Source organism: Nicotiana tabacum, chromosome 4 (assembly GCF_000715075.1).
Source record: "Nicotiana tabacum cultivar K326 chromosome 4, ASM71507v2, whole genome shotgun sequence".
Lineage (NCBI taxonomy): Eukaryota > Viridiplantae > Streptophyta > Magnoliopsida > Solanales > Solanaceae > Nicotiana > Nicotiana tabacum.
In genome coordinates, this window is record NC_134083.1 from 74,461,458 (window position 1) to 74,533,546 (window position 72,089).

General features: G+C 37.6%; 3 protein-coding genes across 12 annotated transcripts in view; 2 read left to right on the top strand and 1 right to left on the bottom strand.

The window, feature by feature from the left end:
• LOC107772314 (ATP-dependent Clp protease ATP-binding subunit CLPT1, chloroplastic-like) overlaps window positions 1–7,921 on the top strand; it is an 8,392-nt gene extending 471 nt beyond the window's left edge. Inside the window, exons 2-7 of the mRNA XM_075250899.1 lie at window positions 1–36; window positions 218–327; window positions 486–638; window positions 1,318–1,403; window positions 7,294–7,593; window positions 7,665–7,921. Coding sequence (XP_075107000.1) covers window positions 1–36; window positions 218–327; window positions 486–638; window positions 1,318–1,403; window positions 7,294–7,593; window positions 7,665–7,697 — 718 coding nt within the window. The 3' untranslated portion in view covers window positions 7,698–7,921. The remainder of the gene's footprint in view (window positions 37–217; window positions 328–485; window positions 639–1,317; window positions 1,404–7,293; window positions 7,594–7,664) is intronic.
• A 3,556-nt stretch (window positions 7,922–11,477) lies between these two features.
• Window positions 11,478–37,509, top strand: LOC107767638 (cleavage and polyadenylation specificity factor subunit 1). 2 transcript variants are annotated; one of them, XM_075252004.1, is made up of 26 exons: window positions 11,478–12,082; window positions 12,170–12,316; window positions 12,892–13,045; window positions 14,283–14,415; window positions 15,158–15,303; window positions 16,487–16,582; window positions 16,692–16,744; window positions 17,604–17,735; window positions 18,070–18,121; window positions 18,677–18,796; window positions 19,310–19,444; window positions 20,801–20,929; window positions 23,308–23,385; window positions 25,258–25,398; window positions 25,518–25,612; window positions 26,949–27,145; window positions 27,777–28,558; window positions 28,858–28,938; window positions 29,019–29,084; window positions 29,846–29,923; window positions 30,263–30,484; window positions 31,213–31,344; window positions 31,435–31,611; window positions 32,379–32,558; window positions 34,066–34,451; window positions 36,885–37,509. In XM_075252004.1, the coding sequence occupies exons 1-26, from the start codon at window positions 11,778–11,780 to the stop codon at window positions 36,997–36,999; spliced, it is 4,332 nt and encodes a 1,443-aa protein (XP_075108105.1). In that variant the 5' UTR covers window positions 11,478–11,777; the 3' UTR covers window positions 37,000–37,509. The 2 variants fall into 2 exon arrangements, with proteins under 2 accessions (XP_075108105.1, XP_075108106.1); XM_075252005.1 differs by having other exon boundaries at window positions 20,804–20,929.
• A 13,314-nt stretch (window positions 37,510–50,823) lies between these two features.
• Window positions 50,824–58,603, bottom strand: LOC107767636 (uncharacterized). Of its 9 annotated transcripts, none has more exons than XR_012708794.1 (9): window positions 58,462–58,603; window positions 56,386–56,442; window positions 55,710–55,765; window positions 53,453–55,477; window positions 53,069–53,365; window positions 52,864–52,963; window positions 52,494–52,772; window positions 51,552–51,659; window positions 50,824–51,378 (listed from the first exon to the last, which is right to left on the bottom strand). XR_012708794.1 is itself a non-coding variant. In XM_075252008.1 (9 exons), exons 7-9 carry the CDS (start codon window positions 52,737–52,739, stop codon window positions 50,908–50,910), a joined length of 573 nt encoding a protein of 190 aa, XP_075108109.1. In that variant the 5' UTR covers window positions 52,740–52,772; window positions 52,864–52,963; window positions 53,052–53,365; window positions 53,453–55,477; window positions 55,627–55,765; window positions 56,386–56,442; window positions 58,462–58,603; the 3' UTR covers window positions 50,824–50,907. The 9 variants fall into 9 exon arrangements, 2 of the variants coding, with proteins under 2 accessions (XP_075108109.1, XP_075108108.1); XR_012708789.1 differs by having other exon boundaries at window positions 55,627–55,765; XM_075252008.1 differs by lacking the exon at window positions 51,552–51,659 and having other exon boundaries at window positions 52,494–52,591; window positions 52,736–52,772; window positions 53,052–53,365; window positions 55,627–55,765.
• Window positions 58,604–72,089: the final 13,486 nt, after the last annotated feature.

A 72,089-nucleotide genomic window follows, 5' to 3' on the forward strand; every position in this document is an offset into this window, starting at 1 on the left:
AAAACCAGAGAGAGCTCCTTCTGAGATACAGCCCAAGTATGTCTGCTTAATTTTGATGTCTAATTGTAAGAATTAAGCAGTTTTTTTATATTTTAACTGAAAGAAGTCAATCAATCAACTATGACTCAATCCCAAATCAGTTGGGGTCGGCTTTATGAATCTTTTATATCCATTTGTTTTTGTGATATAAGAGAAGCTTTTTGAATAATTGTTGTAGATGGTCGGCAAGAGCAATAAAGGCATTTGCAATGGCTGAATTAGAAGCAAGGAAGCTCAAGTACCCAAATACTGGCACTGAAGCTCTTTTAATGGGAATCTTGGTTGAAGGTTAGCATTGAACTCAGTGGATGCTGTTGTAAAAGCTGCATTTTTACACCTAGTGTGGGGCATACATGTTTGTGCATGAAATATGAATCGTACTTTGTCTATTAGCTTAGGAAGGTAGTTTATTTTTGAGTTTGAATGAAGAGGATTTGTTTTGCTAGGAACCAGTTTGGCTGCCAAGTTTCTGAGAGCAAACGGTGTAACCCTTCTCAAGGCGAGGGATGAAACTGTAAAGTTGCTTGGAAAATCCGATATGTATTTTTTCAGTCCAGAGCATCCTCCCCTTACTGAACCAGCTCAAAGGGCTCTTAACTAAGTGGTCAATTTCCCTTTCTAGTAATGATTATACTGGCAGAAATTTTTGAAATACATACATAAATATTGGAAGGGGAGCCTTGGCGTAACTGGTAAAGTTGTTGCCATGTGACCAGGAGGTCACGGGTTCAAGCCGTGGAAACAACCTCTTGCAGAAATGCAGGGCAAGGTTGCGTACAACACACTCTTGTGGTCTGACCCTTCCCCGGACCCGCGCATAGCGGGAGCTTAGTGCACCGGGTTGCCTATATATATACACACACACACACTATATCATTTATGATTTGTCCAGAACAACCTCTGCTAGTATACTATGCACTTAGAAAGCTTAAGATATATCAGACTTACTCGAGTGGTTTTTAACAGTGACATTGGCTCTAGATAGTACACCATTTTCCCAGTATACAGATGTGTATGCATAAGGTCTTATTAATGACAAGTAGTAGAATAGGGATAATACATAAAATCCCCTAAACTATGCACTCAAACTTTGCAAGGGACCTGTTATCCCCTGAACATCTTCAAAGTGGATTTGCAAGGGACCTATTACCGCCTGAACATTTTCAAAGTGGAATTTTTACCACCCTGAGTGGCCACGAGATTTAAGTTGGCAGTGTAATGCACGCGCGTCGCCATGTGTTTTCCATGTCAATTTTTTGCTTTCTTTCTGTGGAGGAGGTGGTGGAAGGGCAGATGATGTGGTGGTGAAGGTGGTCCAGGATGTGAGACTCATTGATGGTGGTGGTGGCGGCAGCAATGGGGTTGTGAGTTGTGGTGGCTGCGACAACAGAAGAGGTGGAAGGCGGTGATTGTGTGGGTTTGAGATTAGTTTCTCCTGTCGGAGCGGGTATCCTGAAGTGAATATAAGTACATAAAGTGAAAAGTAGAGACAACTTGTCTTGCTTTCATTAACTGTTTCATGTACTTCCTTCTTGGAATCATCTTATCAAGAAACAAAGAGATGAGCAAAGAGAGATATTGAAGGCAAAATATGCGCGTGCTTTACATCTGCTCCAGTGGTGACCAATAGATTCATATGTCTACTTGTTTCTGCATGTATTTAACCTAAATTCGAAATTACTCCTACAAGCTTTTCATCATACAACCAAAACTTCTCTCTCTAGTCTTGAGTATCAACAACCCATTTTTAATCTTTCCCTTCTCTTCACACGCGTCTTTGGAGTATTATGTACACATCTTACTTTTCAATGTCCATCATACCCTGTTCGTGAAAAAGAGTAGGGGTTGTAAGATCCAAAATTTGAATTTCATTATCTCTCATTACGTTATTTATTGCGCATGCAATCCCTAAACCAATATCCGCCTAATATTAGTTACATTAAAAGAAGAGAGGAAACATAAGTATTCGATTTAGGGTATGGAAGGAACTATAACAAGTGGAAGGTGTATATCGCATGACATATATTGGTATTCGGTTTAGGGTTGGGCAAGTGAAAGAAAGGAATAATGGAGGAGCTACAACTAATAGAAGGTGTAGGGTTTTGACGCAATAGGCGTGCATGGAAAAGTAAAATTTTCCCTCGTATCACATTATTTTATTTCTTCTATGTTCATAATTAATTTTATGAGAGAGAATGAGATCCACATTTGAATCTTACAAAACCCTACTTATTTTCACGAAGGGTATAATGGGCATTGGAAAAGTAGGAAGTGTCCATAATAACCCCAAGACACATGTTAAATTAGAGAAGAGAAAGAGAAAAATGGGTATCCAAATTTCTTCATAAATGTTCCTAAACGGTGTCTGGGAACTTATGCAGAAAGCCAAAATTCCAAGAAAGTTCCAGGAAGCTTGCCTGAACATGATGATCTTGCAAAAAGTGGAATAATACTATGAAACAGGTGTTACATGTGTCTGCTAGAATCAGAAAACATCAACCATTTTCGTCTCTTGTCAAGCTGCCAGAGACATTAGGATTTAGGAGTATGTTTCTTAACCTCTTTGGGATGAGCGGGTAATGCCCTATACCATTAAAGGAGCATATGTTAGCTGGGGTCTCTCATCTCTTGATGGCAGGGTAGGCTACAAAACGGATATGGAAAATGGTGCCAGCATGCACTTTTTGAAGCATTTGGAAAGAAAGAAACGTCAGATGCTTTAAGGGTGTCATTTTCCCTCTACACAAACTTAAGGCTAAATGCCTAATGAGTCATTTTTGTTGATGTAAACTTGAAACTGCAAATAGCCAGATAAATTTATGGATTTTGTTATAAATTTATCTAGACTAGCTAAATTTGTTAGCTCCTTGAATTACACCTATTAGTTGGATATTGGTGCAGTTGAATCCCTTTATGGACCTAATTGAGACAGTAAATGCCATTATAGGCATGGACCGAAGAGGGATACGACAAGAAATTATTGACTCGAGTACAATCTTTTCCCGGTTGGTTATGTCTCAAATGAAGTCCTCGTAATAGATTTGTAGTGGTTGTGGCTTACTTACTTTGGTTGCTTCCTATTAGATTCAGGCCAGTCTTATTGATTGATCACACATGAGCTGAAGTGGCAGTAAAACTGTGGAAGTGGTACCACAAAATAGAACCGATGGCTTCTGTGGCTCCTATAAATTATAATCCTATTATGCACTGTATTTTCTTTGATTGTTCACCAAATCAAGGGAAAGAAAGAAGCATATGTAATTTTTCTGTTGTGTGGGAAGGTCTATATGTAGGTCATCCATTTGTATTCAAATCTATTTCATTAATACTAATGAACTTATCGAAGGGGAGCCTTGGAGCAACGGTAAAGTTGTCTCCGTGTGACCTATAAGTCACTGAGTTTGAGCCATGGAAGCAGCCACTAATGCTTGTGTTAGGGTAGGCTGTCTGCATCACACCCTTGGGGTGCGGCCCTTCCCGGACCTTGCGCGAAGCGGGAAACTTTGTGCATTGGGCTGCCCACTAATTAACTTGTCGTAATAGGCAAATTAGGGGTTATCTAAAACTAGAGATTTTCTAAATTTTGTAATTATCCCTACACTAATATAAAATCTCTAATGACAAACATTAGATCTGATGTAAGTGCAAAAACAACAATTAAGCTCTATTCTCAAGTAGTTGGTATCACCTTTAAGGATTTTTTGCTTCCATTGTGTTCTATTCTTCATTAGGTCTGCTTGGTCCTAAGAGAACGTCTAATTAAAATAACTCCTCTCCATTTGATTTAGGTCTAACTCGTCCGCGTTAAGAACTTTTAAGGTTTACCTGTATGATTTCATTAACTTTATGCCATAAGCCCATAAACTTTAATAAAGTTCTTCATCCAAAAAAAAAAAGGAAAACTTTGATAAAGTTAAGTTATTTTAGGAATTGATTTACTTACAAATAGCATTTGCGGTAATTGATACAATGTCTGCCTGCTATATCCTGTCCTTATTTCTTTAAACTGTGTCTCATGTATACAAATAGTCACCTTCTATATCACATCCTTACATTTCTAGAAATTTGTTGTGCTTAGCTCAAGGTCAAATGGAGATATATTTTGGCCGCTTGAGGCTCCTCCTTAGTATATTCTCTTTAAGCTGCTCCATATACTAATGTTCTTCTCTTCTTTTCAACCTGATTTTGGAAGACAGATTTTACTAATGGGGTAAGACCATCTGAAATAGTACTTTGAAGATTATACTATTGCCTCAGTTTCATTTCATGTGACACCATTTGACTCATTTGACTGAACATGAAGTTTAAGGGTTAATTTGGCTTCTATCTTATGTAAGTAGTAGTAGAAAAAGAAATTAAATATAACAGTTAAAAGTTTGCATCTTGAAATGTTGAAGCGGTTTAAAATTTATCAGTGGAAGGTAGTAAATTATTTTAGATACTACAAAATGGAAGAAATGTCATTTAAATTAGGACATTCAGAGTGTTTATTTTTATTTTCCCCATAAGTAATAGAACCACATCTATTACCAGAAAAACAACCACATCATCAACGGTCTCATCATCCTTAGATTTTCTGATTGTAACGTGTGCCTCTGGCCCTCGAGAATTTCTCAGTTATAAAAAAAGATTTTCTGACTCTCATTTTTTTTCAGATTTGTTGCGTCAAGTTCCCGAGTCATGTCGAGTCTAAGTTATCGACTCAGTAACTATGCGACCTAAGCCCGTGAATGTCACGACCCAAACCGATGGGCCACGACGGGCACCCTGTACCGTACTCAACCGAGTACCAACGTAATGTATTTTTTGTACCATACTATCATAGGTAAATGAGCCGGAGAGGCTGTCGTCAGATAAGTAGAATAAAACATGATGAAATACTCAATATAGGGTGACCCAACTTGATATACCGACTTATACATATGACGTACTGGCCTATAAGGCTGGCATGATCCTTAATATACTCAAAACATAGGCCGACAAAGCCATACCAGTATCCGTATACATGACATCTGTGTACAAGCCTCTAAGAGTACATAAATATCATAAAGGTCGGGACAGGGCCCCGCCATACCAATCAATACATATTTAAATCATACTGACCAAATAGGCAACTCCGGATCAAGTGGAGTGCACAAACACCTTCTGCTGAGCTGATAGCTTACTAGGAGAACTCTCAACCTGTCTATCGGGACCTGCGGGCATGAAACGCAACGTCCCCAGGCAAAAGGGACGTCAGTACAAATAAAGCACCGAGTATGTAAGGCATGACAGTAGTATATAAAAGACATGAAAGAAACATGGAGTAAATAACTCAACCTGTAATTGTGAATAGCTCTGTGAATCATGAAAATTTATAATGTCATGCATGTGCGTATAAATGCCATACCATGCATAGGTAAATGCGTACATAACATCATCAAGCCTCTGAGGGCATCCCATCGTATCATCTTAGCCGCTATGGGCAACATCATCAACGAACACTAGCTGATCAGTCGGTGGTGCGTATATAACGCCATAACCTTTTCCCATATCCCATATACATATAATATACGCATATATAACGCCATCTGGTCATGGGTCAATGTACATGTGTACATGAATGAAATGCATAAGAAGTACGTTAATAAGATTTCTCAAAATGTCATAAGATCACTATGCCTTTGATTAATATCATGAAATAAACTTTATCAACTTGCTTATTTTTCTGAGACCCATGAACAGATGATAGAATAATAAGACATATGTGGAATCAAGAATATAGATATCCCTAGTATTTCTATGAATAGAGTCATTTATGAAAGTTGCGTATTTGCTCGTTTCGTTTGTATCGTACGGATCATGCCAAAAGGAAAGGAGGGATAGCCTTAACATACCTTAACTCCGTTGAGTTCTTAATACTTTCCAAGAAATTCTTCAAACAACTCAACCCAATCTACCACATCATAAGGAGATTCAAAATCAGTGCTGAGTAAAGGCTAAGTCTGCAACTTAAACTAGTAGCTCGTTTACGTAAATTTGGGCAGTATCTCCCCTGTAATTAGGCCCTCCTCCAATACCATATACCACCAATACTATATACCAACAACAACAAGAACACAACAATAGCAACATGTAAGCATCATTTTCTAACCTTATCTCCATCACAATATAATACAAAACATCCCAAACACCCTAATCACTTCATACATAAAACGACAACCAAAGTAGTGTCAAACAACCTAAAAAAAAATGTAACGACGAACGACCAGCCCACCATTTCATCATTATGTGGTGTTTCTCCACACCATTTGTCCTCCAAAACTCCATTAAACAGTAGAAAAATATACAGCCCAAAGGTAACACGAAACATCCCACAAAACAGTCCACTACAAGTCAAATAACTCGAACTCACGGCTTCCGATCACCGTCCCGTGAGTTCTAACTATTAGGAAACGAATTTTTCAACATTCCTTGATATTTAAACACTTAAATACAGAAAGTACACGTTTTCTTAACTATGAAGTACCTTCCAAAACTCAAACTACAAGAAAAAGAGAGGCGATATAGCGATACTTATGTCGTAGGGATCGTTTTAATGTTATCGCTTCTTGATTCCGTGCCCGGGATGATAATCTTGTTTGAAACTCTTGCAGAGAGCTTAAGAGTAAAGTAAGGGGTGTTATTTGGGTGTGTTTTCTGGAAAAATGGAGAAAGAGACGAGATGGGATGTAAATATTTCATTTTTTTTAAAAGTCAAAAAGGTGCTACTTGGCACTCTATGATTGACCCTTCTTCCAACGCTTATAATTTTTTATCCGGGTGTCATATGAACGAACAGTTAAGAGCGTTGGAAACTACATTCCAAGACCTTCAATTTGGTATATAATATGTTCCAAATAGACCTCAAATAGTACACGAAATTTATTTCTCAAAAAGCTCTGTTACAAGGCAAATCCTTAGTCGGTTTTTCCGCAACTTTAATCCGATTTTTCCCAAACTTCATATTTTCTATCCAAACATCATATATAGCCATATTATGACTTTAAAATCATTTAAATCATGATTAACAAGTCTCATATTCATTACTTCACCTTGAGACGCACAAGGTGTAACAGTAAAACAAACTTGTTCACCTGTTACCTACATCATAATCATCTAACACATAAACTGAAACAATATCCTTATTCAGTGCTGTGACGCGTTATTATGGTATTGACAAAATTTCTAATAGTGAAGAGGATGAAACACCATAAATTTAGAATGACTACATAGCAATGGAAATGCATGGTGAAACACAACAGAAAAGCTAATGATGCCAACATTGAGCTAAAAATCTTAAGCCAGGCTCATCTATCTGGAGATACATGGCAAGCATCATCAGACATTCAGACTCTTCTTTACATGTATTTTGTAATGAAGTATGATCTCGTGATCATATTTGCAGGTGAAAGTGGGGAGATAACCATAGCACATCTGGCTCTTGGTATTTGGTCAGAAAAGGAATCAGCTGGGCATAAAATAATGGCTACACTTGGTTTTGATGACGAGAAGGCTAAAGAGCTAGCCAGATCTGTAAGTTCACTGGAATTCTATTATTATTATTAGTCCCTCAATGTGACGCTTACATCCTTTCTTGTTTGCAGATGGACAAGGACATTGAGATGAGCTATAAATAAGTATTTTTGGAGGAACAATAAATTTATGCATCCTTGCTCGCAATCTTCAACTAGTTTCTGCTGCAGAAGAGCTTATTAAAAAGTGTGTTTGGCCTTGTAGCAATTTTGCCCCATACTCAATTAGCATTGATTTTTCCTCTCTTTTTTTATTCGGTAGAAGACATTCTGTAATCTAAACGGCAACATTAATACCATCAATTTCAATGCTGTATTATCTCTACAAATTGCAGTCATTTCAACCGTCCCCCTTTTTTGGGGTTTGGGGGAGTGTTTTCTTTTAACGTATAGACTGTTCTCTGTTTAAATCTTAACGAATTGATGGCAGAGTAAGATCCGAGTTCTTTTGCCTAGGGGTCAACTATGTTTACTTGATATTCTCATTTTACTGATAAGATTAAATCAATTGAAAATTTGATCTAGTAAAACAAGTTCCTACATGTAGTCTGATGTTCCTTGATCTCAGTTTGGAGTTTGGACTAGTAAATTAGAGCAGGAGTCAGGCTGATGTTTTCCGTAATTCTCACCCACGATAGGTTTATGAAATGGTTACATTTGAATTCGAATTACAATAAAGATTTAAGGAAGTTTCTTCATTTACATTGGATGGCTTACTCTAACATCTTGATTTTTCGTTTCAAATTACGCTTTGATTATGTATATAACTTGATATTATTGTTTATGACCTGTTGGTAGGATTTGAATTGAGACCCGAGGGTTTCGTACAAATTTTGAAACCTTAGAAGTTGGAAACCAATTGTTGGTTTGCTGAGTTGTGGTGTGTTCGCGAAAATGAGAGCGAGATGGCAAATGGAGGTAAATTTGACGACTTTTGCGAACTAATAACGATATCGCAAGTGAGTTGATCCTATATGACCTAATGTCGCGAACGCGAGGAGAGGCTCGCGATAGCGAGCTGACTGTCTGGTCCAATATCGTGAATGCGAGGATAGGCTCGCGATAGCAATGGTCTGGCCAACACATGCTTCACAATTGCTAAAAATGATTGTTATCGCGAATGTAAAGCATAATGATGGGACATGAGTAAGTATTTCACATTTGACATAATCGTTTGATGGCCTCCTAAATTTGCATCGATTTTTCAAGCCGCTACCAATTAATTTTGGGAAAAATCTTATGTTTACATTAGTTCTAGCGAATTTGTTCCGTATAAAAGACCACTTGTGTTAGTTTTGTGAAAGTTTTCGGACACATAACACAAAAATGTATATATATATATATATATATATATATATATATATATATATATATATATATATATATATATATATATATACACACACACACACCCTTGAACGTTGACGGCTAATGGACACAAAAGGATATAGGATGGAGAAGGATTCCTTATTGAAATTTGATGAACCATTGAATAAACAAAGATTAAGTTTAGCTCAATGTATTTTTTCTTTTTCCCCTGTTGGTATGGTAACGATAATTTCTCATTCTATTATCCCGATCAACGACTTGTTAGGAATAAGGGCATCAATCTAGTAAAGGGGCTTAGGGATAAAGTTTTTTCGCGGAAAGAAAGTTTTTAAGTTGAAATTTTTTAGATCAAATTGTACTTCTTCTTCGTTAGTTATTAATGGCACGCGGGGAGACTCATGCAGATGTAATAGGATTTGAATGAGAATTCATTGTGACTTTAATTTTTTTTTTCCACTGACCCCTCTAATTGAGATGAATACTTAAATGAAGAAAAAAATTATTTTGATTCAATCATACATTTCGAAATTAACTTAAGTGTTCTTTTCTTATTTTATTTTTTTCAACTAATTTTATCTAATTTATACCTGTATATTTTAGAATATATTAGACTAATTAATTTGAATTTGCACCGAATAATTGAGTTCATTAAGGAGTAGAAGTTTTCTATAAAAAATTGAATGTTTGAGACTTCTAATTGAATAAATATATAGAATCCAAACCATCTTTTTTCATTTTCTCTTTTCTCCATGTAATTTGCTGCCATAGTATTAATTAAAAGTGAATATGCCTGTATCTATTTGTCCATATATATCGCTTCGAATGTTTGAAATAATAATTGGAGAATAGTGTAAATAAAATTTTGGTTTATGAAATTGGTCAATTATTTCAACTACAAACATGTCTAAGAGTTTTTTTTTTTTTTTTTTTTTTTACTCACAAAACTTTAATTATGTTTTCATGTTCAAATTTCAAACGCAACTTCAACTTTCGAATATTTTTTCACAACCTAACTTCAAATATCAACCAATTCATGTCTAAATGGTTAAAATAGCACAGACTAGTCAGTTTTCGGACTGGTCAATCAAAAATAGTCGGCGTTTGCCAAGTCATTGAAAAATAGCCACTATTTTGCTGTAACAGAAACCGGTCCAGCATAATATACTGGAGTTCGATGCACCTATGTATGAACTTTCAACATATTATGCTGGACCAGTATATTATGCTGGAATTTCACATATGTTATACTGGAGTTCCCAATATATTATACTGGAATTTCAGTATATTATGCTGGAGTATTTTCCGGATTTTGAATAGTGTTTTCGTTCATATTTATCTTTACATGAAAAGTGGCTAAAATTCAATGACTTTTGAAACTGTGGCTAATTTTGAATGACCACTTGTAAATCTGGCTATTTTTGAATTTCTCTCTTCTAAATGTTGTTCAACTTTTTTTGTCATTAAGTTTAATTTTATTTTTCAAAAAAATAGAATAAAGAACGGCAAATGGCCAAATATACCCCTCTGCTTTCAAAGATGGTCTAAGAATACCCTTCGTTATACTATTGGGTTATCTATACCCCTGCAGTCATACTTTGGGTTGAAATATACCCCTCATTTAAACGGAGGGACATGTGTTATCGTCCTGTTGGTCAATTCTAAATATCTCCTAATTAATTAAAAAGACTCATTACCCATATCCGAAAAGCAATTTTTTAAAGATTTTTTTTTTTGTAAAAACTGAAAAAAACTGAAATTATTTTTACTAAAAATTGAAAAAAAACGAAAATATTTTTTTCCAGTTTTTACAAAAAAACTGCTTTAGAAAAAAATAAAAATATTTTTTAAAATAATATTTTATAAAAACTGGAAAAAATAAACTGAAAAGCAATTTTCTAAAGCATTTTTTTTTTTGTAAAAAGTGAAAAAACTGGATTTTTTTTTACTAAAAACTGAAAAAAAAAAAAAATTTTTTTCTAGTTTTTACAAAAAATCTGCTTTAAAAAAAATTGAAAAATATTTTCTAAAACAATATTTTTGTAAAAACTGAAAAAAGTAAAAAGCAATTTTCTAAAGCAATGTTTTTGTAAAAACTGAAAAAACAAATATTTTTTTTCCAGTTTTTAGTTAAAAATATTTCAATTTTTTTTAAATTTTTAATTGCTTTAGAAAATTATTTTTCAGTTTTACAAAAATATTGTTTTAAAAAATATTTTTCAGTTTTTTAAAGCAGTTTTTTTGTAAAAACTAGGAAAAAAAATATTTTCGTTTTTTCAGTTTAGTAAAAATAATTTCAGTATTTTCTAATTTTTACAAAATACATATTGCTTTAAAAAATTATTTTTCGGGTATGGGTAATGAATCTTTTTAATTAATTAGAAGATATTTAGAATTGACTAACAAGATGATGATACGTGTCCATCCGTTTAAATAAGGGATATATTTGAACCCAAAATATAGCTACAAGGATATAAATAATCAAATAGTACAATGAGAGTTATTTTTAGATCATTTTTGAAAACAGAGTATATATTTGGCCGTTTGACGAATAAAGAATGAGGTCGTTTAGAAAAGGTGAATAGTGTCGGTGTTGTTAAAGTTGTAAAATTCAGTGGGTAAATTACGATTTCACACACCCCGTTGGAAATTATATCGACAAAGAAGCGGACTTCCCGTCCGGCAAATCAAATTTGTAATTACACACACTTTTCACTGCTCACTGGTCTGTCAGTCCACAGGCCACAGCTCATCCTCCCGCCAAACTCAAATCACGGGTTTAAGCAAAAAACCCTAGCCTTCAATTTCTCCCTCAGTTCTTCAATTGGCCAAAGAAACGTTGCCGTAGAAGCTGCAAAGATGAGTTTCGCGGCGTGCAAGACAATGCATTGCCCCACCGGCATCGAGAACTGTGCCGCTGGATTCATCACTCACTCCGCCGCCGATTTCACCCCGCAAATTCACACAGCCGACGTCGACTCCGATTGGCCAGCCACCAAGCCACTTGGACCTATCCCGAACCTCGTTGTCTCGGCAGGAAACGTGCTTGAAGTTTACTTGGTTAGGGTTGAACAAGCATCCTCCAGAGAAGCCGCCGAAGTGAAACGTGGTGGCCTCATGGCCGGTATTTCTGCTGCTTCACTTGAGCTCGTTTGCAATTACAGGTATTTCAGTTTGGAAAAAATATCATAAGACCGTTTTTAGATATTTTTATTATTAAAGTTTTTTTTTTTTGTGTGTAATATGTGTAGGCTGCATGGAAATATATATTCAATGGGAGTGTTAACAGCGGGAGGAGTTGATGGTGGGAGAAGGAGAGATTCCATTATTTTAACTTTTGAAGATGCTAAAATGTCTGTTCTTGAGTTCGACGACACCACACATGGACTACTTACTAGGTAAACTGCTACTAATGCATTTGTGAGCCCAAAAACATCTGGGGAAAATGAGATGTTGAGCCAAAAGAACCAAAAAAGAGAGAGGCTGTAGGTACCTAGTGGAAAAATCGAGGTGCCACAAAGCTGGCCCGGCACCACATCTAAAAACACGAACAAGGAAAATAAAATTATTGTTGACGTTCTAGTCAAGGTGGTGAATTTTGTTAGATTTAAGCACCTCCCTTGTTATTATGTTTTTAAACAACTCTGGGTGCTCCACGATTTCCATATTGATGTGTAATCTTATTGGACCTTTTAATGAAGATTCCCAGCTTCTGCAAATTTATTTATATTGCTACCTATAACTTGAGTTCACTGTTATACTTGCTCTTAAAGTCTCTGCTCTTTTTAATTGGAAAACTTATAACCTTATAAAATTCATCAAAATTGTAACTCAATACGTTCTACCCTATGAATTTTCAAATCTTTCACACTTAACATTAAGTATGTTGCCCGCTATTTCCTGTTTCTTTATCATTTAAGCATGATAACTGACAAACTACATTGGAAATTTCCTTTTTTTTCTCTCCTTCCAGCTCAATGCACTGTTTTGAAGGTCCAGACTGGTTTCATTTAAAAAGAGGACGAGAATCATTTGATAAAGGGCCGATTATCAAGGTTGATCCGCAGGGAAGATGCGCTGGAGTCTTTGCTTTCGAACAACAGATGATAATACTCAAGGCTGCTGAGGTTTTCTTTTGCTGCCTTTTTTACTTTCTTAGCTAACCTGAACGTTGGTTGCTTAATATTTTGGAAGATGCATCTATCCCAACTAATCCTTCTGTATCCCTAATTGTTTTGGACTAATCATGCCAAAACCATTTACGGTCAGACATTGCTGGCCAGCCTTCTTCCTGTTATCCTATTCATAACTTACCAGTATAGGCTAGAATGCAGAACCCACTGCTGAAACTTGAATAAAAGTTGTTATACTATGTACTTTGATATTATTTTATCTGATTTCACAAAGGGACAGTTCACCTAATATTATTTTTTATTTGAGAGAAAGGTAATATAAGCTACCACTAAGGAGGTGCTGTAATATTTATTAGTGAGGAGAAGACCAAAACAAGAAATCCTTCCCAATCTTATAGGATATTAAGAGGCATAAGTATTGCTCCTGCTTTATTTACAAATTCCTCTATACAGAAAAAAGAAAGCAAACATGTGCGGTTAAAGTTGATCTCTTGAGTTGAGTTAGCTTCGTCTTCAAAACATCTGATGTTCCTTATCTTCCAAGGAGTCCACCATATGCGTGCTGGGATTGTGTTCCACCAAAGTGTCCTCTTGCTCCTCTTTCTACCTCTGTTCCAACAGTTATACAATTCTGTGGTAGTTCTTGGCATTACCCATTTTAAGCCTGTTGAAAAGGGTGATTTATTGAATGAAAAGCTTTTGCTTTCATATTATTTATGAGCTTAGCTGATTAATTTTCACAGGCAGTACTAACAGAGAACAGTATCAAGTCAAAAAGAAATATATCTGGTGATAGTTGCTTTTCTTTGGTCAATGATATGTATATCCTTGAGATTTGGGAGTGACTGAATCTATAGTATTGTGTCTACAGTAGTCACCAAGGGAATGACATAGTGGTTGAGGAATAGGAGTGGCAACTTGGAGATCCCAGGTTCAAATACAATCTGCCACACTACGTGTGAGCCAATCTGCTCTAGCATTGGTGTGCAAGATTACTTGGCAACCTGTGCTAGGGGATCAGATAGGCTGCTCGGTGGTCCAGACACCACCGATATAAAAAAAAGAAAAAATATTGTGAATAGCATGCTAAAGTGTCGTAATCTGTTGGTGTGGTTCTCTTTGTGTAATTGAAAGGATTAAGTCAATATGCCTGAACTACTACTCTTTCCATCTATGTGGTTTGGATTATCATGATTTGCTTATAATTTCAAGTGATTTATCCTTATTTTAGATCAATTCTAGCTTAGTTGGTGAGGACAGTGCTTTTAGTTCTGGAGGTGCCTCAGCTCGCATCGAATCATCATATATCATCACCTTACGGGATCTTGATGTGAGGCATGTCAAAGATTTCATATTTCTTCATGGTAGGTATACCCCAGCTGTTCCTCCTGTATCATTTTAAACTTTTTCCCCCTTCCCCATTGATTTTTAATAACGTGGAGAGAGCACTATCACACAGTCATTATTCCGCTGGTATTGCAAGAATAAAACTGAGGTTGAACATTAGAGAGTCTTGGATTTCTGTTTTTCCCCCATGTAAATGGTGATGGTCAATGTACATGGGTAAACTTTGTTATAACATATTGTAACTTCTTAACAGATATCAGAACTGGAGCATTTTTGTTATCTTCTGTAATAGATTTATATTTCTTGGCTGTGAAAATGTACTCTAATGGTGCCCCAGGGCTTTGTTCAGTGGTAGAGCGCAGCTCATGATGTGTGGATCAGACGCACATCACGAGTGCCAACCCTACCGCGAACAAAAAGCTAAGTATTTAATTGGAGGAGGGTAGAGGGGTGGGACCCGAATTTCGATCAATGCAACAACTGGCCCTTGGAGATTTCTCGGTTGTCCCAAAAAAAGGGAAAAAAAAGAAGACTTTGATGAGCGTCTTCACAATGACGACTGATTCAGTTGACGTCTATTTGGCGACAAGTAGATTGGTTGACTTCTATTTCTTTCATAATCTTATATTTTTCCTATCTAATTAATTTATTGATAATGGTGATTCACGTTGTCCTTCAAGTCTAAAGCTCTTCTTTTGTTTCCACCACCTGCAGTTACTCATGTTGCCAGTTTGAACTTTGTAATGCGCCTTTATGCAGGTTATATTGAGCCGGTCATGGTTATCCTTCATGAAAGGGAACTTACTTGGGCTGGCCGCGTCTCTTGGAAACATCATACTTGTATGGCCTCTGCTTTTAGTATTAGTACAACATTGAAGCAGCATCCACTGATATGGTCAGCTGTTGTAAGTTACAGTGATCTATTTTACCAGCATTTTTTATAGATGTTCTTATTAGCTTGAAGCAAAGTGAAAAGAGAAAACTGGGAAAGGATAATACTCTATATGAGCTATTTACTGATGATAACTGCATCAGATTTTAAAGCTTGGTATTTAAGAGGAGAAGGTAGACAGGTGGGTCCATTATCCACTGAGTTTCAAACCGTACTCCACTAGCCCTTGGGGATTTTTCGGTTATTACAAAAAGAACTGTATCAGATTTCTTTCTTTTTCGGTTTTGGGTTTGCTGGTGTAAATTAGGTAAGGAAGGCAGCTAAAAGTTAAAAAGGGTCTACTTCCGCTATTTTTAAGAAGTACCACTATACATACACTTGATGATGGCCTTCAGCTCCATAGTACTTCTTTTGACCTTGTTTGTATTCTTCCTCCTTTTTTTTTTTTTTTTTTTGTTTTGTTCTCAGTCTCTTTACATTTCCTTCCCTCAAAATATCTTCCTCTACCAACAATCTGAACCTGAGAGTTACGATGTTGTTGCCACCGATTAGTCGTTTCCTGTGGTGCAAGATTTATTACTTTTGTTTCCTGCAGTACAAAAGTAAAAACCATGTTGCTTAACAAAAGGTAATTTTGAGATAAAGGTGCTACAGTGTGGAAAACAAGATGTTGCATACTAGGACTTGGTAATGGAAAGGTGATTTGAACTTATCAAAGAGAGTTGATTTGGTAGACACTTGGGTGCTCAAAGGATGATGATTCAAATAAATGTCATGATATTTCACAAAAATATTTAAAGAGCATAGTGCAAAATTACTTCCCTCTTTAACAGAACGTTTTATTCTGGAACTTTATAAAATGTAGAACAATGAACCTGCTTTTTCATTTCGGTAAGAAGCTTCAGCCCGCTGTTAGTTTTCTTAACATCTTAGGCTGAGAGTTAAATGTCATGTTATCTCTTAGTTTTTTTTAATCCTTTTCGTTTTCCATTTTCCTTTTATTTTTCCTCTCGTGTTCTTCTCGTCTCTTCAACCAGTGCTGAACTGTGTCACTAAGATGGACATTCATCGTAACTTATCATTTCATGAATTTGGGATGCTTATTATGGATATTACAGTGTCAAAATCTGCTTGAACCTTACTCCATTTAATTATATATTTCCTACATTAGACTTCACTTACTCTTTTTTCTGCAGGATCTCCCTCATGATGCATATAAACTTCTTGCTGTGCCATCTCCTATTGGTGGAGTACTTGTTATTGGTGCGAACTCAATCCATTATCACAGCCAGGTCTGTTATCTTCATGAGATTTACAATCTGCTTATTCCTTCAACATATTCTTACAGCTTTCCTGCATACTATATTTTCATGTGCTGACTTTGATCTGCGTATTTTGCAGTCATCTTCTTGTTCGTTGGCGTTGAACAATTTTGCCTTCTTTGGTGATAGCAGGTTTTTCCCTTAGTTTTTACTGTCCTTGCACTCTCCCTCACCCATTCCTGCAGCTTCACTCTATTCTAAAATTATAAATACTTCCAGGCTTCAGCTTCACTTTCATTTATTAGGATCATAAATATGGCCAATAACATAACATGGCATGTTTTGTTTCTACTTGAATATTGAAAAAGAAAAAGTTCTCTTTCTATCCGCTGGAAGTACATTTAACATTTGAGATTGTTAAGAAAATGGACCTTAGGAAAACTCAACCAGGTTGCACAAGACTATATAAAGAAACAACAACCTATACTGTCAACTATTGTGAGACTCTTAAGTCTGTAACATCTTCGTACGGTGCACACTCAAAGTTAAACATCTGGAGCGTGGACAACATAACATAGTGGTAAACTCTGATAACATGTAAAGAAATGAACCTAGGGCCTAACTCAACCTCAAAAGCTAGCTCATGTACAATAGTCTTGAAAATGGTGGTTGTTTGCTTTTATTTGCTGCATACGGCTAGTTCTCAGTGTTAGTCTGTATCAGAATTGATTTAAATCTTTGGATTCTTAAATGAATTAGACTTATTTTCTTTGTGCTGGCTGTCGTGAATACCACCCTTTTGTTTTATTTTATGAGCTTGCTTTTTTCTGATTTACAACTTTCCTTCACACTTAATATGGTTTTATTTGTACTCTATCCTAAGTGTATGCCATTTTTCATGCTCCTTTACCTTTTCTTTAGTCATTGTGCACTGATCCACCCCCTTGATTGCTCATTTCAAGGCACTTTGTTGATTTGATCAGTTTTTACAATGAGAATGGGTCCTAGGTTTTTATCTAATTTTGTGATACGTCCTTATGGTTACTTCTAGTCAAGAAATGCCAAGATCATCTTTTACTGTGGAGTTAGATGCAGCTAATGCAACTTGGTTAGCAAATGATGTGGCAATGCTGTCCACTAAAACAGGGGAGCTACTTCTTCTGACAATTATGTATGATGGGAGGTAATGCCTTTTTGCCCACTAATTTATGAAGGAAAAATTTAGGAATTCGTTGCTTAGTATTTTCTTTTTTGTTTTTTGAGAATATATTCTTATGTTGACTTGAGAGTTGAGAAAATTTACTCTCTTGTCCTGATACATTGAATCTTTTTTTTCCTCATGTCCTGATGCATTGAATCAAAGTGGTAATTTAGTTGAACATATACAGTTTGTTTTTACCTATCACCAGGAGTCTAGAAATTTCCTGCTATGCGACATTTTACAGCCTTTGATTGGCTATTACCTAGAGTTTGAAGTGATGTGCTGCGATTTTAATTTTATTTTAATGTTTCTGCAGAATCGTTCAAAAGCTCGACCTTTCAAAATCAAGAGCTTCAGTACTTACATCGGTTGGCTACCTCTTGAATTCTGGATCGTTTTAATTTATGGATCTACTCTCTCTCTCTCTCTCTCTCTATATATATATATATATATATATATATATATATATATATATATATATATATAACTAATACGAGAATCAATAAGAGACTTAGTGAAAATATCTGCTAGTTGATCATTCGACTTTACAAACTTTGTAACAATTTCTCCTGAAAGTATTTTTTCTCTGACAAAGTGACAGTCGATCTCAATGTGTTTAGTCCTCTCATGGAACACCGGATTTGACGTAACATGAAGAGCAGCTTGGTTATCACACACTAGTTCCATCTTGCTTATTTCTCCGAACTTTAACTCCTTGAGCAACTGCTTGTGTGTGTGTGTGTGTGTGTGTGTGTGTGTGTGTGTGTGTGTGTATATATATATATATATATATATATATATATATATATATATATATATATATATATATATATATATATATATATATATATGTATGTATGTACGTATGTATGTCTCGCTTTGTGTGTGTTTGTGCAATTCAAACGGTTTTCTCTTATTTCCAGGGAATTACAACAATTGGAGACTCATTATTCTTTTTGGGCAGTCGCCTAGGAGATAGTTTGCTCGTGCAGTTTACTTGTGGTCTGGGAGGGTCAATTTTGCCTCCTGGGGTGCAGGAAGAGGTTTGTGTCATGATTTTAGCTGAAGTAGCTTGATCTTTTTGCTAGTATTTTACAGTTTATTTTTTTCTTCTGCATATTCCTTATTTATATGTACTGTTTTTCTCTGTAATCTATAACCTTATAAATATATACCCCTTTGAGTAACTGCCTCCATTGATTTTTTTTTCTTTCCTGAATGCCTGTACCCTAGATTGCACCCACGATCCCTCTGCCATCATAAAAATTATAGGCTCATCAATATACTGCAGTCCCTAGTTTTTTGCACAGTCTTTCCTGTTTTTTTATTTTTCCTTCAAACTTACTACTTAAAATTTTTTACTTTAAAATTAATTTGTACTTGATATGAATAGATTAAAAATTACTTTTGAAATGATGCACATTGGGTATTTCACAATTTCTAGTCGTTTAATAATGCTTAGTGGTTCTATGTGTTACTTTCCTTTCTGCCTCTCTTTCTAAGGGTACTGGCTTTGCTTTCTCTAAAATCCTGTTGCTATTTGCTTACATGTGCAGGTTGGAGATATTGAAAGTGACACTCCTTCTGCAAAGAGGCTAAGAAGGTCATCCTCGGATGCATTGCAAGATATGATTAATGGCGAAGAGCTTTCCTTATATGGTACAGCTCCAAATAATGCACAATCAGCACAGGTGAATTGTGTTCTGTGAAGACTATATTCTGTTATGATATATGATTTTAAAAAGATGGGCTGTCCGGTGTACTAAGTTCCCGCTATGCGGGGATCTGGTAGGAGAACCAGACCACATTGGGTCTATTGTACGCAGCCTCACTTTGCTTTTCTGCAAGAGGTTATTTCCACTATGCTATATGAGTTTAATTGGGAATAATTAGTAAAATGACAAGGACATCTGCTGTTTATATCAAATATATATTTGCACTTAGGTGTAGCATTTAGTATTCTGGTAAGGATAGATAAGTTAAAAAATAAAAGAAACGAGAGACGTGTTCCGAAGCAAGTTATGAGTTGATGGCAGAGTAGTCAAAGCAAGAAGCGCAAAAAAGTGCTAGAGTCTGGAGCTTTTAGCGCAAAGTGTGATTAAAGTAGTGTGGGTTTTAGCGAAGGAAACCCCAATGGCTCCAGACTCTAGCACTTTTTTGCGTTTAAACTCTTTGAAAAAGAATAATTATGTGGAAAAAGAATGTAAAAACTATATATATATATAGGTAAAATCATGTCAATCAAGTCCAAAGACCATTTAAAATTTTGATTTAGATGAAAAGATGTAGTTTTAGAGTTTTACTGGCTAGTTTTCTTATACTAAATTTCTAATTTATTATTCTTAATCGCTAAAATACAAGTCATGACGTTTTCTTGACCACAAATGTATCACTTTGTCAACTGTGTTTTTTATCTAGTGTTGTGATCTAAAGACAAAACCCATTGGCGAAGATGCACACACCTTAGGACTTGGATGCCTACACTAAAGTACCAAATAGGCAAGGCGAAGCGCACAACCTGGGTTTTACTGAGCTTCAGGGCGCGCTTTAATCGAGTCCTTAACAACATTGGTTGATGGAACTTTGTAATGTTTCAATATATCATTATGTAAATATTTTGTTTTGAGGATATAGCACACTGAAGTTTCATAAAGCTGTTGTCTCGTCATGTTTGTGTACCCAGTGTTTCATAGTTTCGGGATGACTTGTTCCTTTTCCACCTTGCAGAATTTGCTTAATGCTTGCACTTATTTTTTATTTCTTACTTTTTTTATTTATACAATCATGTCTATTAATCATACGACACCCTACTACTTATTATAAAAAGATCATGACACCCTAGACTCACGGAATATTGAAGCACGCATGTAAAATTGGGAGAACAATAAGTTGTCTATAAAACTATATAATTCTTTACTTGGAACTTTTGCTATTTATCACGATTTATGATTACAGAATGGCTTCTTGGCTATTTTTTTTCCGCCTCTTTATCATTAATATCATCCTTTGTCATTCCTCATCATTTACATGATTTTCGGTGATTGCAGAAGGCATTCTCATTTGCAGTGAGGGATTCCCTGATCAATGTTGGCCCTCTAAAAGACTTTGCTTATGGTCTGAGAATTAATGCCGACCTAAATGCCACTGGAATTGCTAAGCAAAGTAATTATGAACTGGTTAGTTCTCTTGTTGACAACAAGCCTATCTTGGATGCAGTTAATGATAGAGGTTTAACTTGCTTTCTCTTTGTTTGGAGAGCAACAACAACAACAACCCAGTGAAATCCCATAAGTGGGTCTGGCGAGGGTAGAGTGTACGCAGACCTTAGCCCTACCCTGTGAAAGTAGAGAGGTTGTTTCTGATAGATCGTCGGCTCAATGAACGATGAAAAGAAGCAATAACAACAAATAGTAACAACAACAAGATACTAAGAAAACCGAAGCGAAAGATAATAATAAAACAAAAGGTAGTAGTAGTAATAGCAACCTAGGGATAAGAAAAATACCAGACTAACACTAATACTCCTAGTATGGAAAAGAGAAAATCACTCAACTATCTACTAACCTTCTACCTTAATCTTCGACCTCCACACCCTCCTATCAAGGGTCATGTCCTCGTTAAGCTGAAGCAGCGCCATGTCCTGTCTAATCACTTGTCCCAAATATTTCTTTGGCCTACCTCTACCTCTATCTCTCCTTATGTCCACCAAGGTTAACCTCTCACACCTCGTTACTGGGGCGTCTCTTCTTCTCCTCTTTACATGCCCGAACCATCTTAGCATAGCTCCCCGCATCTTGTCCTCCACGGGGGCTACTCCCACCTTTCCTCGAATATCTTCATTCCTTATCTTATCTAACCTGGTATACCCGCATACCCATTTCAACATCCTCATTTCTAAAATACCCTACCGGCTTGTCTTCTCTCTACCATTTATCTACCATCGTTGTATCGGGGACCAACTTCTCAATACATTTATGGTATCCAACCCGCACCTCTGAATCTAAAATGCCATCTCTATTATTCTTGTAAAACAATCTCGGGTCCACAATATGGCCTGCTGCATGCAAAGGTCGATGGAGTTGATCCGACCACCTTTTATCAATGACCTCAAAAACTTTCTCATATTTCTTCAGATCTCCCTCAAATGACGCTTCGATAGTTTCTTTGGCTCTATCCACAGCTTCATAAAGATAGCCCATTGGTGGTTTTCTATACCCCATCCACCATACGAAGTACCCTAATCAAAGGACCACCAACTTTAAGAGCCCGAACAACGTCATTCCAACTTATGAAGAGCATATTTGTTTCACGTTATAAAGGATCCGTGCCAAAGGAACTTTCACCCAAGCTTTCCTTCTCTTTCTCCTACTCCATTTGATGCCTTGCTGGTCAGTACATTCTTCACCGTTTCTGGTGTAAGGTTCGAAGCTGTCTACCATTAGATGGTTTGCCGCCTGATAATGGATAGTCGATTCACGTTCTCTCCCAATGTTTTACACATGTACCATCAACTAGTATGCAAACTTTGTCCTCTTCCTGAGATACCCATCACGTGGATAGTATACCTAGTTGCCAGCCACATGAAGAACGCACCTTCGCTGGAGCTCTGGTTATCCAAATGGTGATATGCAGCAGTTCCGCGTCATTCGCTAGTAGTCTGCAATAAAAAGATTTCATCGAAATCGCTCCTTTGATATGCCATTCGACCTCCAAGTGTCCTTTTTGAGGATCGATATCTATGTCATCCATCAAAATTAATCAGTATCTCTACTCTCAATATATATTTGATAATTGGAGGTAATGATATTTTGGAGAAGATTATGATGAGATTAATGTTTTTTCGTTCCTTTTAGAGCCCTTTGATAACAATTGATTGATCCTCTTTTATTTTGATCAACTAAACAACTGATTTGTGTTTGCCTGTTACCTTTCTTCATGCAGAAGACTTTCACATATTTGTTTTCAAGTTGTAACATCAAAGAAAAAGGATATTAACAGTTCTATGTATAATATTCAAATAGAACCATAGAATCATGTGGTGGTCGTTAAATACAACACACCTCTCTGGGCTATATTTTTGTAATTTCATTCTTCCACAAATCATGTTTGGTCGTAATTCTAGTAAAAATGTGAGAAATAAGCCCCTAGGATCAAATGCTAAGAGTGCATGATGTGTGGATTAGCCGATTAGGTGCACGTCTTGGGTTCAAATCGCTACTAACAAAAGCCTGGTATTTAAGTGGACAAGGGTAGAGGGGCCATTACCAATCGAGTTTTCAACTGTGGAGCACTGCCTTCGGGGGGTTTTTCGGTTATAAAAAGAGAAATAAAAAACGATAATCATCTTCTGGTCATAGATTTTAGGGCTTGAAACTCATAAGTGGGTTGATAGTTGTTATTTTTGATGAAGTTTATGAAACATTCTAATGGCTGAACTACAAAAACCTACAATGAGAATAGTAAGTTATTATTGAATTTCTATCACCTTTGGATGCTCTATTACTTGTTTTTTGGGCCAGTATGATATCTTCATAATCTCTTTGGGATATGTCAGGTATGCTGTTCAGGCCATGGAAAAAATGGTTCTCTGTCTGTTCTTCAACAATCTATCCGCCCAGAAATGATAACCCAAGTATGTTCGCTCTCTTTCAGTTTCTAATTATAGTGTTCTGTGAAACTGTGCTGATACTCACATCACATCATCGTGGAAAATGATTTAAATCCTGTCATTGCAAGTTATTTGCTCAACTTCAGAGCTTGTATTGTAACTTTATGGTTTCTTCCTGCTTCTTTGTCATACTCGTTTTATGGGAGCTTCAGAAGTTTCTTGTGCATATAGCTATACAGTAAGAATAGCTATTTGGATGTTTGTTTCTATTTGGTTGTGTGTTTTATTTTTGGCAACACATCCTCTATTTCATTCACGCACACACACTCATTTACATGAGTTAATTGTCCTTTGAAGAGTTAGTGTTTTTAATCTTGTATTATACTTTGTGAAATACGTTTTTGAAAGTTGGATTTGCTGATTAATGGTGTATATTAACTTGAAGTGGTGAGAGGTTCATATCTTCTGTATTTATGCATGTATAAATGGTTTGCTTATCTAAATGGTAGCTTTTGGAAAAATTGTTTGCTTGAGAAGTCATTAAAAAATGGTCGGATAGCTCTTGGAGGTGACGATGTCATTGGAATGATCAACGATAATAGGCAATTGCATCAGAACGAGCAACAGAAGTAATAGCAATGCCGCTAGAATGGCCTCCAAATTTTTTTCCCGAACAGCCACCAAACTGAGACAAGAATATTATGAAAAGAGAAAATTGAAGGAGAAATAACTCCTTAATGACTTGATTCTACAACAATGTGTAAGAGAGGCTCCTTATATAGAAGATTTGGGTTGCATATAATAAGTTAAGTAGTTATAGTCTTCTCTTAACTGGTAAGCAGATATTCAATTATACTTTATCCAAAAAATTGTAAATGCTCTACTATAAATGCAGAATATTCTATGCTATCTAAGAAAATTTTCTGAATCAGTGAATCAAGAAGTATTCTGAATCTGGGCACATGTAGTATTGCATCACATACTACAACATCAATATATATCATATTTTCTCCCGTGCCTTCTCACAAAAATAATTGGGGTTGCTGTGTTGTTGAGAACCTGATTAAGTCTTTGTCATCTTGCTGAAATTTTCTTTGCCTATTTTCTCTTCCTTTGTTTATTTGGGGGGGGGGGGGTGCAGGAAAAAAGGAGGTAATGTTATTTTTCTTCCTGTTTCGTGTTTATTCATTACATTAGTTTTGAAGTGCCTTGGCCTTCCTTTTCCTTTTTACTAGTTTTTGCAGTATGCATATCCTCAAGCTAGCTTTCCTGCATCAGGACTATGTTTCCTCCCAATCTCATTTGGACCCCTCGCTAATCTTGCAATGCATGGCACATGATATTTTTTTTAAAAATGGGCATGGCACATGGTATTTATTGTTAAAATGTTATTCAGATGGTTCTCTATGCGGAGAGACTGAAGAAAATTCCGTGAATTGTCTAGTTTTATGTTTAATGAGCAACATGACTGGTGGTGACTTGAAGGAATAGCTACTATAGTTACTTGATGTACGGGCACCTTACCAGAAAGTTCAATTTTTATTGAAAATTTTGCTGAACAGAATTGCACTGAGTTTTGATGTGTACCATGATACTACCATTTTCATGTTGAATGATGTGATTGTTCTCTTTGTTTTTCTTTGTTCGTATCTTGATGTCAAGGAGACGACTTTGATTTTCTCTAAGTGCTAAGCATTTAGGAATTTCTATGTTTCTCTGCATTCTTAGTTACACAACCTTGACTAGGATCAAACTTGGACTAATGGGAAATGTTCTATGATGTTTTTTTCAATTAATCTTAGATATTCAGCATATCTTGACACTGCCTGTTAGTGAACAGTATGCATAAATCTAGCCGGAGAAAGTAATTTTGATGCTTAATTTTACTTTGTGAAGGAAGCCTTGCCAGGTTGCAAGGGAATTTGGACTGTTTACCACAAGAGTGCACGTAGCCATCTCAACGAATCCTCAAGGGTGGCAGATGAAGAAGATGAATATCATGCATATTTGATTATTAGTTTGGAGACTCGTACAATGGTATCCTTTTCGCTTCCAAATATATAGTATTTTCTTTATTTTTCAATCTACGCATTATAGCTGGAATTGAAATCTTATGTTGAGGCCCATAACTTTATTTTCTTATCTTCTTATGGCAGGTTCTGCAGACTGCAAATAATTTGGAGGAGGTAACAGAGAATGTCGATTACTATGTTCAAGGAAATACTATTGCTGCTGGAAATCTATTTGGGAGGTGATTTCATTTGCTCAATCATTATGTTCATATCTTCCCTTGCCCTTCCAATATCTTTTTGGCATATAGTATTTGCTGTCTTCCCTAACTTTGTGCTGCTAAACTGGGTATTTAGGAATTAAACAGTGCACAATAGTTCATGGTACTATGGCTCCAGCATGCATATGGACTGTGTGGAAAGAAAAGAATAAGAAATGTTTTGAGAATAAAAGTAGTTACATACAATGTGTAAACTGTGTGCAAAGAAAAGGATAATAGATGTTTTGAGAATAGAAGTTGTTACATACAATGTGCAAAGAGAACTATGTTGTAGATGCAGAATCACTTGTAGATTCTCTTGACTCCTTGTAAGACACAAGGTTCCTGTAATCTGTAAATATTTGATTGCCAGTACCATCTTGGTGTTGATGGATAAACTGTTACCTTACTAAGAAAAGTAAAAAAAAATAGTTCATGGTACAAGACCCAAATGTGCACAAATGTTGTCTAACCTTTCCTTTCCTTGGCCTGTTTAGTTTAGATTATTTTGGTTTGTTTGATTACTACTCCCTCCGTTTTATTCTGTGCGCAAGTATTGTTCATTTGATAACTACTCCCTCCATTTCATTTTGTGTGTTATGGAGTCTGTGATGTTAAGTTGACTTATATATTAGATTTTTGATAGTAGAGTATAATATTAAAGTAGTGGGTGAAAAGCTAGTATGATAGAGAAAATATCACATCAAAAGTCCATAACTGGAATAATTTAATGATTTTTAATTCTTGAAAGTTGCATAGAAATGGAATGGCCTCAAATATTTTTGTAAGTACCAAGGTAGAAAGTGGTCATGTAAACTGAAATGACAAGAGTATAATTTATAAATCATTTTGTTAGTCATAACTGGTTTCTGTTTTTTGTAATAATCACCTTTTAAAAAGAAAAAAGAAAGGGGAAATATGCTTCTCCTGAGTTTATGTTCAAGAAGTTGTGCAATAATTTGGAGGAGATTGTCAAACCCCCCCCCCCCCCAATATGGGCACTTACTACTGATTCAAAAGGAAGAGTTTGATGATGGCCCTGCTTTCTTAAATTAGAATACGTCATACCTTATAAAAAATGAGAACAAGTTATAATCTATTCTTTTATTTATGGCTGTTATGAATGACAATGTAGGAATTTAGTTCCTTTATGTGGAATTTGGTTTCGTCTATGCCATTGGCTGAGTGCTTTTCAAAATTGACCAATTAGATCTGATTCATTTTTTTGATATCCTTCAGTTGCTGGTGATGTTGAGCAGTTGCACGTGTTTTTTAATTTTTTCAAAGTAGCTTAACATTGTAACTTCTGTTTATGTAGACGTCGAGTAATCCAAGTGTTTGCTCATGGCGCTCGAATTCTTGATGGTGCATTTATGACTCAAGAACTGAGCTTTAAGGCTTCAAATGTGGAATCTGGCTCGAGTTCTGATAGTTCTATCGTATCTTCTGTTTCGATAGCTGACCCTTATGTTTTACTAAGAATGACAAATGGAAGTATTCAGCTTCTTGCGGGAGGTATATCTACTAAGATGAAACTTATTTGCTTTTGTAAATTTCTACCCCTCTTCTTGCAGTGCTAACCAACAAGCAAACTCTTTCTTCGTTGCTTAATTTGATAAAATCTTGTTCTAGCTTAACAGATTACAGATTTTATATAGTGTTGCTTATTTGTTCTATGCTATTAGTTGAGAATATAACTTTGTAGAGTATTTGTTTATTTGTTTTTTACATGCTCTTTACATTGTACTTTAACTACTGGCAAGAAAAACTATCAGAACGCCCCTTAGTACCTTTGTTATCAATACTTAAATTGATACTGAAAGCATATTGATCTAGTCCGTATTAATCGCGATAGAAATGAAATATGACTTAACTGACCCTAAGATGAACTTGAAACAAGCTAATACATGTAGCACATTTCCCAAGGGACTTACTACTGGCCTGAATCATATTGAATTAGTGAATAGTACAAGCTGTAGTCTAAGTAGATGCAGTTATTTCTGAAAGGCCTGGGCGAGTTAATATAACTCCATAATTCGCAGTTTAAGTCTTTCCCTTTTTGTCTTGAAACATGTCTCTGTTTACGCTCGACTTTTGCATTTATCCTGTGTTTCTCTTCCACACTGACATTATTGTTCCTCTTCAGATCCATCATCGTGCTCTGTTTCTGTTACTGTTCCATCAATATTTGAAAGCTCAAAAAAGTCAGTATCTGCTTGTACTCTATATCATGATAAAGGCCCCGAACCTTGGCTCAGGAAGACTAGTACTGATGCTTGGCTTTCTTCTGGCATGGGAGAGGCAATTGATGGTGCAGATGGGGTAACCCATGATCAGGGTGATGTGTATTGTGTTGTTTGCTATGAAAATGGTACTCTTGAAATATTTGATGTTCCCAATTTTAGTTGTGTTTTCTCCGTTGATAAATTCGTATCTGGAAGGACCCACCTTGTCGACACCTTTATCCAAGATCCAGTGAATGGTCTGAAGAAAAATACTGAGGATGTTATGGGCCCTGGACAGAACGAGAATGCTAAGGACATGAAGATAAACGTGGCGGAGTTGATGATGCATAGGTGGATAGGGCTATATTCCCGCCCTTTTCTTTTTGGGATATTAGCTGATGGGACGATTCTGTGTTATCATGCATATGTTTTTGAAGGATCAGAGAATTCTTCTAAAGTTGATGGATCTGTTTCGTCACAGAATTCCATTGGTCTTAGCAGTACAAATGCATCTAGGCTCAGAAATTTAAGATTTGTTCGGGTTCCAGTAGAGAATTATGCAAAGGAAGAGATGCCATCTGGAACCCCATCACAGCGAATGAGTGTCTTTAAGAATATTGGTGGTTCTCAAGGATTATTTCTCACCGGGTCCAGGCCATCTTGGTTCATGGTATTTCGTGAACGACTTAGAGTACATCCACAGGTTATTGTTTACTTGCTCCCATATGTATTTGACATATTCTAGTTGTTTTTTTCTGGGTAAAGAGTCAAGGGATCAGTGAATTTAGATTAAAGTGATGCTCGTTTAGGCTGCGTGTTGTGGCGTCTGGCGTGAAGAATGAATCAGGAAATCATGGCCTTGCCTTGAAGCACAACTTTCCTGGCACCACAATACCATTTATTCCACCTATATACTTTGTTATCTAAGCTGCAGACTTTTCACCCTGGGTTGTTTATGCTTTATGTTTGCTCTTCTTGATAAGTGTTGCTTTGTTGCTGCAGCTGTGTGACGGACCTATCGTTGCGGTCACTGTTCTTCATAATGTCAACTGTAATCACGGACTTATCTACGTAACAGCCCAGGTATGGTAATGAAATTGTGCTTGTTCCGACTTTCATCTGTCTCTGCTCATGTATCCATGGATTGCTTGTTGTCATTGCAGGGCACTTTAAAAATTTGCCAGCTTCCATCATTCCTGTCATATGACAACTATTGGCCAGTGCAGAAGGTGGGAATTCATTTTTGCCACCAGCTAACTGATTTTCTTTACTTGTTATATGTTTGCTCAATTTTACACTATGCATGTTACAAATATTGTTTTCAAATGTCATGCTTGTTTCTAATGTTACTTCTGTGTTTTTCTATTTTATATAACTGCAAAGGACATACTTTTCCTCACAAGGTAAGGTCTGCGTACACACTACCCTCCCCAGACCCCACGGTGTGGGATAATACTGGGTATGTTGTTATTGTTGCAAAAGACATACTTTTAAGGAATTCAAAATCTTTTGTTTTTTATTATATCTTTTTAAATTGATCCTTAGATATATTAGGATTGTTTTGCTTTTGATGAATTAAGACGTCACAATAACTGTGCTTGTATGGATATCCTTTTTGTCGATAGGGGTGTAAATTTTTGGCATTTCCCATGAGAGCTTCAACAAAGATAATATGATTGTGTAATGGATAACTAATTGATTGATGAAATTGATTACTAACTGAAGGGAATTTGTCTAGTGGTAAACTAATTGATTGATTAGTGAGACTTATTAGTATAATTTCATAGCTATGAGACAATTACATCTAGTAGTTGTTGAACTACTAGTCTGCACAAATAACTATAGTTATGCATATAAACTGTTGCGAACATTTTCAAATTAATTAGACAATATCATTACTGCAGAAAGTTGATATTTATTTCTCTCATTGGATATCCGAATTTTAAAATTTCCCGTCTTTCTTATCTTTTATTTTGGGACTGAGATGCAGATACCACTGAAGGGAACACCACATCAAGTTACTTATTTTGCTGAGAAGAATCTTTACCCAATTATAGTTTCAGTTCCAGTGAGTATATGTTCCTGCTTCTGTTATCTGTTCTTGGTTTGTTAATAATGTCTTAATATATGTTGTAAGGCTGCTAATTTCAGAGATGAGGCATAAACCTTACACCAACATGAATATTACATAACCTTCCCACGCATGAATGCACAACATATTAGTCGACTGCAGTTATGGTCAGCTTTCTGTGTGACCTCCAGATAATAAAACCCCCCAGCAGTCAAACACATACAAAGGAACAAAAATAAAATAAAAGGAAAATGTGAATCATTGGTGGAAAAGAGGCTAGCATTAATATTTACTGGCTTAATGGAGTTCTCATACAGTTTTACTTATTTCTGACAGGTTCTTAAGCCATTGAATCAAGTCCTATCAACTATAGTTGATCAAGAAGTTGGCCACCAGTTTGATCCTGATAATATAAATTTTGAAGGGAACTACCCTATAGAAGAATTTGAGGTGCGGATTATGGAACCAGACAAATCTGGTGGGCCCTGGCAAACAAGGGCAAGTATTCCTATGCAAAGTTCTGAAAATGCTCTGACTGTGAGGGTGGTTACTTTACTTGTGAGTTCAATTTTATTCCTCATTTTTTTTGTTTCCTTATAGAAAAGAACTACTACTATAGTAAAAGAAGGGAACAATTTAATAACAAGTGCAATCTCTCCTCCTCCTCAGTTACGACCTTCTGGTTGGATTCTTAACCTCCTCCGCAGTTGGTGAAGGTCAATCTTATGGACCACACTTTTACCATTCAATTCTTGAAGGTCAAGTTACAACCTTCTGGTTGGATTCTTATCATTGAGCCTGGTCTATCGAGAATAAAAAATCTGGGGAGAATTGGTTTAAGAGAATCTACAATTTTAAAATCCAATTTGGGAAATACAAGATTCTGTTTCTAGTGGTATATACATTCAACTCCTCTTTGCATTTTCTCCGTTGAATGTTACATTTCCCTAAACTAGAGTTTTTGAAGCTCCAGTTGCCCTTTGAAAGTTTCTCCTTTAAGTGATCTGTTTGAAAATACATAATTATACTTCTCATAGGCAAGGAAGGAGTTTTTTTATTTCCCTAATTGTCACTAGGTCAATTAAAATGCTACCTGGATTTTTTTCTCCTTCTCTCCAAACAAACCCCCCCCCCCCCCCCCACACACACACACACACACAGCAAGAAGAGGAAAAAAAAAAAGAAGCAAAAACAGGAGCTCTGCTGGAACACCACTTGAGTAGGAATATGAGGAGTCTTTCTTTCACAAATTGATAGTTTCCTCTATCTTTCAATTTGTACAACAGAATACAACAACAAGAGAGAATGAAACACTATTGGCAGTTGGGACTGCTTATGTGCAAGGGGAGGATGTTGCTGCAAGAGGGCGCGTGCTTTTGTTTTCTATAGACCGAAATGCTGATAATTCTCGAACTTTGGTATCTTCCATCACATGGCTTTTCACTTTCATATTTCTTTTTTTGTTGGCAAAATGAGACCTTTACCTCTGTCCTTCGAAATCATTTCAGGTCTCAGAAGTCTACTCAAAGGAATTAAAGGGTGCTATATCTGCTTTAGCTTCACTTCAAGGTCACTTGTTGATAGCTTCTGGTCCTAAAATTATCTTGCACAAATGGACGGGGTCTGAGTTGAATGGAGTTGCTTTTTGTGATGTTCCTCCACTCCATGTTGTGAGCCTAAATATTGTAAGTACAATTCATAGTGGCTTTTCCTTCACTTCCAAAAAACCATTTTATAATCAGATCAAATACTTCCAGTGAAGATTAAGTACTTGGGTGTTCATTCAGTACTTTTCCCTTTCATCTATGGAAGGTACTTAGATTATGGTGCCTCTGAGAATTAATCATATAGAACTGAATTAATCATATAGAAGCTTCGGGGCGCACCTAGATTGAGGAGTTCCAATCATAATTTGGTAAAAAGTGCATAGATGCTGTCATAATTTGGTGAATCCAAGTGGCGCAGTTCCTATATTTTGTGCAGTATCAGTAACAGTTACAAAATTTGGGGAGATAAATCATTTTGCGACAGCTCCGTCCGTTCTAAAATCGTCCGCCCTGCACCCATCCGCCAAGTATATGCTTCAACAGGGATCAAAGTATAACCAGAACAAAATGTGATGAAGGGAGCAAGCAATCTGCTATTGGTTTATAGGTTCTCCTATCAATAGTACTTGCAGTTGTAATAATCATTTTTGGTCGCTCAAACTAGAAAACGAATTGCATCGCCTGTTGGGAGGAGCACATAACTTGTTTTCATTTCTTATTCTCAAAATCCTTGTCAGTTTTCAAAAATGAAAGATCTAATTGTATAATACTTTTCATTCTTGAACAAAACAATATCGAACCGTGATAGTATTTGGAGTTTCTTCGTTTACTTTCTCTAAGCTTATCACAATTAATATTCTGAACTTTTCTCATGCCTTTTTCGTTCAATATTGTAAATGTTATAGGTGAAGAACTTTATTCTTCTTGGAGACATTCACAAGAGTATATACTTCATCAGTTGGAAAGAGCCTCAGCTTAACTTATTAGCTAAAGATTTTGGTTCCCTTGACTGTTTAGCAACAGAGTTCTTGATTGATGGTAGCACTCTCAGTCTTGTAGTTTCAGATGATCAAAAGAATGTTCAGGTATATTTTATCTTTATATTTTGTCTATTTTGTCGAGGCTATAACTTTCTCATTCTATTTGAAGGCCATCATTATTCTCTGAAAGTTGAAGTTCACACAACAAATTCAGTCTAATAGCTTGTAAGCGCTAAGCTCTGTGGGAGCTTTAAGCGCAAAGTGCAACTAAAGTATGGGATTTAGCAAAAAAAGTGCCAATGAAGAAAACAAAATAAAAAATAGATATATAATGCAAGAAATGTAACTATAAACACAAACAATAATTATTTGTGCAAAGGAATGGGAAAATATAACTAAACTATAGGTATGTTGCGGTGCCTGTAAAGTCTGAACCTATCAGTTAAGTCGCACATGCCTTAGCACCTTGATGCTTACACTAAAGCGCCAATTAAGCGAGGCGAAGTGCACAACCCGGGTTTCACAGAGCTTCAGGGCTTAAGTGCGCCTTAGGCAAGCCTTTAACAACATTGGACACCCCTAAGGTGCCTCTGTGTATGGATGATTGGTTTTCTTTCGTAGAGAATCATATTCTGGTGTAGGTTCTCTACTTTTTGGTATACGTCTTGTATACGAAATTTTCCCATCATTAATAAAATTATTTACTTTATCAAAATGAAAAACAACAACACTGGAGCCTTTCTGATGTAGTTCACTATAACTTTTTTATCTGATGCAAAAGTTTCTGCCTTTTGGATGACCTTCCTGAAAGTCACTTGTTTTTTATGTTTTCTGTTCTGCTCCCCTCCCCTTCCGGCCTCCTGCCCCACTAAACTCCATTATTTAAGAGGTTTTATTTACCAAGGATAAACTGTACAATACAAAGCAAAAAACCCAGTAACTAGAGCTGAAAGTTGGACATATTGCCCCAACCCCAGCAGCTACTAAACCACAAACGACCAGCTATATCATCTAAGGATACAAATTTGCAGATTCTAATCTCCTAGCTAGTCTGCTCTTCAGATCTGCTTCCCTTGAAAGACCCTCAAGTTCCTCTCCTGCCATATGTGATAAACACAGCCAGCAAGCACCATTCTGTATATCTCTGCCCCAGCATTGTACATTACTATTTGCTTTCTTTTCCATCGGCCTGGAGAATGGGGACTCACATTGATTATGAAAAGGTGGATGAGTCTGCAACGGCAGACAATACTAATGCATGAAAAAGATGCAGATTTGCTTTTGCCACTGAGTATGTCGTGAGCAGTGCATTTAAGTCACGAAATTTTATTATTTCTGAGAATGATAATTTCCTAAAGAAGTTTGAGGCCGCCAACGTAGTTATAGTATGTAAATAGCTAGTCGTACATGCAATAGTCATTCTGATATCCGTGGTCAGCATCATTGATGTTGCATAACATTTCTCATGGCGTTCTCTATCAAAGGAACAAATATCTTTTGTTACTTGCTACTGTCGTTGTCTTTAGCAATGTTTGAAAGACTTGTTGTGTTCTTTAAATTTAATGATGGGCCTTGATATCTGATCCTAATTTAATAATATTCTTGAATGTAGATATTCTACTATGCTCCAAAGGTTTCAGAAAGTTGGAAAGGGCAGAAGCTTCTGTCTAGGGCTGAGTTCCATGTTGGTTCTCGCATTACAAAGTTCTTACGCTTGCAGTTGCTTCCCGCTATATCTGACCGAACTGCTACCACTCCAGGGTCTGATAAAACAAATCGATTCGCTTCAGTGTTTGGCACACTAGATGGCAGCCTTGGCTGTATAGCCCCTCTGGATGAACTTACTTTTCGTAGGCTTCAGTCCCTGCAGAAAAAGCTTGTCAGTGCTGTTACCCATGTTGCTGGACTAAATCCAAGATCATTCCGGCAGTTCCGTTCAAATGGAAAAGCTCATCGGCCTGGTCCAGACAACATAGTTGACTATGAGCTGCTATCCCAGTAAGTAGTCTCTGCCCTCTGGAGCTGTTGACCACTTCTTTTTGGTTTACTCAGAATTGTTTTGATCTGTTGCTTACTTCCCTGTTTAGACAATTGAGATATATGTACCATATTTTGTTCGGTGGTAAATGAATAAGAACGTATCTTGCTTTCTGGTTAGATTTAAGAACTCCATGCGTACAGTAGTTTGTCTTTAAGACAAATGGGGTACTCTAGATCTCACACTTGTTGCTATGAAGACATATGAGTCTTGGCTAGATTAAAAGAACTTCTGGAAAATACTTGATCTAATATAAGTGTAATAACAACTAAGCGTTGATCCTAACTGGTTGGTGTTAAAACCACCAGTTCAATAACCACTTTATTGTTTTCTCTTCTTAGCTAAGTCTGCATTGACTTGGGGAGATTGCATGTGTATAATTTTCCTCCATACAATTATAAGTAAGGGATTTTTAATGTCCTAAGGGGCTCACCCATTACCTTAAGGTTTAGGGTTGAACACTTGGTGGGCGTTTGGACATAAGAATTGTAAAATTCCAAAAAAAAGTGAAAAAAATTTTCAAGTGAAAATGGTATTTGAAAATTAGAGTTGTGTTTGGACATGAATATAATTTTGGGTTATTTTTGAAGTTTTGTGAGTGATCTGAGTGAAAATTTTGAAAAACTGCTTTTTGGAGTTTTTCAAATTTTAGAAAAATTCCAAAATGCATCTTCAAGTGAAAATTGGAAAATTTATGACCAAACGCTGATTTCGAAAATAAGTGAAAATTTTTCGAAAAAAAGTGAAAAATTTCTTATGTCCAAACGGGCTCTTAGATTCTTTCACGTCGTATCGGTGCCAAACTTTGGTAAGTCCATTTTCACAATCATTCCTCTCTATCTATTCTATCACTTGGGGCTTCTCATATCTCTCTAAATTCAACCTATTGAGCGACTAAATTTGCTCCCAGCCCAGTCCTTAAGCATGTTGAGCCTACGCTCCCTCTTGACTCCATACTCCCTCTTGAGCCTACTCTCTCTCCCTCTCCCCACTTCAAGTCCAATGTTCACTCTTCTAAAGAAAGGACAAAAAAGATTAAGCAAAAAAAGAAAAAAAGAAAAAAAAGAGAAGTCTAAGTCTGTGCTTAAACCTTATAACTGGGTTACTCGTGCGGGGAATGTGTGAGTTAATACTCTTATCTCTTTTTCTTTATATAAGGTTTTCCAAAAGAATTTATAATGTTTTGGGGCACTCCACCCAGCACTTTAAGGTTTTGGATTGGATGCTTATTTTATTTTTTTCACATTATCAAAGGCTAAAAGCACAAAAAAGTGCTCAAGGTCTGCTAGGCCTTCAAACTCCAGGCGCAACCAAAACTTGGGCGTAAAGAAAGTCGCAATGAAGGAAAAATACAAATTATATACGTAATGCTAGAAAAGAAACTATAATCAAAGAAAAATCATTGTTTATGAACATAGTAATTGAAAAAAGATATGATTAAAGAAGTAGATGAAGTATAAATCATGTAGGTTCAAAAACCAATTTATAATTTTGATTTAGATGAAAAAAATGTAGCTTAAGTTTCTTATTCAGTTTAAGCTACTAGTTTTCTTGAAAGGAAATCTCCAAATTCCTCTTCCTAAATAAGTAGCAAATTCATTATTCATAACCTCTTTTTTAACAATTAATATATTTCTTTTCTGATTATATTTATTGTCTAATGCCACCATCTTCTAGATAGCGAGGAAAAGGTTCAACATAACCATTTACAATCTGAATAGAAGAAAATGACCCTGCAAAGATCGCTTGTGTTCAGTTTTCAGATCTTTTAGTGTAAAAAAATAACAGATTTATTAGGAGATTTGACATAAAACTAAAAAAACTGTAATGGGTCACAAAATCAATTGACCTCTTAGAATAGCCTACGGGCAATAAGATGCACACCTTACAACCTTATACTAGCACTTAAGAATCGTAAAACGAGGCAAAGCACACAGCGGCACAACCTGAGCTTCACCTCACTTAAGCATCTTAGTGCCCCTCAAATGAGCCTTTAACAACACCGATTTCTATCTTAAGATCAATATTTCAGCAACTTTTCATCTTATGGGCAAGTTTAAGCCTTAGAGGCCCAACATTCACTTCCACATTTTTGGTTTTACTATTGTCTTGTTGAACTTGCTTTCTACTTTGTTAGGTTTCTCCCTATCGCTTGGCAGTCCTGAAGCACTTCTCTTCTATCATTCTGTTTTAATGTTTTATATTACCTTTTCATCTATCATAACATTATCTTATAAGACAGCTCAGACATCTGAATTGTCTGCAATTACGCATCCCAACTATGTTTTAGTGTTTTATATACACCGTCTACTTCTATCTGTTTGACAATGGTGATCAGTATAGTTGCATCTGAATTTATATCATTAACGTATATATCTTTGTTCATTTTGCAGCTATGAGATGCTCCCATTGGAGGAACAGCTTGAGATAGCTCAGCAAATTGGAACCACACGGATGCAAATAATGTCAAACTTGAATGACTTGACCTTAGGCACAAGCTTCTTATAGTGTAGCTCTAGCGAGGACGAATAGATCAGAATCAATGTTTTGCTAATTTGGTGGAAGTGGGGAACTGGAGCGGTTCAGAAGTCGTCGCCGGCCAGTCTTAAGCCTTCAGTAATCATCCTTGTGGAACTAAGACGGCTTTACACCTATGATGCTGTTTCCTCTTTGAATCATGAATCCGATGCTGTTTCCTCTTTGAATCATGAATCCGAAGAACTGTGCAGGGATCACCATTCTCGTCAAGCAGCTGCAGTCTCTTAATGAGATTGCCCAGAATTCTTGGTTCTCTGTTGTTATTGTGGATGTATATTAGTTAGGTGTATCATTCCTAGGACCATTTATAATGTACTGCATAAGTTAAAATTTTAAGCTTGATATGTCAATCATTGTAATCTTGTAAGTTATTTTTTTTTTTGAGAATGGTATCATTTGTATTTGGAGGTTAATTTTTTTGAGAATGGTAACATTTGTAATCTTGCAGGTTAAGTACAATGTCTAAGTGGTTACACCGCCTACAAGGTTAGTGTTGAGAAGTATATACATTGTAGAGTTAGTTTGACTGTTAGAAGTTAGTTAGTGGGTTAGTGTACAACTGTCAACAACTATTATTTTATTATTAAGGAGTTAGTAGTTAGTGTATGTATGTATGTATGTATGTATGTATGTATGTATGTATGTGTGTATGTGTGTGTGTGTGTGTATATATATATATATATATATATATATATATATATATGCTGGAAATGAGATTCGATATTTCCTAAAGGCAGCTCTCTCCATCTCTCTCTCCATCTCTGCTTCTCCAATGGATGTATTTCTTTAATATGGTATCAGAGCTCGGCTCAACTCCGGCAAACGATTGAGGAGAAAGTACGATTGAGCTGTTCGAATCTAGAACTTGCTTCAAGTTACAGCTGAAGATACAACTTCTTCTTCAAGCTAGGGTTTGCTGATTTTGAGCAAATTCAACAACTTTCCTGAATTCCTACAACAATTTGAGTGAGTAATTTTCTTCAATTTACAAATCTACGAAGTTACTATGGCAATTAATGAAAATGAATCTGTTTCGAATACTGCTACATCGCCACCATCAGATACTCAGAATCTTGACTTAGTTCATCACAATCATCCTTTGCATATTCATCATTCTGATACTCAAGGTGCTGTTATCTTGATTTAACTTCGAAGTTCGGAAAACTATTCTCTTTGGAGTAGATCTATGAAAATTGTGTTGCATGGCAAAAACAAATTAGGTTTTGTGCTAGGAACCTATAGGAAGGAGCTATATGATGCAAGTTTTCATGAACTCTGGGATTGATGTAATGCTATTATTTTGGCATGGATAATGAACAGTGTTGCTCCTAATTTACTGAGTACTGTGATCTATGCCTCTAATGCACACAAGGTTTGGGAAGATCTTCGTGAGCGATTTGATAAAGTGAATGCTTCTAGATCATTCTACCTTCACAAGGAAATTGCAAAGCTAACTCGAAACCTGCTAACTGTATCTGAATATGTCACGACCCAAAATCCATTGAAGGTCGTGATGGCGCCGGACACCGCTGTCAGGCAAGCCAAAAATAAATACTTAATTTGGTTCTCATTTTAATTTTCTTGAAATCATATTTCCTTCAATTAAATAGTAAAAGATGATATTTACAGAATAAATAATAATATTTTTAACAATTCCAATACAGTGCAATCCATAATTGCCCCAAAATCCGGCGTCACAAGTGCATGAATATCAACTAGGAATATAAAATAATATACAGCGTCCGTACGGAATACAAATTGGACAGGAAAAATATAAATACTCTGAGGGAGACTTTGTTGGCTGCGGGTCGTACTATGGAATGCAGATCACCTAAGTCTCTGCATGCCTACACGCCTCTGCTCCCACGAGGCCACTAGACATATATGTACCTGCACAAAAGAATGTGCAGCAAAGGTAGCATGAGTACGTAAATCAACGCGTATCCAGTAAGTATCCTGCCTAACCTCGAAGAAGTAGTGACGAGGGGTCGACTTCGACACTTACTATGGGCAATAAATAAAATATCAATGATATAACTAAGCTTGGATTACGTAGAACGGCTGTAAGCTCAATATTATGAAATAAGTGAATAATTCTTTTGTTAATAAGAAATTTCCAAATTTATTTTTCATCGTTTATCAATTTGTATATCAGGACAATGAAGCAATATCAATTATCATAAATTTCAAAGCAACCGATTCAATCATGCGCAAATCATGCCGAGGTCGTACGGCCTGATCCAACATAATATTTAAACTGTGCACTGCCGAGGGTCAAACGGCACGAACAATAGATGCATCTATCTGCTACCGAGGCGTTCGGCCCGCTCCACAAAAGAGAAAATACATTAAACAACCAATTCAAGATTTATTAAGGGGCAAATATTCCAAAATTTCAAATTCTCATTAAACGGTCAAGTAAATGAAGTTTAACCTTTTTACAATTCCTTTATCGAGTTTCTAATGTCTTAAACAATTAAATTAACAAGTAGTGCGCAAACATCACAAGTACAACATGATATGGGTCCAAGACTACCCACACATAAGCATAATAGTAGCTACGCACAGACTCTCGTCACCTCGTGCGTACGTAGCTCCCACAAATAGAAACACATAATGATTTGATTCACCTATGAGGTTAATTCCCTCATACAAGGTTAGAGAGGAGACTTACCTCACTCCGACGTTCCAAAACCGGCTCCAACGCCTCCCTAACACCTCAAATCGGTGACCGCCGATCCAAAACTAGTCAAATAAGACGCAACCCAATCAAAATATACTCTAATACTCATAATTAATCAATTTATAATAATTTCCAACTCCGCTCGAAAAATCAATAAAGCAACCCTCGGGCCCACGGGCCCGGATTCCGAAAATTTTCGAAGACAAACACTACCTATAGCACTACGAACTCAAATATAAAATTTATTCTCAATTTCATGCTCAAATTCGTGATCAAAATCCAATAATACCAATTTCTAGGTTTTTCTTCAAAATCCTAAATTTCTACAAATTTTCATGTTTGAATCCATGTATAAATCTTGTATTTAACTTATACTATGCGTGAATCACTTACCTTGACATAGATGATGAAAACCCCTCCTTGAAGCTCTCCAAAATCGCCCCAACCAAGTGAAAAATGGGGGAAAAATGAGCCAAGTCCCGTTCTTAAATCAATCTGCCCAGCCCGACCTTCGCACCTGCGGAAATTCCATCGCAGGTGCGGCTCCAGCTCGGCCCAACAAATCCCCGCATCTGCGCCCTATGTAGCGCATCCGCTTCTGCGGTCACCAAGCGCTCGCTCACCTGCGGCCCTCATGGCTGCTTCTGCGGCCCTCATGGCTGCTTCTGCGACCCTCATGGCCAGCCTCCGCTTCTGCGACCCTCAGGGCTGCTTCTGCGGCTCCGCACCTGCGGCCCTAACCTCGCAGGTGCGGTTACACCAGAAGACAGCAGCCTCAACATTTCTTCCAAGTCCAAACTCGATCCGTTAACCATCCGGAATCCACCCGAGGCCCTCGGGACCTCAATCAAATATACCAATACGTCCCAAAACACATTACGAACTTAGTCGAGCCTTTAAATCACATCAACCAACGCTAAAAACATGAATCACCCTCCAATTCAAACTTAATGAACTTTGAAACTTTAAATTTCTACAATCGATGCCGAAATCTATCAAATCATGTCTGATTGACCTCAAATTTTGTACACAAGTCACATTTGACATTACAGACCTACTCCAACTTCTGAAATCGAAATCCGATCCCGATATCAAAAAGTCCACTCCCGGTCAAACTTCTCAAAAACCTTCAAATTTCTAACTTTTGCCAAATGACCCCAAAATGACCTACAGACCTCCAAATTCACATCCGGACGCGCTCCCAATACCAAAATCACCTTACGGAGCTATTCCCAGACTCGGAATCCCAAACGGACACCGATAACATTGAAATGCATTTCAACCCAAATTTATGAATTTTTTTCAAAAATGCCAGCTTTCCACAATAGGCGCCGAAACGCTTCCGAGTCATCCAAAACTCGATCCGAACATACGCCCGAGTCCAAAATCATCATACGAACCTGTTGGAATCTTCAAATCCTGATTCTGAGGTCGTTTACTTAAAAATCACACCTTAGTCAATTCCTCCAACTTAAAGCTTCCGAAATTAGAATTTTCTTTCCAAATTAACTCCGAAATTTCCCGAAACTCAATTCCGACCACACGTACAAGTCATAATACCTGAAGTGAAGCTGCCTATGGCCTCAAACCGCCGAACGATGCGCTAGAGCCCAAAACGATCGGTCGGGTCGTTACATTCTCTCTCATTTAAACATGCGTTCGTCCTCGAACGTGGTAAGAGCTGCTCTGAAGTTGTCCGAAATCATTGGTCAACACCTCGTGCACCTACCCGTGCTACCACAACCTTGTTGAGCACTTTAGCTTGAACCAATATGAAGATTTTCCTCTTTATTTAGTCAAGTAAGTCTTAGAGTCAAATTCCAACATCCGAAATTCTCTACCAGGCCTGTTTCCAACATACGAACATTGTATCAATCACTACACACTACACCAAACACGATTGTGTACCCTTACTAAATTCTTACCATGCACCACATAATTCACATGACCATAATAATATCCTCCGATAACAATAGCCGAAATTTCACGAATCTGATGCCCACAATACACTTCATGACACGTATAAGTCCTGTTCGAACTCTTGAAATGCTGCCACGACGGAAGAGATGTGCAGAAATTCATAACCAACTGCCGAGTCAACAAATCATTGGGTTTCTTATCTTGACAAGAACCATTACCTCATTATGAACCAAATAACGATATTTGCTCTCTAATATGCTTCATATAAATCTGATCGCACTGATCCCAGGTCCAAAAATCTCGTCTCACCCAGTACAAGTCGTTCCGGCAATAAGCCACCACAAACACTACCAAAGGTCTCATATGATTCCACCATGTGCCAACAATCCACAAACTCGCATACAATACATAAGGAAAAATGAACTCCGGAAAGAACTGCTCAACCCACGTGACTAATTAAACAACCGAAAAGGTGTCATGAATCTTTTTCAGAAAATGCGGGACAAAACACATAGGAATAGATATAGGGAACTGTGCTCAACATCACACTGTTGCGACGTACAACCCGATCCAATCATGATACCCGTGGCGGCGTGCCACCCGATCCAATCAACACATCCGTGGCGACGTGCTACCCGATCCACACATAACAATCTAAAGGAAACACACATCGAGCTGCAATGCTTATACTCACGAAGTGCCCGAATATCAATCATAAGCACGCCAAGTGCATAATACAAATCCTGGGGAGACGGGTAGCGTCACGTGCTATAAAACTCAAGCACAACTAAGGTGCGATATATGATCTGCATCTCGAGAGCCATCCTGCTCACATAACACCACAAACTATACGGGATCTCAATACGAGTGCGAATAATCAAACTGCCTCATAACCCACATAGCACAATAGAGACTACACGGAAGGGCCGACAACAGAAATATCATCCAAGGCCCGAAGACCCCTCCGAAAACAACGCTATGCTGAAATGAACACATCCGGCCTGATATAGGGCCCACATTCACGTTTAGATCCATCCACAGACCTTAAAGTCAATTCTGATCGTACCGCACTGGGCTAATAACTTTTCAAGGATCCACAAGACCCCTTTTCCCATGGCACACAAGAACAACCATCAAATCCGAAACAAACTTCCACAATTCACAACCAACTGAATAGAGCGCCTTTTAGGCCTAAACTCTCACATTAGCGATAATACCAAATCTCCATACTTGGTTTCAAATCTTTAATCAATCAAGTGACTACATGTCACACTTATATAATCTTCCTGTGGGATACGCTCCCACGACCTTCCGCACCAGGTAACAAGTCTGCACATCCATACCACCAGCCACACTAATGCTATAAAGCAAATCAAGAAGCCGCAAATCAGTACACAAAGCCTCTTACATAGGACACCGATCTTAGGTGACGCTAAAGACAATACCAGCTGATTCTAACCATCTGAATTCTTCCCTGATTATCCGAGATCGTGACATTCTTGTCAACACCGAACCTCAACCTTGATCCTTAGCTTCCAATTCCCCATGCCGCTCACTGCACCTAACATGCCAATACGTGAGAGTACCAGAATTCCATAATAACCCCTGATCCACTAATAGGATAAATACTTCATCATATAGAAACCTTTTACTTAGCTCATTTCAGAAGAACCAATGCAACACGCAACTAAATTCCCAAACCGCAGAAAATACAACCTCATGTCGTAATCTAAACTACCATAACTCTTCCGGAAATCCCTTTACACAACAAAGCCATACGAATTGAATACCTCCCAAATCAACCAAGTTGTGGTGGCGCTCAAGCCCAAGTGTACAACCACAAACTACATGTATAACTTCACGCTGGAGAAACTAGTCGCTGCCATAACCGTGCTGACTCAACCATTACCAACCGAGCCACTTCTTCTAATTTACTCAGGACTTGCCCTAGAAATAATAATAGCTCCATTCAAAACATCATGAACCCAAATCCGCACTCATCCTGAGTGACCTTATTTCACGAGACCACGTTGTCTCCAAAACCCATGAACCATCTCATACCCTCCTTATGCGCATATTCGCATCGTCAACTGGTACACCCATTCTGAAAATCCCTCTATGAATCCGAAGTTATTTTCTCCCATTCCTCCAATGTCACACCGTATAACGAAGATAACGTAGAACACTCCAATCCACTTTTCATAATCCACTGCAAAAGCTCAATACTTAACCATACTACTGGCTCGAAATTCTTAGGCACCACACTTTGAATCTTTAAACCTACTAGAACCATTGTTGAGAGTCATCCACTCTGACTTGTTTCTAATTATGATCAAACTCCAAGGCCCTGCTAGCATATGAACACCTTCTCAAAGAAGCACTCGGCTGACTCACTTTCCTTGTACATCACATCTACACGAAGCATAAACCCCGAGTCTTCCCAAAGCCTAAACGTGAATCGATAAGGCCAATTATAGCACACATTCCTCAAATCCTTGGCTCAAATCACCACTGATGTTCTCTTCCTTAGTCGTAACAAACCACCAATATGCCGATAACTAGAAACCTCACAAGTAGATAACCATGCAATCCAATCGTAGGCGGTGGGGCTCTCCCACTTAAGCTTGAAGCTACTATTACATGACCCTGGAACCTACCATGATTCCTTCTTCCTTACTGACATGACCTCGTGCAACCGACCCTCCAAATTCCTCGAAATCTTCCTGTTAACCATTTCATGAACGCTCTGAATCACTAGCCATATTTACATATTCGACCTCTTATCGGATAGCCAGTAAAATTCTTCGTATGAGCTTCGTCAACACCACGCAACCGCTAACCTGCTCACAGGAGATAACCCACCTGTGGAAACTCCATGCCGACATCATCCAATGCTGCTGCACTGGGTACAATTACTACAAAATCAGTAACCCATCCTGAGCCCGTGCTCATTCACCAGCTGTACAAGCCCGTTCACTCCTCATGGACATCAACTAAAGGTGCGACAATAAATTCCAATCCAAAGTCATGTTGTATCCTTCTTTATACCATGCAACTCCTTTTCGCCGTATCCAATCCTTCTCTGTATAGCAACCAATATTCCAAATTAAGTTCGTGGACTTAGTCACTATCCACCATGAGTTCCAAATCACTCTAAACTTTTCGCAACGCGTGTAGCTATCCTACAATAGAACCCATATGCTACTCTGCCACTCTCCTACTTTGGTCAAACCCTCTCCTTTAAGCAACTACTCGACTTCTGCCTCTCACACTTGGCCTTCTAGAAACTTAACCGCGACAAGACACCTCCCACATTTCTTTCCTCATCCTCCACTGCCCAGCTGTTGCCTTAAATCAAAATCTATATCTGTAGCACTTGAACCAATCGATCGGTACCAACTTCAAACCTTTCCGAAGATCGTCTTCCTCGAGCCATCAATACTAGAAACACCGATTCGATTCCAAAATCGCTACACCCTGTTATTTCTTACAGCCGCTTCTCCGACACCATTTTACAATACCCCGCCCCGAAGGCGAATTGAAGAAGACCACAACACCGACGAACTTAACGCATCCAATCCAAGACGATGACACCACATCACAGATGAAAATTCCATCACGCTCGAAAATACCAAGTTTCGTTACTCCATCAACCCAAACCTGAACATTCTTAGTCCGAATGTCTTTCCTCCATTGGAAATAAAACACTGAACCCTTGAATCATGTATTGAGAAAAACCTCCTTTTAAATCATTCACTGCCTCGACGCATAGACAAGCATCCTACCATTACACCAACACTATGCGATAGCAACGCACGAATCATCATAACAATCAGTGCCAAATCTCAAACCATAGGTAATACAAATATTGAGCTGCAACGACAGAACGACCTTCCGCAAGGCGACAACAATAGCCCAATCAAATACGCAGGGAGAAACATCCTGCACCACATTTGTAGTACCATTAAAATTCCTCGATTCCTAATTTATAACAAGCGCTTCACATCGCATAAGACTGAATAGGAAAGGAATGAACGCATAAGCCTCAAAGGAATCAAATCGCACGATGAGGAATCAAGGAGGGAAGTGCTCCTAACAGTCCTGTAGACTCTCGAAGATAAGTACATATGTCTCCGTACCGATCCGCAAGACTCTACTAGAATTGCTCATGATCCGTGAGACCTAAGTGAACCTAGTTCTCTGATACCATGTTGTCACGACCCAAAATCCATTGAAGGTCGTGATGGCGCCGGACACCGCTGTCAGGCAAGCCAAAAATAAATACTTAATTTGGTTCTCATTTTAATTTTCTTGAAATCATATTTCCTTCAATTAAATAGTAAAAGATGATATTTATAGAGTAAATAATAATATTTTTAACAATTCCAATACAGTGCAACCCATAATTGCCCCAAAACCCGGTGTCACAAGTGCATGAACATCAACTAGGAATATAAAATAATATACAGCGTCCGTACGGAATACAAATTGAACAAAAAAAATATAAATACTCTGAGGAAGACTTTGTTGGCTGCGGATCGTACTATGGAATGCAGATCACCTAAGTCTCTGCATGCCTACAAGCCTCTGCTCCCACGAGGCCACTAGACATATATGTACCTGCACAAAAGAATGTGCAGCAAAGGTAGTATGAGTACGTAAATCAACGCGTATCCAGTAAGTATACTGCCTAACCTCGAAGAAGTAGTGACGAAGGGTCGACTTCGACACTTACTATGGGCAATAAATAAAATATCAATGATATAACTAAGCATGGATTACGTAGAACGGCTGTAAGCTCAATATTATGAAATAAGTGAATAATTCTTTTGTTAATAAGAAATTTCCAAATTTATTTTTTGTCGTTTATCAATTTGTATCTCAGGACAATGAAGCAATATCAATTATCATAAATTTCAAAGCAACCGATTCAATCATGCGCAAATCATGCCGAGGTCGTACGGCCTGATCCAACATAATATTTAAACTGTGCACTGCCGAGGGTCGAACGACACGAACCATAGATGCATCTATCTCCTACCGAGGCGTTCGGCCCGCTCCACAAAAGAGAAAATACATTAAACAACCAATTCAAGATTTATTAAGGGGCAAATATTCCAAAATTTTAAATTCTCATTAAACGGTCAAGTAAATGAAGTTTAACCTTTTTACAATTCCTTTATCGAGTTTCTAAATGTCTTAAACAATTAAATTAACAAGTAGGGCGCAAACATCGCAAGTACAACATGATATGGGTCCTAGACTACCCAGACATAAGCATAATAGTAGCTACACATGGACTCTCATCACCTCGTGCGTACGTAACCCCCACAAATAGAAACACATAATGATTTGATTCACCTACGGGGTTAATTTTCTCTTACAAGGTTAGAAAAGAGACTTATCTCACTCCGACGTTCCAAAATTGGCTCCAACATCGCCCTAACACCTCAAACCGGTGACCGCCGATCCAAAACTAGTCAAATAAGATGCAACCCAATCAAAATATACTCTAATACTCATAATTAAGCAATTTATAACAATTTCCAACTCCGCTCGAAAATCGATAAGGCAACCCTCAGGCCCACGGGCCCTGATTTCGAAAATTTTCGAAGACAAATACTACCCATAGCACTACGAACTCAAATATATAATTTATTCTCAATTTAATGCCCAAATTCGTGATCAAAATCCAAGAATACCAATTTCTAGGTTTTTCTTCAAAATCCAAAATTTCTACAAATTGTCATGCTTGAATCCATGTATAAATCTTGTATTTAACTCACAATACACGGGAATCACTTACCTTGACATAGATGATGAAACCCCTCCTTGAAGCTCTCCAAAATCGCCCCAACCAAGTGAAAAATGAGGGGAAAATGAGCCAAGTCCCGTTCTTAAATCAATCTGCCCAGCCCGACCTTCGCACATGCAGTCAAATAGCCGCTTTTATGGCTCCGCACCTGCAAACATTCCATCGCAGGTTCGGCTCCAGCTCGGCCCAACCAATCCCCGCATCTGCACCCCATGTAGCGCATGTGCACGTCCGCTTCTGCGGTCACCAAGCACTTCTGCGCTCGCGCACCTGCGCGTTTATGCCTGCTTCTGCGGCCCAGGCCTTTTTGGCCAGCCTCCGCTTCTGCGACCCTCATGGCCTCTTTTGTGGCTCCGCACCTGCGGCCCTAACCTCGCAGGTGCGGTTACACCAGAATACAACAACCTCAACATTTCTTCCAAGTCCAAACTCGATCCGTTAACCATCCGAAATCTACCCGAAACCCTTGGGACCTCAACCAAATATACCAACACGTCCCAAAACACATTACGAACTTAGTCAAGCCTTTAAATCACATCAACCAATGCTAAAAATACGAATCACCCTCCAATTCAAACTTAATAAACTTTGAAACTTCAAACTTCTACAATTGATGCCGAAACCTATCAAATCACGCCCGATTGACCTCAAATTTTGCACACACGTCACATTTGATATTACGGACCTACTCCAACTTCCGGAATCAGAATCTGACCACGATATCGAGAAGTCCACTCCCAGTCAAACTTCTCAAAAACCTTCAAATTTTTAACTTTCACCAAATGACCCCAAAATGACCTACAGACCTCCAAATCCACATCCGGGCGCACTCCCAATACCAAAATCACCTTACGGAGCTATTCCTAAACTCGAAATCCCAAACGGACATCGATAACATTGTAATGCACTTCAACCCAAATTTATGAAATTCTTCCAAAAATGCCAGCTTTCCACAATAGGCGCCGAAACGCTCCTGAGTCATCCAAAACTCGATCCGAACATACGCCCGAGTCCAAAATCATCATACGAACCTGTTAGAACCTTCAAATCCCGATTCCGAGATCGTTTAATCAAAAATCAAACCTTAGTCAATTCCTCCAACTTAAAGCTTCTGAAATTAGAAATTTCTTTCCAAATTAACTCCGAATTTTCCCGAAACTCAATTTCGACCACACGTACAAGTCATAATACCTGAAGTGAAGCTTCTCATGGCCTCAAACCGCCGAACGATGCGCTAGAGTCCAAAGCGACCGGTCGAATCGTTAGAGAAAATTTCTCGAAACTTAGGGAGTTATGGGATGAATATGAAGCTTTAGCTCCTTCTCCTTCATGTGGATGTCCTGAATCCAAGTAGCATGCAGAACACTATCAACTACAGAAATTGTATCAGTTTCTGACTGGTTGAAATGACTCCTTTGATAATGCTAAAGATCAAATTCTTATGATTCGACCACTTCCAAATGTCAATCAAGCCTATGCTATGGTAGTTAATGTTGAAAGTCCAAGGAAAAACAATGCAGCTCTGAGTGCTGGTATTGGTAATTCTACAGTGCTGATGAGTAAGGCTAACTTTGTGAATGGAAATAGTAGTTTTAAACCTAGAAACAACCTTGGGAGGTCTACACTACAATGTGACTACTGTCACCTGAAAGGTCATACCAAGGACACTTGCTATAAGCTTCATGGATATCCTGCTGATTTCAAGGCCAAGAGAAGAGGTTATTCATGTCCTCATGTGAACAATGCATCCACTGCCCCAGGATTTCAAACTCCCGACCCTTCTCAACTTATTCCTCAGTTCTCCTCCCCTACTCCAGTTTTTACTCAAGAACAATATAATCAGATCCTGCAAATGCTGAGCAAAGGAAAGAAGGTAGAATCTGTGGCAAATGCAGCAACTATGAACAACACAGGTACTATAACAACCTTCATGTCTCATCTAGTTAATGATAACTGGATAGTAGACACAAAAGCCTCCAATCATATGGTACATAATTCCAAGCTACTAAGTGAAATCAAGGATCTGACTAATATAGATAGTAATAAAGTTCATCTCCCTAATGGTGAGCAGATTGCTATCAGTCATACTGGTGTTTCCACAATCTTCAAAACTAAATTATTACAGAATGTCTTATACACTCCAGACTTCAAATACAACTTGATGTCAGTCTCAAACCTTACAAAGGAGTTGAGATGCCTTGTTGCATTGTTTCCTGATTTTTGTCTTTTTCAGGACCTCTTGAGTGGGAAGGTAATGTGGATTGGTATAGAAGAGTGTGGGCTCTACATCCTGAAGCCAAATGTCTCTAAGGACTCAGTGCAGCTGCAAGATGCAAAGCAAAGTACCAGTCTAGTATCTTTTGTAAATACTGTCTCTAGTTCTAGTAACAATAAGGCAGTTCATACTAGGTCTACTAAGAATTGTATTGTGTCTTTGTGGAACAAGAGACTAGGGCATGCACCTCTGAAAGTTCTACAAAAGATTAGTAGTTTACTTCATGTTCCTATGCAAGATCACCATTGTACATTGTGTCCTATTGCTAAGCAATCTAGACTGCCATTTCCTCACAATACTTCTTGTTCTGCTCATCCTTTTGAACTTGTGCATGCTGATGTCTGGGGACCATATAGGGTCCCAACTCATGATGGTAAGAGATATTTTATGACATTGGCGGATGATTTCTCCAAGTACACCTGAATCTTCTTAATGAACACTAAAGCAGAATCTAGTGTTGTGTTAACACTACAAATAAAGCCTTTAGCGACGGACTAATTCCATAGCTAAATAGTATATTTCCGTTGCTAAATAGTATATTTCCGTTGCTAAACAGGTTTAGCAACGGATTAGCGACGAATTTGTGTCCATCGCTAAAATGCTCGTAGCTAACCCCTTAGTAACGAAAAATTTGAATCCGTTGGTAAGTTAGCAACGAATTAGCTACGGTTTGTATCTGTAGCAACTGTTAGTGACAACACATATCCGTCACAATTCTCATCAATTCTGTCGTCATATCTACAAGTCATTTCGTTGTCAGATTTAATTGGCGACGAATATTTTCCGCCGTTAATCCGTCGCTGATATTATTGAGACATTTCTGCCTTTCTTTTGGCGACGCAATTCTTTTGTCGCAAATCTGTCGCAGCATGTTATTCTATATTAGTTATATCTACAAAGAAAATTCGTCACAAATTATATTTTTTATTTTTTATATAATAAAATAGATATTGTTCAAGTATATAGAATATACTTAATAAAAACTAAAATTCATAAAAATTAATATTCTACAAGATCCAAAATAGATACCTAAATGCAAATGTATAATTATGTTTAAAACATCTACATTACTAAAATAAAGTTCAAACAGAGACTAGAGAGTGAAGGTAATCATCAGAAAGTGATGCATAAACCTCGTTAATACCAAAACATCTACAATACCAAAGTTCAAATAAAAAAAGTTAACTACTGAGAGACTGGGGAGTGAAGGTCATCATCAGAAAACGATACATGAACCTCGTTAATATTAGTAGTAGGAGGAGGAATTGGAGGTGACACAACTGATGGGTGATGGGTAAGATTATCTGGCATATGTGAGGGTGAAGAAATCAATCCTCTTACTCGCCCAGCCAACACATGAAGCATGTGATAAGTCAGTACATGAACCATATGATCAGTCAATGCAGGAATCAATCGCATCACTAACTCATCCAAATTCGCCATCGATGATAACTGAGCATTCAGAGGTGGTGTTGATAATGAAGCATCAGATCCAGAAGAGGCACGAAGATTAGGCCCATAGAAATATTTTGCTTGATATCCAAGACCATATATTCTTCTCTTCTTTTTCCCTCCCGCGGCTTGATAAAATGCTAGAGATTGATCAATATCAGATTGAGTTTGTGTTTGTTGTTGTAATATTTGTTGATAATTTTCCTGGTAATAGCATAATAGTTAGTGAAATTCATTAATGATAGCTGTTAAGTTCTTCATTCAATCAAAAGTTCGCTAAAATCATTTTTAGGACAGAAACAGGTGCAAAACAAGTAGTTTAAGTGGGACGTGAATGTCATATATAAAGTTAATAAAATTATTGGATTTGGACTTACAAGTACAATTCGTGATCGCTCACTAACAAAAGATTTTTCATCATGACCATGTGTATGGACGTGAAAATATAGCTCACTTGGTGTTGGATCTCGACCCTTTTCAATAGACTATACAAAAAATAAATAGCTTTATTTTCTTTGATAAGGTAAAACAGTTTATTAATGGAGGTACCAAGAAGGTATACAATAGTACATGAACAAGAAGAATAGCCCCTACAAAAAAAATCAGATTATATACTTACCAACATATCCAAGAAATCCAAATACTCAAAAGAATAACTCAAAAGTTGCAAGGAGATGCTAGGGATTTTTTAAATGCAAAAAGAACTGGACAATTGTTGATAGAAGGAGCTGACCACATAGAGCATTTGCTGTCACAAAGTGGTACTAATCAGCAGTGTTACTCTGCAACAGGCAGCTAGTGCATATGTAAATTGCGATGCATGAAATCCTAATGCTCAGGTGGAGACAAGAACTAATGCATTGGTTATTCCTACTGGCCAAAGTTTTATGAAAATATCAGAAAAAGATAACAATAGTGGTAAGCAGCAGGTGTTTCACATACAACCTGCTGAAGTTCAAAAACAGTCTGCTATGAGGAATAGTGGTGTGGCTAATTCCGGGCAAAATTGTGAAGGGGCTATGACTGCAGTTGTTGCTGCTCTGTTAACTGGTGAAAATACGGCAGCATCACATGATAAGGGTCCGATTTTTCATATAGATGATGCTATGACTGCAACTGCTGCTGCTCTGTTATTCTTACTCTATTGTACTTACAGTTACAACTTTGCATCTCATCACAAATAAATAAACAAGTCACAAGAACAATACCAAGCTGAAACATTGCTCAAACCACAAGAACAACAAGGGATCAACCTATTAAGAAAGCTGAAATATGTGTATTGAATTCTAATGATTATCCCTTACGAACAATATACTTACAAGTCTCTTGAGATGTCCCCCAATGGTGACAAAGCCGCCCGTGTGAGTCCCAATGGCGACAGCGGTCCCACCGCCGCAACAAATTTTTGCATTTATTTCTGATTTTTAATACACTTAGGATCTTTTCATAGTTTCATCCAATTGTCCCACACATTTTCTGGAACAAAATCCGGTTGAACTAAATCCCTTTCTTTTTTTATTTTGCAAATAAAATCACAGTACCTTCTTGCTGCCTTACTTACCCATAGGCGCTTCATTCTCAGTGTGATTGCAACGAACCTATTTAAGAAAAATCGTAAGACTTAGTTAAATTTTACAAGTTAATTTAAGTAAATTATTTTATAAAAGAAAATGATTGTTGGAGTCTTACATATCCCTTGAACTATTCAGCGAAATATGTTTGAAGGCTTTCATCTATTTGATCTTGAGATCGATTCAGGAGTTCTTCTGGCAAACGTTCCACATACATACTTCATTGCAATAAAATAAGTTAAAATATGAATTCATGATATATGGATACGTTTATCATATTAAGAAAGTATAACTTTCAAATATTACATCACAAATGGCTCAACCTCTTTACAATATAGTAGAATGTAAGTTTGGGCAGCCTTGAATTCGTCAAGAGATAAGTTTTTCTTTTTTGCTTCTCCCCATAGTCGACCTGAATGGGTGGATATTGATAAATTTCCTTCAAGATCTTTCCCAACACCACCATCATCATTACATGCCGCATTATGATTACGTGTCATAACATAAGGTTCAAAAATAATGAGAAAACAATTATGTTGACTCTGTCATCAAGCAAGCTTCGCAAATGGAACCTTCGACACTAGCTTTATTCCCAATAATTTTTAAGAGTTCCAAGGTACCTAAATGGATAAATGGATGGACCACTAAATTAGAAAACCCATGTGTAGCACAATTTTATAATTAGTACATAAATATTTTATATTTACCTCTCAAAAGGATACATCCATTGGTATTGTACAAATCCAGCAATCCTTGCTTCATATGGAAGGTGCACAGGTAAATATTCCATTGAGTTAAAGAACCCAGGGAGAAATATACGTTCTAACGTACACAAGATTTGTGGGATGTCTGCCTCTAATCTCTCCATTTCAGCAACTCGTAGAGTGGTCGAAGAAAGATCTTTAAAAAATAAATTTAATTTTGTAAGTGCTTGCCACACATTATTAGGAAGCAACTCACGAAAGGCAATAGGCATTAATCATTGCATGAACACATGGCAATCATGAATTTTCATTCCAAATACCCTATACTTGGTCGTGTCTAGACATCGACTCAAATTCAAAACAAACCCATCCGGAAACTTCAAACCTTTCAACCAATCAAACAAGATATCTGTTGCTGCCTTGTCTATTGTATATGCAGCTTTGGGATAGCTTCCACTTGCATCCTTTGCCAACTGAGATCGATCACAGTAGTTTACCATATCTAGACGTGCTTTTGGATTGTCTTTGGTTTTGTCTTTAACATTAAAAATTGTGTTAAAAACATTATCAAAGACATTCTTTTCAATATGCATGATGTCAAGATTATGTCGAATCATGTTGGAATTCTATTAAGGAAAATCCCAAAAGATACTTTTTTTCCATCCACAAGTTTTACATATTCTCCGATTAACTTCTTCTACATCCAGCTCTGTCACTTTCCTTAGTCCCAACTCACTAATTTTGTTTAAAATTTCCTCTCTAGTTATAAAGGTTGGTGGTAGCCTTTTGACAGTCTGACCTTTAAGAAAGTTTTTACGATCTCTCCTAAATGGATGATTTTGGTCAAGAAACATTCTATGACTGTCAAACCAAGATATTTTTCCACCATGATGTAATATAAAAGATTGTGCTTCCTCCATATAGTAAGGACATGCTAACTTCTTCGCGGTACTCCATCCTGATAACATAGAATATGCTAGAAAGTCACTGATTGTCCACATCAAAGTTGCCCTTAATTGAAAATTTAGCTTTTTTGAGATGTCAAATGCTTCTACACCCTCATCCCACAACAAGGTTAGTTCTTTTATTAGAGGTGGTAGATAAACATCAATATTTTGCTTAGGATTGGTTGGTCCTGCAACAATGACAGTTATAAACATATAAGCCTCCTTCATACACATCCGTGGAGGTAAATTGTATGGAGTGACAATCACTGGCCACGAAGAATATTTCCTCCCAGATTGACCAAATGGTTGGAAACCATCAGTACATAATCCCAACCTTACATTCCTTGGTTCAGCTGCAAAAAAGGAATAAGTTTCATTAAAGTGCTTCCAAGCCTTAAAGTCTGATGGATGACGCTTTAGCCCCTCCTCTTCTACATGCTCATGATGCCATCTCATGTCAGCAGTTGTAGCATGGGATGCATATAATCTCCGCAATCTAGGAATCAAAGGAAAGTAATATATTTTCTTGTAAGGGACCAATTTCCTCTTACGAGAGCCGACACGACTCTTATATCTCTGGTAGCCACAAAATTTACAAGATGTGAGGTCCTCGTCCTCACCCCAATATAACATACATCCTGAATTACAACAATCAATCTTTTCAACGGGCAAACCCAAGCTACGCACTAGCTTCTTAGTCTGATAATAGTTATCAAGCACTATATTATCTTTAGGTAAAGCTCTTTAAATAGTTGCATCATTTGGTCATAACCCCTATGTGACAATGAATTCTCCATTTTAATGTTTAACATCCTAGAAACTACTGCAAGTTGAAAGAGAGAAGAACCAGGATACAATTCTGCATTGGCAGCCTGTAGCAAATCATAGAACTTCTGAGATTTAAGATTAGGCTCCTCCTCCATTGAAGGTTCATAAGGATGAGATGACTCAGGTTCAACATTACTATCAAATTGCGAACTCGAACCCTGGCTAATATTGGGCCCAACTATGTCAAGAATCATTCTTCGGTATGGATTCTCATATCCAAATTCTGGTTGAGCACCACCATTCAAATTACTACCTGAAGACAACTCATTAGTCAGGCATCTTTCTCCTTGATATATCCAAACAAAATAATTCTCAATAAATTCAAACTGCAAAAGGTGTAATCTAACGGTTTCAACATCCATGTATTTAATGTTGTAACATTTTTTTACAAGGACATCTTACATTGTCGCCACTCATGCGATTTCATTGAGAACATGCAAACTGGAGAAATTTATCCACACCCGATATGAAACAAGAATTAATACCTCCTCGTCCATCCAACCTCTCATACATCCAACCACACTCTACATTCTCCATTTTCCTATTTAATGTTGAAATATAAAAGACAAGCAAATGTTATTTTTTGGTAAGTAATAACACAAGAATAAAGTAAAGGGAAGATATACTTAACCTTACCAAACACCTAGTATTGCCTTTTTATGCACGAAGGAAAGAAACCAAATACATGGCAGCAAAAAAACTCAAGTAGTTACTTTTATTTTATAAGCCATAAATTGTTAAAGAAAAAGAACATCGCAGATACATCATGAAGCTCATGTAAGATTAAATATATCACAAACACATCAGAAAGCTAATGTACATCAGAATATCACAAATATATCCCTAGCAGTCACTATATATAAACAATCTCAAATACATCAGAACATCACAAATATATCAGAAAGCTAATGTAAGCTATGTGAATATTTTTAGACAATTGAAAATTATCTCGCACCCCTAGTAGTCACTATATGTAAGATTAACCATTTGTGAAAAAGCTAAAATTCTAAATAACATTCACATTTCATTTTAAGAAAGCGCTAATAAGAACAAGAAAAAGAAGGGAGAGAGAGAGAGAGCGAGAGAGATAGCGACAGTAAAATATATGTCAAACAAAATAAATTAAGATATATTTATGAGTTAATAGAAAGATACCAATACCTTAACTAATCCATCAGAAATCTTTGAGATTGTTTCGTTCCTTTTCCTGAAATGAAGCTGAGCAAATATAAATTTAGTCAGACACATGCAAAAAGACTACCATATAGATTTATTTTGCAATATGTAGAACCATAAAGGTACTAATAAATTTATTACAGAGATTATATTCATGTTTCTAGCTAGTTTCAGAAGACAAAATCATGTATTGATACAAAAAGCTACACAACTCATATGTCAAGAAAATAGGAAAAAAATGGCAGTCACGATCATGAAAAGGCTACGTATGAAGGCAAATATGTTGAGAAATATCAAGGTGATTTAAGGACTTTATTGGATAAAAAGAAGAAGGCTGTTGTGGTGTCGTTTACTGGTAATGGTGGTGATCGTGTGACTGAGAAGGTGAATATAGGAGGAACGGGCTGGCAATCATCAAAACTCAATATCACAATTGTTCCACCTGCTGAAGTTCGAGTGGAGCATGGGGTTTCTCAGAATGCACCAGCTGATCGGGTTGCTGTTTCAGGTGTTAAGGAAGCTGCTAAAAATGTGCCTAATGCAGCTGTAGTTCATATTGAAACTGGACAAATTATTGAAAAGAAAACAACTGCTGAAAATACTGTGCAGAGTAATACGGATCAACGAAAAACTTCTGATAAATCTAAAGCTCCTAGGGATATTCCTGCAGCTACTTCTTTGGCAAGGATTTACCAGGCTGTGGGCTCAGCTTTACAAAATCATACAAAGTTATTTATGATGGGTGATCAAGCTACTACATCTGCACGTGAAGTAATTGAAAAACCAGCAGTGTTTACACCTACTGCTATGCACAATGAAGGCCGAGGTCTTGTAAGAAAGGAGGAAAAAGCTGAACTTGGTTTTGATGCGTCAAGCAAAACTGGTACAACTCACATTGAGATAGCAGCTTCACAAAAATCAGATGTTAAGGCTTTGCAAAATTCAAATTGTAGTGACGGGGCAGAGGTGGGTCGATCACCAACTAAGAGTATGCACTTGGTGTGGCTCATGACCAAGCTGGAAATTTGATGCAACATTTTGAAGTTGCAACTGATGAATGTGATGAGCGGTGAATGCTACTAATGCTGCTTGGGCTGTATATCAATCAATTACACTTAAAAAGTGGATGTTGAAGCTGAGCAATCAGGAAACCATGGGATATAGAAGCAAATATGCAGGTTGGAAATCTGTTGCAACAAGAAAAGGAAATAAACTGGACACGAAAGTGTTCAAGTGGCTGCACATTCCAGTAGCATTTTGGCTAGGAATATTGTGCATTTACAACTAGCTTGAATGCCTATAAATTGAGCAACAATGAGGAGAAAAATATGGAGGAAGGATGGACTCCGGTAGCTTGCAAAAAGATTGTTGCAAGTCAAAAAACAGCTGGTCTAGATAAGGTGCAGCATGGTGATCAAACAGAAGGTGCAAAGGAGTTGTGTACTCTAAACTCTTATGAGGTTTTGCTGCATAATGAGCAGTGGAGGTTATGAATGACAAGATTGATGCTAAGAAGTTGGAACTGGTAGGTGGCAATACAGTCTCAACATCTGGACAAACCAGCTATACAGGCAGCATAAAAGAGCGGCAAAACTCCAAGACTACTAGTGCTAGAGTGAAGGAACATGTTACTGGGAAGATGCTGGAACTGGTTGATGTCAAAGCAGTCTTAAAAGCAGGACAAAACAACGTGAAAGTTCAGCAACAAAGTAGAGTTTTCTAGCACTTCACCTTGAAGAAATTGAAAACCACGCAGATCTCTAGACACCTAAATTAGATTTTAATCACCAAATATCACCAAAATTGGTATTAATCAAGAGTTCAACACAAAAGAAACTCCCAAATCAGATTTTAGCAATAATAAGTAGTAATAACAATACATATTTATGCACAAATGAGATATACCCAGAATATGTCAACCCCTACTTCAAATTTAACTTCACATACTAAAAAGAAGAAGGGGGAAGAGACGAAAGCTTGATTTATTTTACATCTACCAAAGCCCTAAAATTTTGACTATAGAAAAATTGCTAATAAACAGAGAAAGAAGCAGAGACATACCAGTATTTTAGAAAAGAGATGATCTAGTAGTGCATCTGGGAAGATTAATGAAAGATTAGAGGAGAAGAAGAAGAAGCAAAGGGGCTCGTTTCTTACTGTATTTTTCTGTGAGAAAGACCTTATTTTTTTGTCTTACAAAGGTAAAGATAGCAGCAACACTTATTTTCCCTAAATACCTAGCGACAAAATATTTTCGTAGAAACAAGGGTAAATGTACCCTCATTAATGAAAAAGATTAGCGACATACATGTTTCGTCGCTAAATCCGTTGCTAATATGTAATAAATTTTGTCATCAAATTTTCCTTGCTTATTTTGTTGCTAAAATGAGGGCGCCAATTTTTAACGCCAATTTTTAGCGACAGAGTTTTTATTTTGTTGCTACTTTGTCGCTAAATTAGTTACTAAGTCTTCTACTTACTTTTTCTACGACAGAATTCTATTTCCGTAGTTAATCTACCGCTACTTAGCGACGAAAAAATATTTGTCGCAAAAATCCGTCGCTAAATCGAGTTTTTTTGTAGTGTAAAAATGTTTTTAACACTAGTTCAAACTCAATTTGATTACAAGGTTAAGTGTCTCAGGTCTGACAATGGTACCGAGTTCTTCAATGAGCAGGTCAACAGTTTCTTAGTGCAACATGAACTTATTCATCAGATTTCCTGTGTATATACACCTCAACAGAATGGTAAGGTTGAAAGAAAACACAAGTCCATCCTTAATATGGCAAGAGCCTTGAGGTTTCAAGCCTTTGTTCCACTACAGTTCTGGGGTGGGTATGTTTATACAATAGTCTATCTTCTGAATAGACTGCCTACAGTCTTGTTGAAGGGAGCCTCTCCCTTTGAGAAGCTCTATAACAAGGTTCCTTCTCTTCAGCACTTGAGGATCTTTGGTAGCCTGTGCTATGCCACCTTAGCTAGAAAAGCAGACAAATTCATTCCCGGGGCCATTCCTGCTGTACATTTAGGCTACTCCTCTGTGCAAAAATGATACATCTTGTATGATCTTCACTCTAAACAGTTCTTTGTAAGCAGGGACACTGTCTTCAAATAAGATGTCTTTCTGTAATGACCCAACCGGTCGTTTTAAGCATTTGCACTTCGCTCGGTAGTTTACGGGCATGAGTAGCTCCGTATGATGTATTATAACTTATGTGAATCGTCGGTTTTGATTTTTTAGGTTATTCGGAATCGAATTGGAAGAATGAATTTTATTGTTGAAACTTTAAAGTGGGAGAGTTGACCAAGATTGACTTTTTTATAAATTTGAACCCAGAACGGAGTTTTGATGGTTTCGGTATGTCCGTTGGGTGATTTTGGACTTAGGAGCGCGTCTGGATTATGAATTGGAGGTCCGTAGTGGAATTTGGCTTGAAATGACAAAAATTAGATTTTTGGAAAGTTTGACCGGGAGTGGACTTTTTGATATCGAATTTAGATTTTGATTCTGGGAATTAGAATAGCTTCGTTATGTCATTTGGGACTTGTGTGCAAAGTTTGACGTCAATCAGACGTGATTTGAATGGTTTCGGCATCGGTTGTGGAAGTTTGAAGTTCAAAGTTCATAGATTTTGATTTGAGGTGTGATTCATCGTTTTGAGGTTTTAATGTGTGTTTTGAGGCCTCGAGCAGGTCCGTGTTATGTTATTGGACTTGTTGTTATATTCGGATGGGGTCCCGAGTGGCTCGGATGAGTTTCGGACGAGGTTCGGATCACTTTCGTTGCATAGTGCATTGCTGAAGGCTGTTGATTCTGGTGTGATCGCACCTGCAGCTGGTTTTGTGAAGGTGCGATGGTCGCAGAAGCGACGGAGGAGTCGCAGGAGCGTGAAGGGGAGATGGGCGTGAGGATCATAGGTGCGGGTGCTTGGACGCACCTGCGCAACCGCAGATGCGGTTCAAGTACACAGAAGCGCGATCGCAGAAGCGACTTTAAGACCGCAGGTGCGAGGGATTTGCTGGATCAGTTGTTTTCGCAGAAGCGAAGTTTTACCGCAAAAGCGGTGGTCGCAGATGCGACAAATTGTCCGCAAATGCGGAATCGCTGGGCAGAAGCTATATTATCGAGAGTTTTTGTTCTTTCTTCATTTTGGGAGCTATGGAGCTCGGATTGAGGCGATTCTTGAAGCAACTTTCAACATATGAATTGGGGTAAGTGTTCTCTACTCGGTTTTAGTTATATTTCCTTAATCCATCTTTGTTTTTGGTAATTGAATCATGAATTTTAAAGAGGAAATTGGGGGTTTTGGCCTAAAGTTTCATAATGTGAATATTTGAGTTTTGAATATTGAATTGAAGTCGGATTTGAGTGAAACTAGTATGGTTGGACTCGTAATTGAATGGGTTGTTAGATTTTGTAAATTTTTTTGGGTTCCGAGGTACGGGCCCGGGTTGGGATTTTGGCCGGTTTTGGGCTTTTAATTCAAGATTTGATCTTTTTCGATCGGGATTGGTTCCTTTAGCATTGTTTGATGTACTTGAGTTGTTTTTGGTTAGTTTCGGGCTATTCGGAGGTCGGAACGCGCAAGATGGCATCTTTGAAGCATCGTTTGGCTTGCTCGACATTGGTATTGGCTTGCTCGAGGTAAGTAACTCTTCTAATCTTGGAGCTGAGAGTATGAACCATAAATATACGTGTTATGTGTTTGGTTTTAAGGTGACGCACATGCTAGGTGACGGGTGTGTGGGCGTGCACCGTGTGAACTGTGATTTTCGCTATTTCTTTGGTATTGTGTAGTTACCTGAACTTGTCTGAAATCATGAAATCTATACATACTAGAGTTATCGAGCTGTGATTATTTTAGAAACCATGTCTAGGCTACATGCTTATCCTGTTGCGACCCACTGAGGTCATTTCTGTTGTTTAGTAATCTTCTTTTATTGCATTACATATTCAGTCATACGCATTCACATGCATATCATATCTCAGTCTTTGTTGTTATTTATTGATGCATCATATCATTATTTTTGGGTTGGTATCATGACATTGTGAGCCCGAGAGACTGGAGAGATTGATGACTGAGTGAGGTCGAGGGACTAAATGTGAGGATGATTATGGAATCGGGCTGCACGCCGCAGCGGGTCAGATTGGCTTACTTAGCGGGTTGGGTTAGGTGCTATCACGACTAGTGGATTTGGGGTCGTGACACTTTCCCTTCAAGCATGTTATATCCAGTTCCTCTCCTTTATTTCCTAATTTGGATCTTTCAGAAGCTGTTTGCTCTTCTCTCAATTGCGTCCCTACTCCTGGGAACACTACAAATGAGTCACCTTCTTCTGTTTCTAACGAGCATGTTGGACCTAGTCAACCTGTTCCTGATCATCATCTGCAGTCCAGTTCCTCCAATACTGTTGATCCACCTCCTATTAGGAAATCATCTAGGACTTCTGTTCCTCATATATGGTTGAAGGATTATGTTGTACCTTCCAAAAGAGCAACATGTAATTACTCTATTTCCAGTAAGTTTTCTATGATAAGTTGTCCCCTTCTTATCAGGCTTGTCTTGCTGCTTACTCAGCTGTGTCTGAGCCTACTTCTTATGCTAAGGCAATACTGATCCTAAGTGGATAGAAGCCATACAGGCTGAGATTGCTACTCTTGAGGAGAATTAGACCTGGTCCATTGTGGACCTGCCTCCTGGAAAGGATCCTATTAGTTGCAAGTGGGTATTCAAGGTTAAATATAAGTCTACTGGGGAGGTAGAGAGGTATAAGGCTCGACTGGTTGCTAAGGGGTATAGTCAGCTTGAAGGTTTTGGATTACAAAGAGATTTTCTCTCCTGTGGCCAAAATGGTCACAGTAAGGTCTGTAGTGGCTTTGGCTGCAGAATCTGGCTGGTTTATCTTCCAAATGGATGTGCACAATGCCTTTCTTCAAGGAGATCTCCTTGAAGAGGTCTATATGCAGATCCCAGATGGCTTTGCCAGCGAGGGGGAGTGTCATCATCAGAAGGTATGTAGACTGCATAAGTCCTTGTGACTCAATCAGGCTCCTAGACAGTGGAACCTGAAGCTGACTTCTGCTTTGAAAGATATAGGATTTGTACAGTCTCATTATGATTACTCTCTTTTCATACAAAGGGTAGATGGTGATCTCATAGTAATTCTAGTATATATTGATGATCTTCTGGTTACTGGGAATAACTTGGAGCTTATTCATCAGGTAAGGAAAAATTTGCAAGCTAAGTTCAAAATAAAGGACTTGGGAGAATTAGAATTCTTTCTGGGAATTGAGTTCTCCAGATCTAAAGAAGGAGTCCTTATGAACCAAAAGAAATATGCTCTTGAGTTAGTGTCTGAGCTGGGATTTGCTGGTGGAAAGCCTGTTACTACACCTCTTGAGTTCAATCACAAACTCACCTTAGTAGCATTTGACAAATTCATGAACAGAGGAGAAGCCGCTACAAATGCACAACTTGAGGATCCATGTAGCTATTAGAGGTTGGTAGGCAGATAGCTATACTTGACAATGACAAGGCCAGATATTGCCTTTGTTGTTCAAGTACTTAGCTAGCACATGCATGCTCCCAAGCAGTCACATATGGAAGCAGCTACACAAGTGGTCAAGTATGTCAAGGGGACTGTAGGACAGGGATTGTTTATGCCAGCAAAAGAAAATAAGAAACTAGTTGCCTACTGTGATTCAGATTGGGGCTCATGTGTGGAGACAAGGAAGTCTATCACTGGCTATATAGTTAAGTTTGGTGGAGCTTTAATCTCTTGGAAATCCAAGAAACAAAGCACAATTTCTAGGAGTTCTGCTGAATAAGACTTCAGAAGCATGGCAGCTACTGTTGCTGAAGTCACTTGGCTAGTTGGTTTGTTTGGAGAGCTAGGAGTTACAATGAACACTTATGTATAGCTGTTCTATGATAGCAAAGCTGCTATACAGATTGCAGCACACCCCATATTTCATGAGAGGACAAAACACTTTGACATTGATTGTCACTTTATAAAAGAAAAAATTCAGGGTGGTCAAATTCAGACTCAACATATTGGGACTAAGGAACAACATGCAGATATACTTACCAAGAGTCTATGCAAGCCTCAACATGAGTATTTGATTAGAAAGATGGGAGTGAAGAACTTCTTCCATCCCTCAACTTGAGGGGGAGTGTTGAGAAGTATATACATTGTAGAGTTAGTTTGACTGTTAGAAGTTAGTTAGTGGGTTAGTTGTCACGACCCAAACCGAAGAGCCGCGACGGACACCCGATACCTTACTCAACCGAGTACCAACGTAACGCATCTTTCGTATCATACTATCATAGGTAATTGAGACAGAGAGGCTTTCGTGAGATAAGTAGAATAAAACATGACGCAATACTCAATATAGGGTGACCCAACTTTATATACTGACTTATACATATGACGTACTGACCTATAAGGCCATACCAGTATCCGTATACATGGCATCTGTCTATAAGCCTCTAAGAGTACATAAATATCATAAAGGTCGGGGCAGAGCCCCGCCATACCAAACAATACATATTCAAATCATACTGACCAAATAGGCAATTCCGGAGCAAGTGGAGTGCACAAACACCTTCTGCTGAGCTGATAGCCTACTAGGAGAACTCTCAACCTGTCTATCGGGACCTGCGGGCATAAAACGCAGCATCCCCAGGAAAAAGGGATGTCAGTACAAATAAAGTACCGAGTATGTAAGGCATGACAGTAGTATATAAAAGACATAAAAGAAACATGGAGTAAAGAACTCAACCTGAAATTCTGGATAGCTCTGTGAATCATGGAAATTTATAATGTCATTCATGTACGTATAAATTCCATACCATGCATAGGTATATGCGTACATAACATCATCAAGCCTCTGAGGGCATCCCATCATATCATCTCAGCCACTGTGGGCAAAATTATCAACGTATACCAGCTAATCAGGTGGTGGTGCGTATATAACGCCTTAACCTTTTCCCATATCCCTTATACATATAATATACGCGTATATAACGCCTTCTGGTTATGGGTCAATGTACATGTATAAATGCATGAAATGCATAAGAAATACGTTAATAAGATTTCTCGAATATCATAAAATCAATATGCCTTTCGGACAAACTTTATCAAATAATTATTTTTTTGAGACCCATGAACATATGATATAATAATAATTCACATGGGGAATAAATAATATAGACATACCTAGTATTTCTATGAAAAGAGTCATTTATGAAAGTTGCGTATTTTGCTCGTTTCGTTTGTATCATTTGGATCATGCCAAAAAGAAAGAAGGGATAGCCTTAACATACCTTAACTCCTTTGAGTCCTTAATACCTTCCAAGAAATTCTTCAAACAACTCAATTCAATCTACCACATCATAAGGAGATTCAGAATTAGTGCTGAGTAAAGGCTAAGTCCTCAACTTAAACTAGTAGCTCGTTTACGTAAATTTAGGCAATCTCCCCTGTAACTAGGCCCTCCTCCAATATAACTAGGCCTTCCTCCAATACCATATACCAACAACAACAAGAACACAACAATAACAAAATGTAAGCATCATTTTCCAAACTTATCTCCATCACAATATATCACAAAACAGCCCACACACCTTAATCACTTCATACATAAAACGACAACCAAAGTAGTGTCAAACAACTTAAAAACATGTAACGACGAACGACCAGCCCACTATTTCGTCATTATGTGGTGTTTATCCACACCATTTGTCCTCAAAAACTCCATTAAATAGTAAAAAAAATATACAGCCCAAAGGCAACACGAAACAGCCCACAAAACAGTCCACCACGAGTCAAATAACTCGAACTCACGGCTTCCGATTACCGTCTCGTGAGTTCTAACTATTAGGAAACGAATTTATGAACCTTCCTTGATATTTAAGCACTTAAATACAGAAATTAGGAATTTTATTCACTATTAAATATATTCCAAAACTCAAACTACAAAGAAAAAGAGAGGCGATATAGCGATACTTACGTCGCAGGGATCGTTCTGATGTTATCGCTTCTCGATTTCGAACCCGGGATGTTAGTATTATTTGAAGAACTATTAGAGAACTCAAGGACCATTTTTATGGAGTTCTCTGGTCAGATTATGTGTAAAAATAAAGAGAGAGAGAGAGAGAGAGAGAGAGAGAGAGAGAGACGAGTTAAAGCAATATAACAACGTTTGAAAAGTCAAAAGGTGCTAGCTTGGCACCCTCTGATTCGCCCATCTTCCGACACTTATATATTTTTATCCGAATATCGTATGAATGAACGGTTAAGAGCGTTGGAAACTAAATTCCAAGACCTTCAATTTGGTATATAATATATCCCAAAAAGACCTCATATAGCATACGGAATGTATTTCTCAAAAAGATCTGTTACAGGAGAAATTCTTAGTTGGTTTTTTCGCAACTTTAATCCGATTTTTCCCAAACTTTATATGTTTTATCCAAACATAATATATAGTCATATTATGACTTTAAAATCATTTAAATCATTATTAATATTTCTCATATTTATTACGTCACATTGGGACGTACATGGTGTAACAATCTTCCCCCCATTATAAACATTCGTCTTTGAATGTTAAACTCCCAGAAATCTATAGAAATTTTGGCAGAGTCTCCTCTGTAACGTTACTACTACCAACTTGTCACACAAAAAACCCAAATATAAAGCCACACAAGGCCACAATCATCAATAACACCAATGGCCTCACACGACCAATAACAATAACTAACATAAGGATCAAGCACCATATACGTACCTAAAGGCTGTGATGTCTCAGTATGATCCTTCTCCTGAAGTGGAAACAAGTGAGGGTACCTAGTCTTCATTTCTTCTTCAGCTTCCCAAGTCATCTCCTCCACATTATTGTTAATCTAAAGTACTTTAATCGAAGCTACATCCTTAGTTCTTAATCTCCGAACTTGTCTATCTAGTATAGCAATGGGAGCTTCCTCATATGATAGCTGCTCTGTAACCTGAACATCGTCAACTGGAATGACTTTAGAGGGATCTCCAATACACCTACCGAGCATAGACACATGAAATACTGGATGTACAGACTCCAATTTGGAAGGCAAGTCTAACTCATATGCTACTTGGCCTACTCTACGCATAATCTTATAAGGTCCAATGTACCAAGGGCTAAGCTTTCCTTTATTATCGAATCTCATAACGCCTTTCATCGGTGATACCTTTAGGAGTACCCAGTCATCTACCTGAAACTCCAAGTCTCGTTGTCGATTATCTGCATAGGACTTCTGACAAATCTGAGTTGTTAATAGCCTTTCTCGTATAAGCTTAATCTTCTCACCTTCCTTTTGTACCAAATCTGGTCCTGCTAACTTAGTTTCCCCAATATCGAACTATCCTATAGGAGACCTACACTTTGGTCCGTATTCCGTAAAGAGCTTCGTATGGAGCCATCTGAATGGTGGAATGATAACTATTATTATATGCAAACTCAATAGGTGGAAGATGACCATCCCAGTTAACCCTGGAGTCCATCACACAAGCCCGTAGCATATCCTCCAGTGTCTGAATAGTACGTTCAGCCTGACCATCTGTCTGGGAATAAAATGTTGTACTAATACTTACTTGAGTCCCCAATCCTTTTTGGAAGGACCTCCAGAAATTAGCTGTAAACTGAGCACCTCTATTTGAGATAATAGATATAGGGACACCATGAAGTCGAATTATCTCCTTAATGTAAAGCCTTGCATAATCCTCTGCTGAGTAAGTAGTCCTGACAAACAGAAAATGGGCTGCTTTTGTAAGTCTATCGATAATAACCCATATAGCATTGAACTTACGTTGGGTACAAGGTAAGCCTATGATGAAATCCATATTAATCACTTCTCATTTCCAAGTCGAAATATCTATAGCCTATAATAATCCACCGGGTTTCTGATGCTCAATCTTAACCTGCTGACAATTAGGGCACTGAGCAACAAACTCTGCTATATCCTTCTTCATTCTGTCCCACCAGTATATTCCCCTGATATCATGATACATCTTCGTCGCTCCTGGATGAATAGAATAACGAGAATAGTGAGCTTCTCCCATAACCTGCTGGCGCAACCCTGGCACATTAGAAACACATAATCGACCTCGATATCTGAGGACTCCACTCCTGTAATCTCAAATGGTGTATTCTCCTTTTGAGGGGACGTATCTTTGTAATGAGCTAGCACAAGATCCTCATACTGGCGTTCCTTCACTTCAGTTACTAAAGATGATGTTGTCGTGTCCTGAATAGTAACTCTGGTATCACCTGAATCTAGTAATCGAACTCCAGGATTAGCTAGCTGATGAATCTCATGGGCTATCTCACACTTCTCTGGCTGTAAATATGACAGGCTACCCTTAGATCTATGGCTGAGGGAATCGGCTACTACATTCGCCTTCCTCGCATGGTATAAAATATCAACGTCATAGTCTTTCAGTAGCTCCAACCATCTCCTTTGGCGTAAATTCAATTCTTTTTGATTAAAGCTATATTGAAGGCGCTTATGATCCGTATAGATATCAACATGAATGCCATATAAATAGTGGCTCTACATCTTTAGTGCATGAATCACCGCGGCTAACTCTAAATCGTGGGTCGGATAATTCTTCTCGTGCTTTCTTAATTGTCTTTAAATATAAGCAATTAATTTTCATGGATGTTCTGCCACTTGTTGCATGAATACATGGTTTATCTCATTGCCCACAAATACTGGAATTTTCTGTAACTCATATGATCTCAAATATCATCTTTTGATTTTTATTTTTCCGTTCATTAGCCACGATAGGTGACACTTTCTTATGGAGTGCATACAATATTGTTGTGAGACTGTTGTTACAAGACCATTTCTTCCTTATGCCACTATGCTTAAGTTGAAGCCTTATTCCTTATTCCCTCAGCTAGTCTTTCTTTGTAGTACTTAAGAGAGACCCTTTGACTCCTGTAAAGCTGCGAGCTTATTACATCGTATACCCAAAAGAATTTTTGACGTTCTTACTCTCATATAATTATCCTTAATTACTTACCTCCACGCTCTTGTGTTCGTAAGGTTGATTCTGAACTGAAATTTTTGACTGTCTTCTCAATGGCACCATTTTTTTTTATTTTCGTAACACCTATACGTTACCTTTAACAACCCCAACTCCTATCTGAATATTTCTCAAGGATTACGATGTCATCATATTTGCGAAACTGAATTCCCTATGTTAGGTTTCGCTATGTTCATCTTGCATAACTTGCTGATTTGTCGGTACCCTATTGTTTAGCCATGGCTAGGCTCTTCCTGAATCAACTACTAACTATACGTTAGTCCATTATCATATCTATATTCTGCGTAATCTCTCGTGGGTTATATCCTTTGTCTTAACTTACCCCGCACACTGGCTCCTTATGTATCCAATGTTCATTTGCACTTATTTATCAATAACATCTAGTGATGGAACCCTTACTGCCTCTCCCCATCGTCATGCTTACATAATGTTCTGGAGTCGTATCATATCCGTAGGATCTGAATAAATGCAATCTCATTCCTTTCGCCTTTCTACCACCTTTTTCCTTTACTATTCCATAGTTACCTTAACCACATAACTCCGACTTAATACCATATCACACCATCTTCCCCCCTTTAGGGGGAGTACTAACATTTATTACTATGAAGATTTACCTATAAATGTTTCACCTCTTCATATTTAGCGTCTTTTCACATCTTCACGGACTCTTACTTTCCTTGCGTTAACCCTTTTGTACCAGGGATACTTTAATTTCTTACACACAAAGGTGACACCTAGTGTAACTCGCACACTTAGTCCCTTAAGCTTAACTCTGCTCACATCGCTTGTTTTAGGGAAACGTCTTCCTGAATGACCTTTAAAAGTTATTCTTCTGTTGTCCATTCAATTATCGTCCGGAACGTGATCTCTAAAATTCTCACAATGTCAACTATTATCAAATTCTTCGGTCTCGAATTCATGTTCAGTTTATCTTATTCACTAGCCCATACTAATTTCTATTACTCCGGAGGTCTAGCTTTACCTTCTGGTAATCATGTATGAGTCACCAACTCATTTCTCGAAATGGGGACATGACTTTATAGCTTATACACTTTTATTGTCTCAAGGCTTGTAACTTTTTGTCTTTTCCTTCACTTGACTATAGAATCTGTAGTCTTGTCATGTTTTGATTTACCGTTATCATTCATTTATCACATCTTACTCATAATGCTTCATTTACTTTCTTTTTATTCTCCTGCTAATATTTCTGTCTATCACCTTATTATGAAAACTTCTTCAAAATATTCTTTCACTTTTAGCCCCCCCTTGATTCAACTCACTGGCTCTTCGGGTCGACTAATACTCTCTCTTTACTAGGGATGAGAGCCATACAAAGGTAAATATTTATCCCTTCTAGGATTCCAATGCCAATCTTCTGAAATTTCTGAACATTCTAGTATTTATATCTGATTGTACTATTATAAAGTGCACCATCTGGGTGTCTCACAAAGAGAATCATTACCACGTTTGCAATATCCCTCGAAAATGTGAGCTAATGATAATAATCCATTCACAATTTTGGGTTACTCTAACCTCAGTTGGATGCTGATATCCCATACTTCTCTTAAATTATATCTTTTAGCTCCCACAGGGCATAACTGAAATGGGTGTTGTCAAGTGAATATATCTTTGCTATTGTTGAAAGTAACTCGGAATGCATATATTTCTCTGCCTGAATTGTAAATACAGATAATCTTCACTAACTACGTACCTCGTATCCTTCTTCACCTAGCTTCTTTTACTTGTTGAAACTTGTACCTACCTTGTGATTCTCTAGTTGCTTTTTACCATAGGGGTAGATAGATATTCATGCCTTAGTGATCCTTATCAAGAGGCTTACACGTCGTAGTACACACATATCTACTGAAGGCCTTACATTTACTCATCATAAGCATGATGCAAAATCGAGTTCCTCTGACTCAACTCTTCCACGGCCACATTCAATCTCTTACCAACTGTCTTTCTGGATGTAGATATCATTATATAATGAATAAAATAGAATCTAAGAGTTTGAATTTCTAAAAGCTGAGCTCTACCACACGATCTAGAGTAAGAAGAAAGAGTGACAATCTTAAATGCCTTGTAGCCTCCCGCTTATAAGTGTGGTGCACAACACACCCATAAACAAGACTCTACTAGACACGGCTTGTAGACACCCTATGACAGAAACTGCTCTGATACCACTTTTGTCACGACCCAAACCGATGGGCCGCGACGGGCACCCGATACCTTACTCAACCGAGTACCAATGTAACGTATCTTTCGTATCATACTATCTAGGTAATTGAGCCGGAGAGGCTTTCGTGAGATAAGTAGAATAAAATATGAGGAAATACTCAATGTAGGGTGACCCAACTTGATATACTGACTTATACATATGACGTACTGACATATAAGGCCATACCAGTATCTGTATACATGACATCTGTCTATAAGCCTCTAAGAGTACATAAATATCATAAAGGTCGGGGCAGAGCCCCGTCATACTAAACAATACATATTCAAATCATACTGACCAAATAGGCAATTCCGGAGCAAGTGGAGTGCACAAACACATTCTGCTGAGCTGATAGCCTACTAGGAGAACTCTCAACCTGTCTATCGGGACCTGTGGGCATGAAACACAGCGTCCCTAGGCAAAAGAGACGTCAGTACAAATAAAGTACCGAGTATGTAAGGCATAACGGTAATATATAAAAGACATGAAAGAAACATGGAGTAAAGAACTCAACCTGAAATTCTGGATAGCTCTGTGAATCATGAAAATTTATAATGTCATGCATGTACGTATAAATTCCATACCATGCATATGTATATACGTACATAACATCATCAAGCCTCTGAGGGCATCTCATCATATCATCTCAGCCACTGTGGGCAAAATCATCAACGTATACCAGCTGATCAGGTGGTGGTGCGTATATAACGCCTTAACCTTTTCCCATATCCCATATACATATAATATACGCGTATATAACGCCTTCTGGTCATGGGTCAATGTACATGTATAAATGCATAAGAAATACGTTAATAAGATTTCTCGAATATCATAAAATCAATATGCCTTTCGGACAAACTTTATCAAATATGTATTTTTCTGAGACCCATGAACATATGATATAATAATAATTCACATGGGGAATCAAGAATATAGACATACCTAGTATTTCTATGAATAGAGTCATTTATGAAAGTTGTGTATTTTGCTCGTTTCGTTTGTATCATTTGGATCATGCCAAAAATAAAGAAGGGATAGCCTTAACATACCTTAACTCCGTTGAGTCCTTAATACCTTCCAAGAAATTCTTCAAACAACTCAATTCAATCTACCACATCATAAGGAGATTCAGAATCAGTGCTGAGTAAAGGCTAAGTCCTCAACTTAAACTAGTAGCTCATTTACGTAAATTTGGGTAGCATCTCCCCTGTAACTAGGCCCCCCTTCAATACCATATACCAACAACAACAAGAACACAACAATAACAAAATGTAAGCATTATTTTTCAAACTTATCTCCATCACAATATACCACAAAATAACCCACACACCTTAATGACTTCATACATAAAACGACAACCAAAGTAGTGTCAAACAACTTAAAAATA

Excerpts from the sequence above, each read along its gene's own strand:
- LOC107767636 (XM_075252007.1), bottom strand. Across the intron at positions 51,379-51,551 it reads AGCGATCACGAATTGTACTT|GAAAATTATCAACAAATATT; the intron begins GTAAGTCCAAAT and ends TGCTATTACCAG.
- LOC107767638 (XM_075252004.1), top strand. The coding sequence starts at position 11,778 with ATGAGTTTCGCGGCGTGCAAGACAATGCATTGCCCCACCGGCATCGAG. Across the intron at positions 18,797-19,309 it reads CTCCTGGGGTGCAGGAAGAG|GTTGGAGATATTGAAAGTGA; the intron begins GTTTGTGTCATG and ends TTACATGTGCAG. Across the intron at positions 31,612-32,378 it reads ATGTTGTGAGCCTAAATATT|GTGAAGAACTTTATTCTTCT; the intron begins GTAAGTACAATT and ends TAAATGTTATAG.